Here is a 72,089-nt window from a genome sequence, read left to right as displayed (position 1 = left end):
GACCAAAGTGGAAGTAAAGAGATTTTTTAAAAGGTCTTTGCAGGAGCTCAGGGCACAAATGACAGGCAAGGATAGTAGCAGTAAAAGTGGTGAAAACTTGTCAGATTCCAAATGCATTTTGCTGATGGGATTGGATGTGACTTATAAGACAAAGAGAGGAGTGAAGAATGAATGATTACAAAATTTTTGCTCTGAGTAACTGTGCCTAAGCAATGTCATTTACAGAGACAGAAACCCTAGGAGAAGTTTTCTGAGGGGTGGGGCGGGCAGGGTTGCAGTGGAGAGGGGGATGATCCAGAGCTCCTTTTAGGCATGTTAAATGTGAGACGACTGTTAAACTATCAAGTAGAAATGGTGAGTAGGCAGTTGAAAATGGATACCTGGAGTTTAAAAAATAAGTCAGGACTGGAAGTATAAATATAGAAACATTCAATATATAGATTGTATGTACATATTTATTTATATTATGGAAAATTTTAAGCATATACAAAAGCAGAGAGAATAAAATGAATATTCATGTACCATTACTTAGCTTAACCAATTACCAATATTTTGTTAGCCTTGTTCCATCTTCCCCTACTACACTCTGGGTTGGAGTATTTTTAAACAAATTCTAGTAATTTATTGTTTTCCTTATAAATACTTCCATTTGTAATAGATTTTTAAAAAAATATTTTATTTTTTAGAGAGGAAAGAGAGGGAGAGAAACATCAATCAGCTGTCTCCTGAATATAACAGTTGCCTCCTGAACGCACCCGACCTGGGACCAAACACACAATCCAGGCATGAGCCATAACCAGGAATGAAACCAGCGACTTTTGCTTTTGAAAATGGTCGGAACAATGCCCAACCAATTAATCCACACTAGTCAGGGCTGTAATAGATTGTTTTGAAAGTCATTGGGCCAGATTATATCACCCTGAGAGTGTGTAGAAATAGGGAAGAAGTGAGAGGACTGATTCATGACACTCCACCTTTAGAGGTGAGGAACAGGAGGAGGACTAAGCCAAGGGGACCGAGAAGGAGCACCAAGTGAGATAGAAGGAAAAGTGTGATGAGTGTAGCGTCTTGAAAGCTAAATGAAAAATACATTTCAAGAAGAGGAAATGATCAATTGTGCCAAATGCTGTTGAGAAGCAAAAAAAAAAAAAAAAAAAAAAAAAAAAGATTAGGACTGGAAGATGACCAGAAATGATCTTTATATTATATTTTAATTGAATATATTGGAGTGACATTGGTTAATAGAATTATATAGGTTTCAGGGGGGTACGATTTTATAATACATCATCTGTATATTGTATTGTATATTCACCATCCCAAGTCAAGTCTCCTTCCATCACCATTTAGCCCCCCTTTACACTCACCACTAGTGATCTTGATGAGAGTTTAGTGGAGTTATATGCATAAGAGTTTAATTAAAATGAGCTCAAGAGAATATGGGAGGTAAAGCAATAGAGACTTCAAGGACAAACAACTTTATAAGGAATGTTTTTTTCTGTAAAGATGAACTGGGAAATAGGGTAATAACCAGAGAAAGATGTAGAGTTCAAGAGAAGTCCATTTTTAAGGTAGTAGAAATTACAGCATGCTTGTATGCTCATGGAAACAATCAAGTAGAGGGAAATTCTGATGATGTAGAAGTGTTGTGGAAAAACTTCGTTATTCTTACTGATGTGGTAAAGAATTACACATCAGCAAGTCAGTGAGTATGCAAGCAGTGTTTATTTATAGCATGTTTTCAGGGAAGAGCAGGGACATTGTTGCTGAGGTGGGGGAGAAGGGCATAGGCAAAGGGCAAGGCAAGGCAAGGGTGGCAAGGCATCAGGTCTTTTGTCCTGAGGATTACATAGTTAGTGAGATGGGGTGAGGGAGTTACATATTGATTGACGGGAGTTACATATTGATTGACGGGTAGTGCCAGCTTCCCCGGGGGAGACGTGATCACCTAAACGTAGGTAAGTGTGAAGGATTGTTAGCCCAGAATTCTTATTTTGCTCCAGATCACATTTGGTCATCTTGCTGTAAAACAGATACATGACAGGAGGCAATTAATCAAAGTTGATGCAGTTACCCAAAGTTATTTATGGACTCTTTCTGTAAGTACTAGGGATTCCCTTGTAAGACAGATAGTGACTAGAGGCAGGCAATTAACCAAAGCTATTTTACTGGCTTTCTTTGAGCACTGTGGACCCCCTCCTCTTCCCCTTTCTAGACCTTGGGATGAATACACAGCTTCAAAGGCTTTCTTTCCCAGATAGTGTAAATGATACATACAGAACTGCAAGGGCTCCCCTCCTCCTGTGCTAGCATGGTGTTTCTTGTGATGTTTGGAACACCTGGCAATCATATCAGACCAGGCTCAGGACTGCTGAGTTAATGGCTGAGACATGCCTCCCTCCCCCTCCCTACCTTGGTTTACTATGTATCCTATCTAGCAGAAGCTAGAGGGAATAATTTAATGAAATAAGTTCTGGAGTAGGTAAGAGAAAGTGGGATCTAGATATTATATCATTCATTTCAGTAGCTACAGAAAATTCTGAAGATCCAGGCTTTGCCTCTCATGGGTCAGCTCCTAGGGCAGAGGCATACCCTCTTCCTTATGAGTGCTAGTTCCAGGGAATAAATATCTTTGCCCAGAGAATGCTGGGGATGTATTGAGATAACGGGACTCTCTATCACTAAGTGGAGTCATTTGGATGTATCTTATCCACTGTGAAATCTACATCTATCCAGTGACTCTACTAAAAGTAGTTCCTGTGCCCAGCGCCAGCTATACAGTGATAGGTCCAGGGCCAGGCATGTGTTCTAATCCAATCCAATCATATCTCCTTTAGGAATGTTAAGTTTTTGCCTGAAGCTCTAACATCAAGTTTCAGCACAGCTCTGAGAAAAAAAAAATTCAGTTATGTAGAATAATAAATTCCTTTATATTACTTATGCTAGTTTGAATTGGATTTTCTACTTCTTGCAACCAAAAGCATCCTAACTGAAACACAAAGAAAGGCAAAGTTTTCTACTGGGTCATGCATCTATTAAACATAATTATCATATTCCAATTCTATGTCAAGCATGCTAAGCAGTAGGAATACAGTGGCAAAAAAAAAAAAAGAAGACTGTGTTTTCAGAATGTAAAAGTAACTCCCCAGGCACCTCCTCTTTGAAGGGCTCTTGGGTCCTTTATTCTTTGCTCTGAGCTTCGGTGATTCAACCTTTTCCTCTCTCTTCTCAGAGCTGCTACCTCCTGCCTTCACCATGTGGGACCTTCTTCAACCAATTTTATCTCAAAGTATGTTTGTCTTCCCAGCTCTCTTTGTCTTTGTCCCTGTGTCAGTTGGGCATCAATCAGGGAAAAGGAAACTACTCTAGTTTTTCAGGTTTTACCAAACTATTAGATGAGCTGGAGGACTGAAGGTCAGGGAAAGTCATCCTTTGCTCTCAGATTTGCCACTAGTTTTCAAAGAGTCAGAAGTGTTGGGCATTACAATAATTGCTGCAGCATGTAGCACCAAGGTGGGCAGTGCATGTGGAAACACCTGGAGGCCAGTGCAAACTTCTTTCTGCTGCTGCCCAAGGAGCAATAATACACTACTTCTCGTTGCTTTCCAACTCTCATTTGAATGGTTTTCCTTGGCTAGCCCTAGCCTGAACTCTACTGGTAGGGGATTTTGGAAAACGTAGATCCCAAATTTACAGTCCCTGTGATATCAAAGAACACAGAAGGGGGTAAATGGTATGAATTTCCAATAAACAATCTGACACAGTCATCCTCCAAAGGAAAAACCCAACCCCTTTTTATAAGAGTTTGTCTGCTCATCACAGCATAGATGTTTTCCGAAGACAGCGGAGATTTGGTTGGAGCTGGGTCCTACAGATATCCTAGAGAGAACACTTAGCCTGACAAAAAGCAGGTCAGACTTGCAGAGAAGGAAAGAGAGAGGGAAGAGCAGCTTTACTCAAGCACGATTCATGAAAAGTACACTTCACCCTCATGATGAAGTCAGTTGCAGATGTCACCAGATTGCCTGCTTATTTCCCATGTACCCTACAAAGAACCCTGCCTGATGAAATGATATGCATCGCCTGCTCACATAGAGCCCAAGTTTAAGGAATAGGCTTACCAGAAAAACATACATGCAGAGGAAACTCAGACTGCTCTCTATACAGGAATATGAGTGGGCAACCAGGCACTCAAAAAGGGGGGGGGGGTGCGGAAAAGCAAAACAAACAAACAAACAAAACAGTTCTCTATAAAGGATTGCATCTTTAGTGATAAATGTCTTCAAAGTTGTGAGGGAAGAAGTATTTGAACCTAGAATTGTGAAAGAAAAATAGAGCCAGGCACTAGTTAAAGGCAGTCAACATAGATTTTATTCAGTACTATTGCAATATGGGAGAGACGCTTCAGTAAAACTGAGCTCAACTCTAAATACAGAAAAGAGAAAAGACACCTGGGGATTTATACGCAAAATACAGTCTGAGGGGGGTCAATGGATGGACAATTACTGAGAGGAGACATTAAGTGTAGGGTGATTTTTAATAAACTTGTCTAACAGGATACTTGCTAAAAGCAGTCCAAGTATGCAGACATCAAGAGTGTGAGTGAAGAACTTGGTCAGTTATCAATGGCAATCAGATAATCAAGAATGGGGTTAATTCTTGCTAAACTTACTTAGCAAGATTCTTACTAAAAGTGGGCTAAGGCAGGCTGAGGACAGAGTCTAAGGATGAGGGATAGTCAAAAAGAAGGCTCAGCTATAACTGGTGTGGCTAAGCAGGTTGTGCATCCTCCTGCAGACCAAAAGGTCACTGATCTGATTCCCAGTAGGGGCACATGCCTGGGTTGCAGGCCAGGTCCCCAGCTGGGGCCACATGAGAGGCAACTGATGGATGTTTCCCTTGCATGTTGATGTTTCTCTCCCACTCATTCTCCCTCCCTTCCCTCTCTCTAAAGTAAATGAATAAAATCTCTCTTTTTTTTTTTAGATTTTATTTATTTATTTTTAGAGAGGGGAAGAGAGGGAGAGAAACATCAATGTGTGGTTGCATTTCATGCACCCCCTGCTGGGGACCTGGCCTGCACCCCAGGCATGTGCCCTACACTGGGAATTGAACGGGCGACCCTTTGGTTCCCAGGCCAGTGCTCAATCCTCTGAGTCACACCAGCTAGGGCTGAATAAAAAAAAATTTTTATAAAGGCTCAATGGAGCCTAAATTTGGTCAAGGAGAGTCTTTCTCAGAATAATACACCTAGCCAATTGAATGTGAGGGTAAAATAAGAAACATGTAAGAACTCAAAATGTTTAACATCACATACTCTATGTGAAAAAATTACGCATAGATATACTTCAGCAAAATAAAAATAGATTCTAACAAAGAGGACCATATGGGATATAAGTAATAGAGGTATAAGACCAAAGTGAAAAAATCTTGAGAAAATATAAAGATCCATAGATCCTGATACATGGAAGGTTCTCTTTAGAGTTACAAAGTTTTAATGACAAAGGACTCCATTTCTATCATTAAGAGTCTAATCGGAATGTACAGCTCTACTGTTAATATTTATAAAATTATAATATGGCAAATGTTGGGTTTTGATCTTTAACTTAGTTCAATCTGTATAAAAATTAATTTTGTATTTAATTTAGTCACAAAAGAATATAAGTGTTACAAATTTTTACAACAATTAACAAAATTTTAGAGGAGAGATGAGAAAAAGAAATTTTAATTTATCTTTTATTGTGGAGAGATATAGGTTAAAATTGGTAAACCAATAAATAAATATACTGATTGAAGAAATTGCAATAAACATCAGGAAATTTGTTAAGAGAATTGCCTCTAGAAAGTGAGACTTGATAAGAAATGGAGAGGAAGAGAACCTAATTTCTCTTTCATGCCCTTCTTAAAATGTAAACATTGCATGTGTCTAATTATGGTAAAAAAATTCAAAAGCTTTATAAGTTGTCACAATGTTACAAAAATGATATTCTTCTCTACTGGGAAAAAAGATGAAAACATTTTCTCAAAAGTTTTTTTTTAATATTTTTAATGATTTTATTTATTTATATTTTTAGAGAGAGGGGAAGAGAGGGAAAAAGAGAGGAAGAGAAACATCAATGTACAAGAGAAACATGGATCAGTTGCCCTTCACACATCCCCAATAGGAGGCATGGCCCACAACCCAAGCCTGTGACCTGACTGGGAATTGAACTGGCAACTTTTCAGTTCACAGGTTGGCACCCAATTCACTAAGCCACACCAGCCAGGGCTCTCAAAAGCTTTTAATGTAGATGGCATATTTAATATAAGTTTTTCATTTTTAATACCATTTTTTATAGCTCCCAACAGTTAACAAACCAAGAAATCTGGTATTACTTTTATCCATTGCTACCACCAGGTAATGGTATTGTGGTCTTTTTTCATGGTCCAGATGATGGAAATAAATTGTTTCTCATTCTAAAAGTATCTAGCTCTTGACTTCTGGTCAAGATGGTGGCACAGGTAAACACGACTCACCTCCTCGCACAATCACATCAAAATTACAACTAAACTATAGAACAATCATCACTCAGAACCATCAATAAATTGAGTTGAATAGAAGTCCAACAACAAGGAATTAAGGAAACTACATCCATCCAGGCTGGTAGGAGGGGCAGAGGTGTGGGACAGGATGGTCCCACGTCCATGGATGGTGAGTAAAAATTCGGGAGGGATACCTAGGAAGTGAGGAATCCCAACCCAACACCAGGCTCCACATCCAGGGTTCCAGTGCCAGGAAGATAATTCCCCATACTATGAATACCTAGTTCCTTTCACAGTCACCAATACCTGATATTACCAATATTTTTAATACTTATTTATCTGATTGTGACAATGATGTTATTTGAACTACTTTATTATTTGTTGAAACTAAACCTGTTTTTGTACATTTCTTGCCTATTTCCAATATTTTTAAAAAGTTATAAATGACTTTTTGGTATTCTTTATGTATTTGTTCATTAAATGTTTGTAGAATTTTTGTCCTAAAAAAACACAAAAGCTATTAACACTTTTTTAGATGTGTTGCAGATACTTTCCTATTCTATTACTTGTCCTTTAACTTTTTTTATATGTATACTACTATATAGTTTTAAATGTTTAATATAGTCATATTGTCAATATTTTACTTTTAGCTTCTGGGTTTGAATATGTTACTTCAGGGTAAGAAAAATATTATTTTGTATTTTCTCCCAAAACTCCTTAGATTTTACATATTGATTTTTAACTCACCTGAATATTTTTTGTATAATGTGTGAAATAGGGCTCTCTATTTCAAAAAAAAAAGAAAAAAAGATAATTCCCTATAACTCTGGCTGCAAAAACCAGCAGGGACTGAGTCAGCGGAAGAAAATTCCCGAGTCCCAAGCAGTTCCTCTTAAAGGACCCACACACAGACTTACTCAGACTCACTCCCTCGGAGCTCCAGCACTGGGGTAGCAGCTTGAAAGGCACAAATGGCACATGGGGAGAAACTGAAGTGTCTGGCATCAAGGTGAGAGCTAGGGGACAGCTTTCTTCCAGACAGAAAGAAGGGCAGAGGCCATTGTCCCTTTTCTAAACCCATCTCCTCACCCCACAGAGCTCAGGGACTGTAGGCAGGTACAAGGGTGCCATATCAGAGATTCCATCAACCTGGCTAACACTGTGTACCCAGCCCTAGATATCTCCTAAGACTCCATCCGACCCAATGTACAGGCCCACCCAAGCTGCTAATAGTGGCTTGTCCATATGAATGGCTGATCTGGTGCATGCTTCACAACTTCTTAAATCCTCTCAAACAAGTAACAGTGGGCTCCAGTGGAGCCCCCAGACCCAGTACCTCTTGCTAGGCAGCCCCAGGCCTGGCACTAGCAGCAGCCAGCCTAGGCTTCACCTGGGAACCTCCAAGCCCAGCACAAGTAGCAGCTGTCTATTGCTTTATAGCTCATGCAGGGTGGCTCTGGGCAGAACATAGGTGTGGGCTGACCTTGGCCTGCACCACCTGGAAACTCCAGAGCCTACACACTCAGCAGACAGTTACAGACCACATCAAAACACTACCACCCTTCCCCTGCACAGCTAATCATCTATAGATGGCAGAGGTTGGTGGTCAGTGGTCACCTTGTAGCTGACTGGCCTGGGTATATCCCTCCCATTGACCAGCCAATAGCAATCAAGGTTCAACTACAAGAGGAGGGTATACTCTGCTCACACAAAGGGTGCACCTTGAATACCCAGCTTGGGTGATAAGAGAGACTGTGCCACTGGACCCCACAGCACATCTACTACATTAGGTCATGCTACCAAGATAGGGAGCCATAGCAGCTCTACCTAATACATAGAAACAAACACAGGGAAGCTGCTAAAATGAGGAGACAAAGAAACATGGCCCAAATGAAAGAACAAGTCAAAACTCCAGAAAAAGAACTAAACAAGAGGAAGATAAGCAATCTATCAGATGCAGAGTTCAAAACACTGGTTATAAGGATGCTCAAGGAACTTCGTGAGGACCTCAACAGGATAAAAAAACATCCAGCCAGAAACAAAGTATACATTAATTGAAATAAAGAATAATTTACAGGGAAATAACAGCAGAGTGAATGAAGTTGAGAATCAAATCAATGATTTGGAACATAAGGAAGCAAAAAACAACCAATCAGAACAACAAGAAGGAAAAAGAATTAAAAAAAAACAAACAAGGATAGTATAAGCAACCTCTGAGACAACTTAAAGCATTCCAACATTCGCATAATAGGGGTGCAGAAGGAGAAGAGCAAAAGCAAGAAATTGGAAGTCTATTTGAAAAAATAATGAAAGAAAACTTCCCCAATTTGCCAAAAGAAATAGACCTGCAAGTCCAAGAAAGCACAGAGAGTCCCAAGCAAGATGGACGCAAAGAGGCCCATCCTAAGACACATCAAAATTAAAATGCCAAAGGTTAAAGATAAAGAGAGAATCTTAAAAGCAGCAAGAGAAAAGCAGTTAGTTACCTACAAGAGAGCCCCCATAACATTGTCAGTTGATTTCTTAAAAGACTCTTTGCAGGCTAGTAGGGATTGGCAAGAAATATTCAAAGTCATGAAAAGCAGGGACCAACAGCCAAGATTGCTCTACCCTACAAAGGTATCATTTAGAATTGAAGGGCAGATAAAAAGCTTTCCAGGCAAGAAAAAACTAAAGGAGTACATCATCACCGAATCATTATTATATGAAATGTTAAAGGGATTTAAGAAAAAGAAGATAAAAACTATGAACAATAAAATGGCAACAAATATATATCAACAACTGAATCTAAAAAACTAAGCAAACAAGAACAGACACAGAATCATGGACACAGAGAGTGTTTTGATGGCTACCAGATGGGATAGGCGTTTGGGGAAATGGGTGAAGAGGTGAGGGGATTAAGAAGTACAAATTGGTAGTTACAGAATAGCCCGGGGAATGTAAGGAACAGTATAGAAATGGAGTAGCCAAAGAACTTATATGTATGACCCAGGGACATGTATGATGGTGTGGGGATTGCCTGAGGGAGTGGGGGAGCTGGGTGGAGGGGGCAAAGGGGAAAAAACCAGGACAACTGTAATAGCATAATGAAAAAAATATAATTTCAAAATGAGTATCTAGATCCTGATTATTAATAAACATGTTTTTCCATAGCAAGCAACTTTATTAAGAAGTTTTAATCTATAAAAACCATTACTTGTGTTCAAAAAAGAAAGCTGAAACCTATGAGTATTCAGACTACTTCTCTATGTTCCCATTGTTCCTTGTCTTTTTAGGAAATACATGTGTATCATAAGCTTTCAGTACTCTTTGAAGTTACACTGAAATTCAGGCTTTGCAAGTTCTCACTTCCTGTTATAATATTAATAAGCTTCCAAGGCTGCTTATTAAAATAACAACCTGGAATTGACTTAAATCAAGAGAACTGTACTTTTTTCTCACTAAATGGTTCCTCTTAAAACCAAATCCAGAGGAAGTAAGAACTCTGTACTTTTCTACATGGATACTTTTAACTATTTGATTAAAAAATGCTGGGGAGGAGAATGAGCTCTGAAAAGGTCAATTAAAGAGAAAGAACAGAGGTTGAGTTTGGTGAGATGGGCTGTATTTGTCAAGGTATAATAAAGACGATGAGCTCATTCAAGATCTTAAAAATGATCTGGGAAAAGGTGCAGCTGCAGGGGTTTTCAGGGAACGCCCCTTACAGATAAGCCCTGTTAATGTGGGAATAAAGGAAATAGGTTTGGAAAATAGTCTGGATGGTTATTTTGAATACAAAAGCTTCAATCACATCCTGAAGACTAAGGAGAAATGTTGATGTTTTGTTTTTCATTTTGTTTTAAGAAAAATCAGCTTATTGTTCTTATAAAAATAATACATTGTAAAGAATTAAGCAATGCTTAAAAAAAGCACAAAGAAAAACAGTTTAAAACTCTTAGCCCCATTATCTAAAAATTACCATTATTAACATTTGATTAACATCATTCTAAATATCCTTTCATGCCTCTACACAGATAATATGACAGAATAATAGGTATATAGATAGATATATCTACTTTTTAAATGGTATCATACTATATGTATTATTTAAAAATTAAAAAGTATTAAATTCAAGCTTACATTAATGGCATTTAAAACACTAAAAGAAAAGCTGAGCATCAAGAAAGTGTTTATTACAAGCAATATTAGTTCTTAAAATATCAATTTAAGGTTAGAAAGAAGCAATTTTGATATTATGTTTCTTTTTCTTTCAAAAAATATATTTGAAATGAGAATCAATTGACCCTGCTATGGAAGATCAGGTCATCAGCATACTCACACTGTCTTCCATAAAACTTTCCCACAGGGCCAAATATTTCTTAGTTTTATTTTATTACATTGTTAATTTGTATAACATGTATGTTCTCTAAAACAGAAATTCACATGTGTGTTCAGTATTAATTCTGTTTTTAAATGGATTCACTGATCATCACATATCCTTTTACCAAGACTTCTCAATTCTTAGTCATAATTTTGTCCTATTTTTTAGTTGGCTGAACTTCACTTTCAAGTATTTCTTTTTTCTATGAGTTGTTTTATATTGATGGGAATCTGCCTAGTACCTTTATTTTTGGATGATATCTTGGCTGGATATATGATTCTTGGATCACACTTTTGTTCTTTCAGAATTCTGTAGAGAATGCTCTATTGTCTTTTGTCTTTGGATGTTGCTGTTGAAAAATTTGAGAACAGCCTGACTTTTTTTCTTGTAGATGATTTTCTTTTTTTCTGTCTGGATGCCTGAACTTCAATAAGTTAATTAAAATACATCTCCTGATTGAATATTTTACATCAAAATGTATTGTGTTGATCTTTCAAGCTATATATTGCTTCATCATTTTAGAGGGGACTCCTCTTTTTATATTTTTGAATACTTCTGTTTCATTTCATGAGTCCTCAACTCCAGGGACACCAATATCTCTGTCTTCCATATCTATTATCTTTTTCCTAATTGTTTTAATCTCTGTATTTTTCATGTCTTTGTCATGATTATTTCAAGTCTTTATTTCCACATCAATAATTCCATTTCCAGCCCTGTCTATTCTGTTCTTGCTATTAGTTTTATAATGCTATTGTTTTGGTCTTTGCTTTATTAGATATGCAATTTCCCTATTCATCTCTTTTGGTTGTTTTATTCCTCACTTCTGAGTTCTTAGTCTACTAGCTCATTTTCTTTTTAGGATTTTCTAGAGCTCAAAGCACTTGGAGTAATTTGTTTGTTTGTTTGTTTGTTTGTTTTTGTTTCTCTCCTTGCCTCCTGAATTTCTTCCCACTTTATATGAAAATGGTTTGGTTTTCCCAAAAAACTGCAGTTTGAGGGCTGTTATTTTATGCTGTGTGCACTTTTTCTATGATTTATAAGCTTTTCTGAAGGAGGGGAAGGGGCAGAACTCAGGGGACGTGCTATGCAGCTGTTGTTAGAATACCAAAGTTCTGCAATCACTTCTGAGGTTTTAAGTGTCTATTCCAGATTTCACTCTGCTAGGGATGGGTATATCCCATTCCTACGGGAAAAGATCTCAGTCCTGGAGCCTCCCCTAATTCGGTATGCTTTCCCGGAGTCTTCACTGCTACGCAAAAGAATTAGCCCATTCTTCACTTCTCATTTCACCTTCTCCTCCCAGTAGCAATTTTCCAGAGAGAAGAGATGAAAGCTAAAGAAACCACTTAATTTTCTTTTCTGTTGGAATGTATGTGCATATAAGTGTTAGTCCCCAGGATTTTGTGCACCTACTAGCATGTGTTTTGATGGAATGGAGGCAGGACTGGAAGCCTTGACATGCTCCAGACCAGAATCTTCTGTTTCTTTCCCTGGCTGCTGCTTGTTGATATCTAAGATACTGAGTTGTTACCCTCTGTTTGCTGTGGATAAAATTTTAACTTTTTAAACTTTCTTAGGTAATGGGAGAAACAGCGTCTATGAGAAAGCTTTATCCCATTATCTTAACCTAGAAGTATAATACTTTTAAATGTATATATTTATTTTTTCTGATTATGTTATTTATATATACATAGCAAATAATTATGTTGTACACCTTAAGCTAATGTGTACAATGTTGTATGTCAATTATATCTCAACAAAACTGGGGGGAAAAGCCTGGGAAAAAATAAAATAAAAGTTACGTATCACTGCTGTAATTCAAACCATACAGAAATGCATAAAGTAAAAAATGAATGTTCCTTACAATACAGCTCCCAAGAATATCACTTTTAACTGTTCCCTGATCTTTTTTATATATTTCTTTTCTTTTTTTTTTTTTCTTGTCAATGCTTTGGCCTTTCAGGGAGCATCACTGGAAATATGTGAATACGTAAATGTTTAAAGAACAGCTTTATTAAAGTAGGTTTTACATACCTTAAAATTCACCTATTTCACATGCGCAATCTAGTGACTTCAGTAAACATGGAGTGTTTACTGAACTGTATGGAGTGGTGCAACCACCACCACAACATAACTACTTTTTGCAAAAAATACAGTTACTTTCTTGATTCCTACTTAACTACTCTCCCAATTCTAAAATATACTTACAGATGCCTGCAGTATGCTAAACATAGCTAGGAGAACTTTTGGGTAGTTCTGTTCCTGCCCATTGAGCTTGACTATCAAATGTCAGGGGGGTTTGTTCTACTTATTTATATCAATGATACTTGCTATTATAATTTAATTAAAATTTTGAAAACTTATAAAATATGAGTGTAAATATAAAAGAGATGTTTTTGTGAAAAGTTGAATGCATTGGAAAGGCTCATTGAAGGCAAGTTGTTAAAAAAATTGTTATACTGTGTATGTGTGAGAAATGTATCGGAGATTGGAAAACTACAAATCCATAAGAATTTTGCATTCAGATTGCTTAACAAGTGTCTTCAGTTATTGCTCCACTTTAAAGGAACACTTGAAGAAATCATAGATAACTTGTCAAAGAAGAGAAGCACAAACTGCTCCAAGAAACAGTTCAATCAGAGGCCCCATAATTATAGAAAAGCCTGAGGCTATGTAAAAAGATTGGTGAAGGAATTTACATTTACAAGTTAAAATAAAATGCTTATAAAATACAATAAACTTATTTCCTTAAACAAAACTTGTATTTTATATAATGCTTTTAACTTCTGCATTTTGATTGACTTTTTCAATTAACCTACTGCCAGTCCCAACAGCATCTGATAAAAGGGTCTCTGTTGGGTTTGTAACCTGCTTTACCTTTACAATATACTGAGAATGTTTATCATGTTACTATATATTAATCTACTTTATCCTTTATAAAACCTGCCTCATAATATTTCATTGCATAGTGGGTACACCCTAATTTACTTAATAAATTCTCTATTTAAACTATGTCAATGTTTTTACGGGCGGGGAGGTGCGGGGATTTGAGCAGAGAACTACGATGAAAGAGGACTGAAATAATCAATCTACAATAGAACATAAAATGTATTAAAGGAGGGACGGGGGCGGGGGCAGAAGGATGGAAAAGGGGAAGATGATAGATGAGAAGCTCCTGCAGGAACCCAGTTCTGTGAATAGACCGGGAAGTGGCAGTGGCTTTTCTCATCACTCTTAAGCATCCAACAGTTGTTCTTGTCAGTCTGGAAAGCCCTGGTATTTCCCGAAAACACACTCTACTTTTCCTCCTCTCCACCTTTGCTCATTCCAGTCCTTCTCCCGGATTTCATCTTTGCCTGTTGAAACCGTCCGTACCTTTCCTTCAAGATCCTTAATAACTACCACACTCCCTGCCTTCTTTGGCCCTGGCTAGAAATTATCCCTCTCCTTCCGTTTTTAATAGATAGCTAAGGTCTCCCTTCCTTCCTTCTTTTCCCAAAGTTATTTTTCTTCCAAAGGCAGTACAGTGCAGAGATTAAAAGCAACGACTTCGGAACCTCCAATTTGCTCTCTCCGCGACCTTGGCACCTTACCCAAATTCTCAGTGCCTCAGTGTCCTGACTGTGAAATGGGGAGAAGTGCATACAGTTGCTACGAGGATAAATCAGTGAACAGATATAAAAGCACCCAGAGAGGTGTTTGATGTGGAGTAAGTGCTGCATAAACGTTAGTATTCATTTTGTTAGTGGCTGTCACCGTGGCGGACAGCCTACCTAGAGCCTCACGTCAGAGAAGACGCCCATCCCGCGGGGCAGCCCCGGCGGAGGCGTGAAGGAAGCGCGACGTCGGACCCGCGCCAGGCCCCGGCTCGGGAGCGCGCTCACGTGGCCGAGCCAAGATGGCGTCGTCCAGCTCGTTGTGGTTCTCGGCTGTTGCTCTCTTGCTGGCGTCCTGCGCCACCCTGGGGATGGGGCGCTTCGGCCCGCCCGCGCCGCTGCCGCTGGTGATCTGGCATGGGATGGGTGAGTCAGTAAGAGGAGTTTTGCAACTCTTTCCCTCTTTCATCCTGGGTTCGCGTCTGCAAAGGGAGAGTGCGAAGGGCGAGGACCGTGGTCACACAGAAGCCGGCTGGCGGGATATTAGGAATTGGGGGCTGCTTTGCATTGGGAAGGGAGAAGGGCAAGGATCTGTCCTTTCGTGAGGGCTCCCAGACGTCTGTGGACTGAGTTCGGGTTTTACATGCTGAACTTGTTTAATCAATCGCCAGCAGTGGCGTCAGGATGCGGTATCTGGCACTTGTTCTCTGAGAGCTGGACTGTGGCTGTGTGACCCAGGCATCCATCCTTTTATTCATTCACACTTTGAACAGAAATTTGTTAGGCACCTATAGTTCATTTATACATTTAACGCACACTTATGAGCACCTATAGATGCTGAGAATACAGTAGTGAGCACAACAGACTAAATTATTTGCCCTTTTGTAACTCACTTTCCAATGGGAGAGACAGACTATAAAGAAATAAGTAAAACATATAGTATGTCAAATGGTGATAAGTGCGATGAAAAAAAGTAAAACAGAGAGGGGTGGAGAAACTGAAGATTGAGGCTTGCAATTTTATAGAGCAAGATCAGGAAAGGATTCACTGAGAAAGTGACATCTGAGCAAAGATCTGAAGTGGACAAAGAAGATGCCCTGTGGCTGCCTGGTCGAAGGAGTAGCAAATGCAAAGGCCCTGAGGCAGAAGTATATCTGGTATGTTTAAGAAACTACATTCACCTGACCAGTGTGGCTCATTTGGTTGGGTGACATCACAAAACAAATAGTCTTCAGTTTGATTCCTGGTCAGGGCACAAGCCAAAGGCAACTAATGAATGTTTTTCTCGCACATGGATGTTTCTTCTCTCTCTCTCCTCCTCCCTTCCCTAATCTCTAAAAATAAAAAAAATAAAATAAAATCTTAAAAAGAAAAAAAGGAAAAAGAAACTATATGCAGGTCAGCGTGGTGGGAACTGAGTAAGCAAGGAGAAGGAAAATAGGGGTAGGTCAGAGGGTGGGGGGACGGAGGCTGCAAGTGTTAGGCCTACTAAGGCTACTATAGGGACTTCGGCCCGAATGAGGTGGGAAGCCCTTGAAGGGGAGAGTGGAGATAGATGAGTGACATGATCTTAACTCACATTTTAAAAGGGCCGTTGCAGTTGTAATAGATTGTGGAGATCATGGACATTTGCAGGGAGACAAGGTAGGAAGCTATTGCAGTAATTTAAACAAGAGATGATGATGGCTTGAAACAGTATAGTAATATGGAGAAGTGGTCAAAGTTTGGAATATTTTGAAGGTGGAACCGATGGGATTTGCTAACAGATGAGATGAAGGATGAGAGAGAAAGAAAGGAATCAAGGCTGACTCCCTTGAGTTTTGGCCTGAACAACTACAAGGATGAAGTTGTCATTTTACCAAAGCGCAGAAGTCTTTAAAGGAGCACACGTGGGGAGGGGAGAAGTTCAAGGATCTGCTTTTGAACTTACTAAATTTGAGATGCTTGTTAGACACCCAAGAGATGTTGTAGATGTATTTGGAGTATGGAATCCAGGAGAGAGATAAAGTCCAGAGATTTAAGTTGGGGAGCCTTCAGCATATAGCTGGTATTTAAAGCCATGAGACTGGGTGAAATAATCTAGGGAGTGTACACAGAAGAGGGGAGAGGTCTGAAGATTGAACCCTGAGACACTCCCAACAAATGGAGGTTGAGGAGATGGGGAGGAACAAGCAAAGAAGATGGTGATGGAACAACCAGGGAGGTGGAGGAAAGTCAGGAGAGTACAATGTCCTGGGGATCAGGTGACAATGTTTCAAGAGGAAGGGAGTAATCAACTATATGGAATGTTGTTGACAAGTCAAGTAAGATAAGGACAGAGAATTGGTTGTTGGATTTAGCAATATCAAGATCACTAAAGACCTCAACAAAATGGGGAGAGGGAGAACCTTAATGGGATGGGTTGAAGGAAAGTGTTCAGGGAGGAATTAGAGCCCCCAAATACTGATAGTTCTTTCAGGGTTCTGTGCCAGGTCCTGGGGCTGCTACAGAGGAGATAAACAAGAACACAAGGTGCTCCGGGTCTTCCCAGACCAGTCAGTCCATAAGGCAGCAGGGAAGTAAGCAAGAATTATAGTTCAGCGTGGCAAATGTTTTATGAGAGAAATCAAAGATGCTGTAATCCTTAGCTTTTTCTTCTTTAAAAACTAATTCTTAAGCTTCCTCTCAGCCTACTTCTCCCACCCAGTGGCCAACCACTTTGCTTCCCATTCCTATTTCTGGTTCCTTAAAACAGGAAAAGAAACAGGGCAGGGCCTTGGGTGAAACAAGGAAGCCCCGCAGGCAGCAATTTTCACCATTTTTCATGTCATGGCACACAGAAACTAATTACTAAAATTCCGTAGCACATCAAAATATATACTTTTAGCCGATTTGACCAAAAAAACCCAAAAGAAGTATGATTTTGATTCATTCACACTGGACGGCTGTTTTGTGGGCTGTTGTCATTTTTTATTTTACAATCTAAGGGAAAAGAGGTCAGTCCTCCTGACTGACTAGTCAGGCATTGCATATTTTAAAAATTCTCATGGCATACCACTGTGCCTGCCTTAGCATGCTGATTGAAAACCCACTACCCTGGAGTGTATGATTTAAAGAAGCACTCACTCTGGAGTGCATACAAGTTCATGGTCAGCACTTGCATGAACCTGAGAGTGAACCTTAAATTTTGTGTCTTAGGTACTTCGCATGTCTTACCCTAGTCCTGGCTTAAAGAGAAATTCAGTTCTAAAATACTTTTGAGTCCATTAACCCAAAATGTCCCTGATGATAAGGGAGGGCAATTTGCACCTCTGCTTATTTTTCATTTGTCAATTTGGTGTTTTATTATAATGTATGTGTTTTTGAAGTTTATTACTTAATAAACGTGAGCTAAGCAAAAAATGTGGTTTTTTTTTATTGTGGTGAAATTCATGTGGCATACAATTAAGTATAATAAAGTGTATAATTTGGTGGCATTTAGTGTATTTATAGTGTTGTACAACCACCACTTTCCTCCAATTTTTTTTTAATCTTCACTAGAGGATATGTTTATTGATTTTAGAGAAAAAGGGAGGTGGGGGGAGAGAGAGAGAGAAACCTTGATCAGTTGCCTCCAATACGTGCCCCAACTGGGGATCAAACCTGTAACCTAGGTATGTGCTCTGACCTGGGATCGAACCGCAACCCTTTGGTGTACGGGAGGGACAACAATCTTACCAACTCAGCGACTGGGCCAGGTCCACTTCTCTAGTTTCAAAACTTTTTTTTTAGTCACCCTAAATAATCATTCTTCATTCCCTGTCTGCCTCAACCCCCTGAAAATGTTCAATCTGCTTTCTGTCTGTATGGATTTGTCTGTTCTGGGTATATTATATAAAAGGGATTATACGAGGCCCCCCCGCCGCCGCCTACCCTCACTTGGTGGCTCCCGCTCCCCACCCCGCTGTCCTCTGCCTGCTGTTCTCTGTAGGTTCTCTGGTTAGTCTGCCGTTAGTCAGCCACAGCCTCTTCCAACACCTGCCCTAGTCTCCGAACCTGCAACTCGCGGACAAGCGTCCTCGGCCCAGAGAGGCCAGATTCGGAGCCGTCGCTTGAGTGCCTTTCATCTGAGAAGTTTGAGGCACTTTGTAGAACTCCTGCCACACAGGCCGTGGGTCTTGCAGCACATTTGTAAGCCATGGCTGCCATCCAAAAGGAGATGGAACCTGTGGCAAGACTTGCTTGTCATCGTTTTTAGCAAGGACCAGTTTCCAGAGGTATATGTACCTACAGTGTTTGAGAACTATGTGGCAGATATTGAAGTGAATGGAAAGCAGGTGGAGTTGGCTTTGTGGGACACAGCTGGACAGGAATATTATGATCACTTGAGGCCCATCTCCTACCCTGACACCGGCGTTATACGGATGCATTTCTCCCTTGACAGCCCCGATAGTTTAGAAAACATCCCAGAAAAATGGACTCAGGAAGTCAAGCATTTCTGTCCCAATGTGCCCATCATCTTGGTTGGGAACAAGATGGGTCTTCGGAATGATGAGCACACAAGGCGGGAGCTAGCCAAGATGAAGCAGGAGCCAGTAAAACCGGAAGAAGGCAGATATATGACAAACAGGACTGGCGCTTTTGGGTACATGGAGTGTTCAGCAAAGACCAAAGATGGAGTGAGGGAGGTTTTTGAAATGGCCCCGAGAGCTGCTCTGCAAGCCAGACGTGGGAAGAAAAAAATCTGGGTGCCTTGTCTTGTGAAACCCTGCTGCAAGCACAACTCTCAGGGGGTTAATTTTGAAGTGCTGTTTAGTAATCTTAGTGTATGATTACTGGCCTTTTTCATTATTCTGTAATTTACCTAAGATTACAAATCAGAAGTCATCTTGCTACCAGTATTTAGAAGCCAACCATGATTATTAATGATGTCCTACCCACCTGACCTGCCGGTGTCCTTCTGACACCGCTCTAATAACCCTCCTCTGCACTCCCACCGGATACACCGGTTCTAATTCAAGGAATTTCTTAACTTCTTGCTTCTTTCTAGAGAGAGAAAATGGTAACTTTTGTGAATTAGGCTGTAACTACTTCATAACTAACATGGCTTGCCTGTCATCTGTCAGCTGTAAGGTACTCTGGTCAGTCACCACTTCAGACCTTTCCTCCTCAACAGATTTCATTGGCAGAGCCCTGGAGTGGGCATCCAGTTTTTTCAAAACGTGCTCAACCAGAAAGGCCCAAGTCCATGCAGCTGTGGCAAAGTTACAGTTCTGTGGTTTCATGTTAGTTACCTTATAGTTACTGTGTAATTAGTGCCACTTAATGTATGTTACCAAAAAATAAATATATCTACCCCTGACTAGATGTGGTATTTTTTGTATAATTGGATTTCCTAATACTGATATTTGTCATCCTCACAGAAAGTGTATTATTTTTTTTTTTTTAAAGAAAGTGTATTTGAAAATAAAGTCAGGTGGAAATTCAAATAAAAAGGAATCATATGATATGTGACCTTTTGTATCTGGCTTATTTCACTTACAGTGTTTTCTAGGTTCATCCACATTGTAGCATGTGTCAGTACTTCATTCCTTTTTACGGCCGAATGTTATTCTGTTGTATGTATATGAGTATACGTGACAATTTGTTTATCCATTTATTCATTGATGGACATTTGGGTTATTTCTACCTTTTACCTGTTAAAAATAATGTGGCTATAAATATGCACATGCACATTTCTGTATGGACATATGTTTTTATTTCTCTTGGGTATAGATGAGGTCTGTCCGGAAAACATCCAGCCATTGCTAATGTGAAGAGGACAGCTTGCACAACTTTGATGTAACCTCGCAGCCAAGGAGAGTGGACTGAAATGCACATGTGTGAACAATGACAGCTTCATTGCATTGGTCCGTGGGGGTGGTAGACACTGTTGAGTGAACATTTGTACTGTGTGGCGATAGCATTTAAAATGGCAAGTAGAGCAATGAATCTGCATCAAATTTTGCGTTAAGCTTGAACATTCCTCTATGGAAACTATTCAGGTGAGGCAGAATGCTGCAGCTATGGGCAACTGGTGATTGGCAGCTTCATCACAACAACACGCCTTCTAATGCATCACGTCTTGTACAGAGATTTTTGGCAAAACATCAAATCACCCAGATGACTCAGCCCCCCTACAGCCCAGATTTGACAGCCTGAGAATTCTGGCTTTTCCCAAAGCTAAGGGAAGAGATTTCAGAACACCAATGAGATTCAGGAACATAACGATGTGGCAGCTGATGGCAATTGAGAGAACTGTGAGGTCCCAAAGTGCCCACCTCGAAGAGGACTGAGACGTCATTGTCCTGTGTACAATGTTTTTTGTATCCTGTATCTTCTTCAATAAGTGCCTCTTTTTCACATTACATGGCTGGATACCTTCTGGACAGACCTCGTATATCTGGAAGTGAAATGGCTGGGTCATATGATAACCATATATTTCACTTTTTGAGGAACTACCAACATGTTTTCACAGTGGCTGCGTCACATTACGTTTCCACCAGCCATGTACAAAGGTTCCTATTTCTCCATATCCTGCCAGTGCTTGTTATTTTCCTTCTTTAAACTTAACTAGTAAACTATTCATTAAAGCCATCCTAGTAGGTGTGAAGTGGTATCTCATTGTAGTTTTTTTTTAAACTTTTATTTATTGATTTTAAGGGGATAGGAAGGGGGAGGGGGAAAGAAACATTGATTTTTTTTGTTCCACTTATTTATGCATTCATTGGTTGATTCTTATATGTGCCCTGACCTGGGATTGAACCCACAACCTTGGTGTATCAGGACCACACCTTACCCAACTGAACTACCTGGCCAGCATTCTCATTGTAGTTTTGATTTGCATTTCCCTAATGACCAATGATGTTCAATATCTTTTCAGGTGTTTCTTGGCCATTTGTATATCATTTTGGAGATATGTCTGTTGAAGTCCTTTTCCCCATCTTTAATTAGGTTTCTTCATGTCATTGAGTTGTAAGAGTTCTTTGTATATTCTAGATATTAAACCTTCATAAGATAGATGTTTTGCAAATGTTTTCTCCCATGCTATATGTTGTCTTTTCACATTCTTGATAATGCCCTTTGAAGCACAGAAGTTTTTAAAAAATAATGTTTCGATTCATGAGTTCTCATCATTGTCTTTGATGTCTAGGAGACAGCTGTTGTAATCCCTTAAGTATGGGTGCTGTCAAAAAAATGGTTGAGAAGAAAATACCTGGAATTTACGTCTTATCTCTAGAGATTGGGAAGACCCTGATGGAGGTAAGGCTCTTTTTGTAGCCCTGTTCCTTTGAAGGTTTGCTGACTAAATTCAGGGGGTGTACCATTAAAATGCTTTACCTTGTATTTTTAGCAGCAAATCATGCAATGACACTTTAACTGTTGAGTGGCCTGTGTGAGGACACCAACCTAAACAAGTTTACCTCTTAGAGAAGACACCAGTGTTTGTTTTCAGTCCCATCTTTTCACTTCTCTGCGGCTCCTCTTTTAGGATGTGGAGAACAGCTTCTTCTTGAATGTCAATACCCAAGTAACAACAGTGTGTCAGATTCTTGCTAAGGATCCTAAGTTGCAGCAAGGCTACAATGCTATGGGATTCTCCCAGGGAGGCCAATTTCTGTGAGTTCATTTCTGTTACACCAATTACATGGAATTGATTTCCTTTTCTCTTATTCAGATAGATCCACTCCTCTAATTCTTTTTTTTTTTTTTTAATCCTCACTCAATGACATGCTTATTGATTTATTGATTTTTTTAGAGAGAGGGAAAGAGAGGGAGAGAAACCTAGGTGTGGGAGAAAAACATCGGTCCGTTGCCTCTAATACATGCCCCAGCTCAGAACTGAACCTACAGCCTAGGCGTGTGCCCTGACCAGGAATCGAACCTGTGACCTTTTGACTTATGGGATGACTCTCCAACCAACTGAGCCTCATCTGCCAGGGTGTCTAGTTCTCTTTGGATCTTCACCTGTCTTGGAAGAGAAACTATTATTTTTTCATTTTTTTTCAAGCTATAAGAGAAAGTATATTTAGAAAGTCAGAAAGGTAGAAGTGAACTGTAGAAGAGATGGGCTCAGAGGCAAAAGCAAGGCCCTTGGAGCTAAGGAGAAAGAGAGAGAAGGAAAACCCACCTGAGCGGAGGGGGTGGGGAAAGGTACCAGCGTGCTCTGTAGGGAGAGCCACTTGGAAACTATTCTAAAATTTTTCCATAAAGAAGCTTTATGGAACTTCTTTTCTTTCTTTTTTTATCCTCACCTGAGGACATTTTTTCATTGCTTTTAGAGGGAGAGGAAGGGAGAAAGAAAAACACTGATGTGAGAGAGACAGACGCATGCCCAGTTGCCTCCTGCTCGCACCCAGACTGGGACTGTACACACCTGGACTGGGGAACGAGTGCCCTGACTGGAATAAAAAGCGCAGTCTTGGGGTTATGGGACAGTGCCCCAGCCGGCTGAGCCGCGCAGGCCAGGGCTTTGGAACTTATGTTTTATGAAAGAATTAAGATTTGTGTTTGGTCGTATCAAGGGAAAATCCTGAAACTTGGTGGCCTTGGGAAACTACAGAGAATTAAGTATCTTATTCTGAGAAATTTTGTGTTGGGGCTACATTTCCATCTGATAGTCATAACTGATAACCCTTTTCCCCTTCTCAGGAGAGCAGTCGCTCAGAGATGCCCCTCACCTCCCATGGTCAATCTGATCTCAGTTGGGGGACAACATCAAGGTAACTTTGGCCTCTTTGCCTCCTTTTTTTGAATGTTCTAGCCCACATGACCAATTGACTTAAAATAAAATAAAAAAATAATCTAGCAGCTCTATTTGTGCAAAAAGTCAGCCACCCTCGCAAAATTCTGTTTTCCCAGCTTATCAGACTAGCCAGCATTCCCGAAAAAACAGGAAGAGACTTGGGGTGCCATAGACCCAAACACATGTGAATCATTAAGTTGCCATCTCTCTCTCTCTCTAGTTTAATTAACGTGATTTCCTGGAAGTGAGATGGTCGCAGCCACATAGCACGTGGTCGGGTTAAGGAATTAGGAAAGTCGAACAACCTTTTCTGTTTTCTAACATTGGTGACATCTATAGAGTTTAGGCTTATGCAAAGAATGTCTAAGCTCTTTTTGTCTGTAAATGAACAATAGTGATTAAATCCTTCAGAGAAAATGGGTTTCCTGTTTAGGCAGAATTACAGACTTTAAAAAAGGTTATATCTTCAGAATAGAACTTTATCTCTGTTCTGATAAGCGTAACTATTAGGCGATATAGTGTAGGGGTAGAAGGGTTCTCCTTATAATCAGGAAACTGGATTCACCCAATTAACTGTTACTGATTGGGCAAGTGATTTGGTATCATCGGTCCCTTTCACAGATGAGGGAAACTAAAATAAGGCCCTGCTCTTCTTGCAGGAATTTTTCAGAGGATGAAGTGAAGTAATAGGCAGGAAAATAATTTCTAGAAGTATTATTCAAGTGCAAATTGATTAAAACAGCTTTATCATTTGTTCATTCAAGAAATATGTATTGAAAACCTATAAACAAGACAGACAAGGTCCCTGCCTTCATGAAACATCCATTCTAGTTGAGGTGGGGTGAGTATAGACATGAAACAAATAAAATACAGTCAGTGGTAACTAAGATAAAGAAAAAAATGGGTTACGACTTGATAGAATGGTGGTCGCATTGGGTGCAGGTGTGGGCTCTGAAGCGCGATCTGCCTGTGTTCATCTCTTGGCCGTGTCACTGACTGTCTACCCTTGGGCGAGATATTAAATGTCTCTGTTTTAAACGTATTTGTAATATGGGGCAAATAATGATTTGATGGTTGTGGGGATTAAATTAGTCAGTGTGTGTTCAGCACTATGCTTGGTACCCCAAAAAATGTTATTGAGGAGGATAATGAGGATGAAAGTGTAACTGGGAGAGGGGAAGGAAGCGGGGTTGGATGCTACTTGCGGCAAGGCAATCAGATATGACTTCTCTAAGCTAAGACCTGCGAGGTGCAAGTGAGTCCAGCCATTGAAGCAGCAAGAGAAGTACAGGCATACTTTGTTTTATTGCACTTTATTTATTGTGCTTCGCAAATACTGCATTTTCATCAACATCTGGGGAGACCCTCCACCAGCAAAAAGATTACAGCTCACTGAAGTTCCAGATGATGGTTAACAGTTTTAGCAATAAAATATTTTCTAATTAAGGTATGTGCTAATTAGGTCTAATTATGTTTTTAGACCTAAGACTGTCGCACACTTAATAGACTACAACATAGTGTAAACATAGCTTATATGCACTGGGAAACCAAAAAACTCAAATGGCTCATTGTGATATTCACTTTATTGCAGTGGTCTGGAACTGAACCTACAGTATCTCTGAGGTATGCCTGTACATCCTCCAGGGAGGAGCAGGTGCAAAGGTCTTTATGCAGAAAAGAGTGGGAGTATAAGGAGGTAGCTGGTTATAGCACTAATCCTCAATACATTATTTTCTTGAAGAATACATGAAAGAAATTAGGGTTAAGCTCTGGCTTTTTCTGTTGTTTCTCATAGTGCCTTGTATATAGTAGGTATTCAATACATAATTATTGAAGGAATGGATAATTGTCTTCTATTACTCTAGGTGTTTTTGGACTCCCTCGGTGCCCAGGAGAGAGCTCTCACATCTGTGACTTGATCAGGAAAACTCTGAATGCTGGGGCTTACAGGAAAGCTATTCAAGAACGGTATGTATGGTTAGCTGAAAAGGACTTAACTGTCACTGCCTGAAAACACCATGCTGACTTTCATGCTAACAGTGATTCCTGGTGATATTCAGATGAGATTGTTTTTGTAAATATCTCTGTACTATCTGCTCAGTTTTATTGTAAACTTAAAACTGCTTTAATGTTAATTTTAAAAAGAAAGGGAAGGCTGCCCTGACTGGTGTGGCTCAGTTGGTTGGGCGTTGCTCCACAAAGGGAACGGTCTCCAGTTCCATTCCCGGTCAGGGCGCATGCCTGGGTTGCAGGTTTGGTCCCTGGTCGGTGCATGTATGAGAGGCAACCGATCCATGTTTCTCTCTCACATTTATGTTTCTCTCCCTCTCTATCTCCCTCCCTTCTGCCCTCTCTAAAAACAAATAAATAAAATCTTAAAAAAATAAAAAGATAGGGCATTTTTCTATATAGGAAGAATGTAATTCCAACAGAATAAATGTTTATTTTAAAAACAAACAAACAAAAAGCCTTTAGAAAGTACCAAGCTCAAGGAATTACTGTTAATATTGGAGGAGAGATTATTTTTGTTGTCAGCGGCAAGTGGTTAACCTCTTACAATCAATGTCCCCAACTACTCAAATGTGTTTGGATATTTATTTATTCTCTCCCCCGCACTGTGTGTGTGTGTGTTTGGGTTTTAAAAACACACAGAATCTCTTTTGGAATATGTTCTTGTTCAGTTGTTTCTAAACCAAAATATATATCAGAACCCTATGGGAAATTCATTAAAAATGGATTCTAGGGCTCCATTCCTAGAAACTCAGATTCAGTAGGTCTAGAGTATTAGAGGTGACAACTGAGATTTGAGGTCAACATGCATGGTTATAATATCTGTCCTATGGGTTTTCCAAGTGTATCATTTTTTTCTAATAACAACTCTTCAATACAACACTTCCTTGAAGCAGCCATTTTCCAAGGTATAACTATGAATGACTCAAATAGAGAAAAACAATCTTTTCCTTTTCTTCCATTTGCTGTACTTATAGTCACAAAGTGGTCTTAGGTCTACAACGCCACCTGATGGTCAGTGAAGGAAACTGAGATACTTTATATTTCCATCTTCCCTCTCAAGCAACTCAAACCACTGCATTTATGTCCTACATATTCCTTGTTCTCATGGATTTATATGGCCTCTTTATCATTCTTTTTTTTTAAAGATTTTATTTATTAATTTTAGAGAGGGGGAAGGGAGGGAGAAAGGGAGGGGAACATCAGTGTGAGAGAGAACCATCGATTGGTTGCCTCTTATGTGCCATGATTTGGGGCGCGGGAGTGGGGGAGGGCTGAGCCCACAACCCAGGCATGTGCCCTGATGGGGAATTGAATCTGCAACTTTTCACTTTGCAGGGCAGTGCCCAACTGGCTGAGACACACTGGTCAAGGGACTGGTTCTTTTTTAGGAGATTGTCTCGGTCTGAGGTTAGACACTGTTCCAATTCAGATTCTTAGGAAAGAGATCATGCCCCAGCTCAGGACAGGTTCCTACTTGTTCTCATTAGCTGTGGCCAACCATACCCCCTCCTGTAATTGGCAGGAGGGGACAGGAAGGGTGTAGTTCCCACACAAAGGAGAATGGTTTTAATTTAGGCAGAGACCCCAGAAGACGTTTCTTCTACATTGTTCAGATAATTTAACCATAGCAAAGTAAATTTGATATCTTTACACCCTGAGTAAGCAGTGAGGAAGTGTTTTCAAGTACCAGGCCCGGGCCAGGCGCGGTGGGGACAATGAGTGTAATAGTACCCTCTCACCTCCTGACTGTGCAATCTGCTCTCCAGTTCCCCTCTGAGATACTGGCAGCCCGTCCTGATTTCTCCTTCCTCAGTTTTCCCCGCCACCCCCCACCCCGCAGTGCCACCCTGGCCCTGGCCTGCCGTCTGCCCCTGTGGCAGCTCTGCTCTCCCAACCCGCCCTCTCCTTGGTCCGTGGCTTTCAGAGCGCTTGTCCTCCGTTGTCCCCCTTTGCCCACAACTTGCCACACGTTGTCCTAGAAATACTGACTCAAGCTCCCTCAGATACTTTTCAACTGTTCATAAAAGTATAGAGAGTAATGTAACAAACTACTGTTTTTGTCATATTCTCCTCAGCTATTTTTAAGAACAGGAACATTTCAGATAAAATTGTATTTTTCTACATGTCTCTCCCAAGTCCCATTCTCTGCCTTCCCTCCACAGTGACAACCACTATCAAGAAATCAGAATATAGCCTATTAAAAATTTTTGTATTATATATGGTACATAGCCATAATCAGCCAATATATAATGTCATAATATATATATTTAACATTTTATGTAATGGGTATCTTATTGTACATTTCATTCTACAAAGGATTTTTTTTCACTCCGTATTATGTTTTTGAGGTCTAAACATGTTATTACGTATACATGAAGCCGAGTTGTCTTAATTGCTACATGGCATTTTATTATATGACTTCACGGTTTGTTGATTCCGTATTGCAAATATTTCACCATTTCCAGTTTCTCATTTTAACAAACAACTTTCATAGAACATCATGGGTTGAAAAGCCCAGTTTTCCCCTCCTGTGTTCTGGCTCCACTACTAACACTTTGCCTATGACCATGGGCAAACTACTTAATTAATCACTCTGAGTATGGTTACCTCATTTGTAAACATTATAATAATAATAATACTTACCCTGTGGAATTCTTGTAAGGATTAAATAGGTTAACATATATGAAGTACTTAGAATAGGCCTGGTATATGGTAAGTGCTATGTGGTATTGTCATTATCTCTAAGCCACAATGACTAGAGCCTCAGAGGATAGAGGCTTATCTTACCAAGGATGGCCTGTGGTTGGGAAGTTCTGGCTTGGGAGTGTCCTTTCCTGCCTCTTCACATGCTTCACTGGAAAGAGTGTAGACTCAGACAGATTTAGGCTCATATCTTATCTTTTCTCATGCTGACTGTGTAGCCTTGGGAGATTTACTTAACCTTCCTGAACCTAGCCCCTCAGCGCTAAAGAGGAGGTAATAGTACAAACTCATGCTTCTTCTCTGTCCACCTCCTGAAGGGCCTCTCTCCCCCACCTCCCCATCTTCTGCAGCACTTCCAGCTTCTGCTCATCCTCACTTCCTTCCCCTTGGCTGTCCCATGGGCACTAGGCTTCTTACAAAAGAAAATGTCTTTCATTTCTTCCTGTTGCCCCTTCTTAGCTGTTTCCTTTTCACGCAGAAAGATGACCTTTGAGTACTGCTTTCATTCCTTCTTTTATCCTTAGCCGTTAGGCCTCCCCACTGCCACCCCGAGTCACCAGAACCTGTCTGGCAAGACCCAAAGAGCTTTGTCTTATTTCACTTACATTTTCCAAGGAAATTTGATTGGCCACCTATGCGTACTCAGTGCTCATCGTTTCTCAGCATTGGACACTTGACCACTCGTTCCTAAGGCTTTTTCTTCCCTCGTTCTTCTAACTAGACTCCCGTCAACATCTGTAAATCCTACCTCTCCTTGACTGCCAGGCCTACTTCTTTCACAGCTTGTCTGACTTCTCAACATCATTCTGTTTCATTCGTCAAACCCTTACTACTAAGTATCTGCCCTCTGCCAGACAGTCACTGCTGAGTATCTTACAGTCTTGGAGAGGAGGGACCAGGACCAATATTCTTACATGGTAAGCGATAACAATGTTCAAACAAAATGACGACTACTACTAATAACCAGTATTTTGTAAATGTTTGGAATTCATTACATTTTTTTCTAGAATTGCAGACACTAAACACTTAAAAGCTTTCAGATACATTTATAAACAGATTATAGAATGTCACTCAGACCACTGACAGTCCATCTGCTGCCCCCTTTAACCTCTGTCCTGTCTGCTCCTGGGGGTGAAGAGCTGCCACCATCTCTGAGGTAGTGGGTCCCGGTGGGCCTTAGTGCCACCCTAATCTGCTGAGTGGCGCTTTCAGGACCACTACCCCTGGTGGGCAGCTCTTCCACTCTGGCTGGGGGTTCTTGTTGTAGAAGTTTGGATTTCTTTTCCTGCCATACTGGGATAGAGTCCCACCCATGTTCTAATTCCTCCCTTTCCCCAGAGGACTTCTCCCATTAGGCCCACGCTCAGGCTTCTTTCAAGCTGCAGCGCTGCTGTGCGATGCAGGAACTAAGTGGGAACTAGATGCTGGGAGGATTTATGGTAGAAGTGTTAGGATTGGCGGGGGAGGGTAGGAAGGGAGGGAAGGGGAAGTGGAGACAGGCAGGAAAGTAAAAATGTGTGACGAGAACTGTTGACTTGTGTCTAAAATAATAGTATTATACCACCAGATATCTGCCTCTTGTCCTTAAAAATTACATGACATATATGAGAATCCTGAAAACTAGTATCATCATTCAAGAGTATGATAGATGCTTTGTGATTGAAAGGTCAGACTTCCATCCCAATCTGAAGATGGTGAGGTGGATGAAGAGACAGATGAAAAAGAGATAGATGGGTGAAGAGGGGGCAGAGGTGGTGGGATTTGAGCTGAGTCTTGCAGGATGAACAGGAGGGAAAGGCGGGGTGAAGGAAGGACACCATGTCATGACCTGGAAGCATGATAAGTGTGATATAGCTCAATGTCTCACGGGAACCATATTGATGAGTCCTTTTCCTAAGCTGTAGCACTTTCTTTACTGTGTTAAAGGGCACATCCTTGCCTCAGGTGTCTAGGTAATGAACTGTTTGGTAGGCGGAAATCTTGTCTTCCCTATTAGAAGGTAAGGCCTGGGACCTTTGGCCTTTGTCCTTTTGGAGTCTGTTGGGGCATGCTGATGTGCAGCTTGGTCACCTTGATTCCTTTTTCTTCCTACAGCCTTGTGCAAGCAGAATACTGGCATGACCCCATAAACGAGGACATGTACCGCAACCACAGCGTCTTCTTGGCAGACATTAATCAGGAAAGAGTAAGCACCCAACCCAGGCTGCTGTAGTTATGCTTTCATTTTTCTGTTTGGGGCATTTATCAAAAGATCAGCAGTGACTGTTCACCCAAAATACTCCAGGTGTTTGGGAAACAGAGTGCTGTCTTTTGGTGGGGGAGCCAGTGCTTCTGAGATTCAGTTCCTTTTAGGGAGGCTGAAATGCACTTGACTTTCTTCTCTTAGGTCCTTTCCCATTCCTAGTGTTGAAGCACAGTCAGCGGGTTGCTGGTGGACTTATGTTGAGTTTCACAGCTCCTGTCTTAACTGAGGGAAGTCTTCTTGGTGGATCAAATTTTGGGTCAAATTTTCTCAGAAAAGAGATTTATTTAGAAGAGAGACTGCAAAGGGGACTGCGTGTCCCAAACACAAACATCGTTTGGGAGATTCTGGTAAACTAGGTGGCTCAGTTTATATTGTATTTATCTGGAGGTTTTTTAAAACAATTATTTTGAAAGGGGGGAAAAAAAACAATAGTATAGCAAAACCACTCAGAAATTGCAGCTTATTTTGCTTTGGCTTTCTCTGGCTAGATGTTTTTAACCTATGTAACAGATGCCTGTGGAGTGCAGTGACAGTGACAGATTAATGGTGGCACCATGGTTGGTGGGGACATGCCAGTCAGATAGGATAGTAAGAGGAGGCTGAACAAGGTGCATTCTGGGCAGGAAGCTGAAAAAGCAGCCTGTACCATGGGGAAGAATCATGGTGGTCCAGGGTCTGGGAGACCAGAGCACTGAGAGGCTTCATTTCCCCTGCTGAGACCCGATGGTGGTGTCTCAGAGCCACTGCTGGTCTTTCCCTCCAGGGTGTTAATGAGTCCTACAAGAAGAACCTGATGGCCCTGAAGAAGTTTGTGATGGTGAAATTCCTCAATGATTCCATTGTGGACCCTGTGGATTCTGAGGTGAGGCATTGCTTGGGCAGGCCACAACATGCCAGGAGACCGTAGGAGTAAATGACATTAAAGTACTGCTACCTGTTGGGGAAAACACCTCAGTCCCTTCCACCACTTTTTGTGTACTGCAGGGGTTCTTCAACTGACATCCCTAAGTGGGACACTGAGGGTTGTAAACCCCCTCCATTCAGAATTGTATGCAAAATGATATAGTTGCATTCTCCGAGGAAGGGTCTATCATTTTGATTAGATTTTCAGACCTATGACGCAGCACAAAGTTTAGAACCACCAGCCCGAAGTCTGTAAATCCCTAAGGTTGACATTGAAGGTCTGCCTTAACCTGGCTTCAACCTATTTCTCAAACTTAATCCCCCTTCACTATCCATTGTATACTCTCTGATCAAGCCATAGTGTACTACTTGAAATGCCCCAAGCCTGGCACATGCTTTTTCTCTTGCCTGCCTTTGTTCAAGAAGGATAGTCTCTTAGAATGTCCTTCCCCGGATTTCTCCACCTGATAAGCCCCTATTCACCTTTCAAGGCCAAACTCAAATCAGTTTCTCCATTATGGGTGCCATCACTATTTCAAGTAGAATTTGCTTCCTTTTCTAGAATCAGCCTCTATTATAGCCCTCATCACATCATGTCAGACCACCAGGCCTGCAGGCCAAATCCAGCCTGCCACCTGCTTTAGTGTGGCTCATGAACTAAAAATGGTTTCTACATTTTTAAATGGTAAAAAAAAAAAGATTTTAATTTAATGACGTGAAAAGTATACGGACACAGGTTTCAGTGTCCATAAATAAAGTTCCATTGGAACACAGCCATACACGAGTTTTTAAAAATACTTTCTCCGGCTGCTTTTTGCATTACAATGGCAACACTGAGTGGTTGCAAGCATGTGACTCTTCAAGCTGAAAATATTTTGCATCTGACCTTTATAGGAAAGTTTGCTGACCCCCTGCTGAACAGTTAGTTGTTTCTGTGCCTCATGAGACTAGAGCTTTTTGAAAACAGTGGATATATATGTTCATCTCTGAATGTCTAGAGTTCAGCAGGATTTTCAGAAGATAGCTGCTCCATAATTACAGGAAGCAGAATTTTGGGGAAATTGGAAGGCTCTTTGGAAAGATTAACTCATCTCTCAAGATCTACCCTTAAAAGAGATGACTCAAAACATGCTCTATTTTTCCTCCTTACTACACCCTCATGATGGTTAGTTTGTTGGTAGTCTTAGCTACCAGCCAGTCTTAAATTAGTTTGGCAGTATGTGGCATGTGTTTAATCTGCATATTTCTTCCTTTCCTGCAGTGGTTTGGATTTTACAAAAGTGGCCAAGACAAGGAAACTATTCCCTTACAGGAGACCGCGCTCTACACAGAGGTAACTGGGTCAGGAGAGGTGCTGTCCTTTTCAGCCCCCAGCTCTTAAAGCTACTGCGTTTTCGGGTGATAGACCCTGTCTTGTACGTTCCAGAGCAGTACGTGCTTATGAGGCATCTGACCCACATCTGATAAGGGTGAGGCTAGTTAGGCCGCTGTTGGCACTAGTCTTTTAGGTGCTGCTTTGCAGGTATCTACATCCTGAAGGTCAAAGTACCTGTACTTTATGGTTTTCAAGCATGTCCAAGGGACACATCTCTTAAATTCTTTCTTCTGATAAAAAGGTTTAACACTGGCTTCCTTTGCTGAGGTGCAGACTGGATCAAATCCAACAAGCCCCCAGGCGTAATGAAAACAGACCCGTGTTATTTTAAAACATTGATAGATCCTGATTTTAAATTAGGCACCAAAAAGAAGAGTTCCGCCTGCAGGAGTGATAGTTGTTAACTTTTTTTTTTTTTTTTTTTTTTTTTTTAGCAGTAGGTGGTTTCTCAAGCAGAGCTTGCACCATTTCACCCCCTCCAGCTTCACACTAATGATTTTATGTTGGCAATACTCTCCCAAAAATGCACATAGGCTACTCATGTCTGAACCAGTTGCTTTCTACTAGAATGTCTTCAGATTTCAGAAGCCTATCATCTCCTCTCTTGGCTTTTCTCATGCTTTTGGTGCCCCTCTTAAGTAAAAAGTAAGCTAGGGTCTGTTAAGTTTTTGAAATTACAACTAAGAACCTCCTTATCATGAATCTCAAACTGATCTGGTATTGTCTTAACTGCTTTTCTTCCTACCATACTTGTTCTGTGGCAATTAAGCTACGGGTAATGTTTTCAACTGCAAGATACAAAATTGTCCCAGGTTGGTATCTAAAGGTTGAATGTTTTAAGTTCTCAAGCCAAAGCTCTCCTGTCTTTAGGTCAGTTCCACCTAACTTTTTGAGGGAGTTTTGTCTTCCAGCAGCTTTGGGAAACTTCAGAAAGCAGTGTAAGACTCTATAGAATAATTTCAACTGCATATATTTTTAATACTTAGGGAAAATTGCATTTTGAGAATATATCTCAGGTTAACATTCTTTTTATTTTACTTCAAACCTTTTCACTAAGCCTTTCGATTAATTATGGCCTTCTTCTCCACAGGACCGCCTAGGACTAAAAGAAATGGACAACGCAGGACAACTAGTATTCCTGGGTCTAGAAGGGGACCATCTTCAACTGTCTGAAGAATGGTTTTATGCCCACATTATACCCTTCCTTGAGTGAAACCACTGCAGTGTGCACCAGAGCTCAGGGAGCCCCCAGCACTTACAAACCAATGAGGACTGTTCCCTTCATGCCCAAGCCTGAGCTCCGATCCAGCTTGCAACTAACCCTTCTCTGTAGTCATCATCTAACATGCCCTGCTCGGAGAGACCTCAGATCCAAATCTTATCCTTTGCGTCATCCTATCAGCATATGGTGTTGAATGCAAGTTTAATTAGTTAATAACCATGGAGATTATTTTACAACCATTTGATGTAGTCAAACTGCCTTAGGAATCGGTCTGCTACACGTCTGTGCCAGAACTGTGCCCAGGCTCAGCAGAGAATGAACGGACTAAAGCAATGACACACATTCTAAGGGCAAACATCTTTCTCACAAAAAAAACAGCCACATTTCAAGCCAAGAGAAGGCCAATACCCAGGCCTGATGCTCTTCTTTTGCTGGTGGGGATTTAACCAGGGCGTGGGAAAGTGTTTCTTGGATGTTGCTGCATAATCTGGGGCTGCCCTCCTCTTTGAGTATGGTGTCTTCTGTGGTATCTTAGCAATTATTAGGTTCTGCTAGCCCACCATCTTGCTTCACTAGCACTTTTTGTTTCCTCAGATAGTGATAAATTACTCACTCTGCCACAAAAGGAGGGAAGTAACACCCAACTGGGTTGCTTAAGGGAGGAAGTACGTATTGCTTAACTTAGAAGGGGATGGGAGCAGGGTGGCAGAGAATGTAGAAATGGAAATGTAAAATAAGGCGGCTGGTTCTTTCCATTCCATCCTTGATTCAAGTTATCCTTTCTTAATATGACTAGTGGTCTGGATTCTGAAATCACTGTTACGGGCATTAGGAGGAAATGGGAGGAAAAATGTGAAGGAATCGTATTTACCATTGGAACACTCTTCTGATTTTCCTGTTACACTTCAAACTTGTTTCTGATGTGTTCTGTGAAAAAGACTGTGTGCTCAAAAAGCTTGGAGAATATTGCATACCCCTTTTCTCCTCTTGGAGATAACCCATATTAGAATATTAAGGACTCTGAGAATTCCTATTAGGGTAAAGAAAACCATAATCTACCATTTCCCACACTGTTTAAGCAGACATCTTAGCCCCAACTCCCCTGCCTACGAAAACATCATTTTTTGGAAGATTTGTGCAGAATGCCAGTTTAGGGAAATGACTAGCTATGCCTGAGCTAAGTACCTTGTTAGTGCTATAAAATTTGCCCTTTATTTTTCCTTCACATCTCTCAAACCTTACTTCAACTAAAAGATGAAGCTTAAGGGCAAGAAGTGGGGGGGGATGTGAAAAGAATTGTATGAGGCTGTCTAAAATAAAGAGGAGCTTTTTATCCTTGGTACCATGTTTTCAATATTCTTCCACCTCTGTACAGCAATTATAGGTAAATACTAAGCAAGTTTGGTATTAATTTTTATTCTATTTTCTGTATAACTTTAAGTACATAAAGGTTTATTTCTACAGGCCTCAGGAAATGGGTAGAAGTCACAGGACAGTCTCTCTTCCCACCAAAAAAAGTTGCATATTTTGGTCTGTTTATCCTAGTGGGGGGGAAACTGAAATTTACATTAGCAATGCTGTGCAAGATTCTTACATAGGACCTAAAACCAGCCTGCAGTAGAGATTTTAGTCCTTTGTTCAGGTACCCAGACAGAAGCCAGAAGCTGCTGTGCGTGACAAGGTAAAGGAGAAAAGTGAAGATGGATGACAGGCACCTAGCATGGAAGGAGGAAGGAATGCCAGATTCCTTGGAATGGTGTTTTTTCTTTTTAAGTCATCTCTGTAGGAAGGTGCTGGGCACAGATCCCAAAGAAAAGGCCCAAGACTCCTTTAACTGGCCTGGGTGCAGGGCACGGCCACTGCAGCCAGTACAGGAAAGCCCACTGTCTCAGGTTCAGGTGGAGCCAGGATGGAATGCAGAATAAAATGAGTACTTAGAGGAAACAATTTCGCTTGGAATGCTAGATGGCCAAGCCTCAACCTTTGGTCCAGTGCAACCCTTGCCTTACTTGTCAACAGTGAAAAATTAGTCTTGTTAGAAGAACCAGCTGAATCACACCAGCTTGTTATCTTCGTGCTTACTGTTAGGAAAAGATTAATTTGTGTGAACTTTCTGACCTGTTAATTCCTGGGAACTGCTTTATTCTTCCCCCAAAACTGTTTTTTGGTGGAGTAATCCCCAAAGGCTGAAAGCTAAAACACACCAGGCCTGGTTTGCAGTTCCTTAAGAATGGACTGGCGGTGCGGTTGAGCTGATAAGGAAAAGCTGCACCTTCCTGCGGAAGATCAACTGACCTGCTATCCCACCCAAATCTCAGCCTGAGGTATATTTCAGTGAAGGCAGGTAGCTGTGCTCCTCAAAGCAGAGAAGCAATTTAAGAGCAGAAAGGTAGAGGAAATCTAGAAAAGAACCGTCTTGATACAGATTTATCCCATGGTGTGAGGGGAGAGGGCAAAGAACCCAGTGGCACTTCGCTTATCCAGCAATTTCTGTCACTGTGGTGACCAACTTCTTCCCATTCCATAGGGTCTTGAACTGCTCAGGGACAGGGAACTCATTCTGCAAATAAAGAAACAACATGTTTAAATCTGAGCTAAAAAATAAGTTGGGGTTTAATCTGACTTTTCTTCCAATGCCTGCTTTCATTAAGCTCTGAGAACAGGATGTAGTGAGAGAAACTGACCCCACCTGAAAAAGCATGGCTATGTTACTGGCAGTGCCACGCCTTCCAGTACCACCTCCTCTACCACTGACACAACGAAGTAGCACTGCAGTGTAGGAATGAGAACAGAGACTCCAAAGACACACAGTGTAGGCTGAATCTGTTCCCTACTGTTCACTGACTAGTGACCTTGGACAGACTGTTAAGCCTATGAGGCAGAGGTGAGGATGTGTGGGGCCTCATGGCACCAACTCAACAGGATGCTACCACTCAGTCCCTTTCCTTCTACTACCCTGAGCAGCAGCTCAACCAAATAAAGGCAGACACCATTCTACTCTGAAGCGCTGCTTTGTAGGACTACCTCCCACTTCTCTGTGCTTGACGTGTGCATTGCTGGGTTTGACCCCTCAGTGCAGAATGTCTATCAACTAGCTTTGTCTAATGTAAGAAGTCTTCAGTCCCTTCTGTTTTTAGATCAGAGTACTAAAAAGACCAAGAAACTTACAAAGTCACCGCCTTCTGTAGGAATGAGGACATTCATCTCAGAAGATTTGGCACTGACTATCTCACAATCCAGGGAATTCTTGCTCAGGTAAACATGGCAGCCATCTGTTTTGTTGATGGAAATAGTTGGCACTTTACCCATTACCTGCAGAGAACACCAAGAACACTAAGTCCTAGCAGCTGGGGAGAACAACAATAATTTGCAGGAAAAGCTTTCACTGTTTCATATGATTCAGCCACTACATGAAAAGCTCACAGGTGCACAGAAGATATTGGATACTGAGGGCAGGTTGGGATGGGTGCTGGAAAGAGCTCACTCTAAGAGCCAACTCCTCTCCTGCCACATCCAAAGCAGCTCAGCTTACAGACTTTGTTGAATCAGATTTCCACCAGAGCAACATCTGTGCGTCGGCTGTCTCTCTCTCAATTAATTCCTCAGGGACCAAAGGAAGGAGCCAAGATATCAAGTTACCTGAACTTTGACATCCCTACTATTGATTATCTCCACAATGCCCACCACGTCATCGAACACCAGACCGAGTTTCTTACAGTTATCTAGAAGAAAAGGAGCAAGTCAACAGTGTAACTTCAAAGAAAAGTAATACATTTAAGAATCTTAGGAACTCAGGCTCTAAAACAGAGCCTGCGTAGGACAACAAAAACTCACCTACTGTAATAGAGTTAATTTTGCCCTTGATTTGCAATGTCGTGTCAACACACTTATATATGTAAGCCACCTGTTTCAGCTCTGTGTCATCAATCACCAGGTTGGAAACATTCTCCTGATATTCCTGTTAAAGAGACACCCCTTTCAGCAATTTCATCACTAAGCACACACCACCCCCAAAACAGCCTATCCCAAACCTTCCTTCTTGCAATCTAAGCCAGAATGCTGCATTCCTTTGGCTGTGCTCTGTTGAAACCCTGTCCATTCCTTGTTTCCCTAGTCCCGGTATTATTAACTCACCACTCTCCACTTTTTGCCCTCCAGTTCAAGTAGAGCTGGCTCCTTCTTCGTGGCTGGTTTAGTGGATGGGCTGACTCCTGGTTTAGGTGCAGAGAATGGTTTGGGGCCACTTCGTACTGGACCACTCTGAGCCTTCAGGGCAGGGTTCTTGTGAGTCTTCATGTCATCAGAAACATGTTTCAGAGCTATAAGAACAATGAGCTGCCCTGTTTCTGTCCTTCATATCAGGGCTTTGGGCTGAGGCAATAACTAACTTCTGCTATCAGAAGTTAGGCTGACCCTTAACAAAAATGTTAAAGCAAAAACTGGAGCCTTTGAGATACTCTTTCAAAAGCAATTTTAGAAGAAGCACCTTTTTTTTTTTTTTTTTAAATAAATTTCTTTTATTTTAAAGATTTTATTTATTTACTTTTAGAGAGAAAGAGAGGGAGAGAAACATTAATGTGTGAGAGATACATCAATGGGTTACCTCTCTCATACCCACAACTGAGGACCTGGCCCACAACCCAGATATGTGCCCTGACCAGGAATTGAACCGGCAACCCTTCAGTTTGAAGACCAGTGCTCAATCCACTGAGCCACATCAGCCAGGGCTATAGAAGCACTTTTATAGTTTCTACCCCAAGATTAACTTACATGGTTCCATTCCAAAAAATAAAACACTGCACATATATATGGATGGGGGGGATAAATAAGTAAATGCACAGAAAAAGATCTAGAAAGACACATACCAAATATATACTCAAAAAAGATGTAGCCCTGGTCAATATGGCTCAGTTGGTTAGAACATTGTCCCATAAACCAACAGGTCATGGATTCAATTCCCGGTCAGGGCACATGCTTAGACTGCAGTTTGGTCCAGTCCCCAGTCAGAGAGCAAACAAGAGGCAATTGGTTGATTCACATCAATGATTTTTTTTCCTGCTCTCTCTCCTGCTCCCTTTCCCTTTCTAAAAATCAGTGAGCATGTCCTCGGATAAGGACTAAAAATATAAAATGTATGTAGTTTTTAAAGCAACAGAGGAAGAAAAAGTAACATGTACCAGCAAAGAATATTTGTAAAAACAAGAAACAAAACCTTGCCCACAGCTACCCTCCTGTCCCTCCAAGTCAGTGTTAACATTTGAAACTCCTTCCAGTAACTTTTTCTATTGATAGTTGCTTTTTATTTGGTTATAGCCATACACACTGTTAAATTTAGTTTAACCAGTTAACACCTTAATAAAAAATTTCCATGTTAATTTATAGCTTCTAAAAAAACTTTTTAATTTTAGGGAAAAGATTCCATTACTACCCTTAGCAGACTGACCCACTCCTTGTTCTTGCCCTGGACATAGCCCAAAATACTATATAACCAACATTGAGTGGTGGTTTTAGCTCTACCACTTCTGAATTTTTCTTAAACACTGCTTGGTTGACTATAGAAAGAGACTTAAATGGCTACATAGTATTTCACCGAAAGGGCACACTACAGTTAACCATCTCCTTACTGTTGGATATTTAGGTTATACCACTTTTAGCTACTATAAATATTATAAAACTTGTTCTTTATTTTAGGTATTTTTATAGGTAGATCCCTAGAAAGCTGTACAGTTTAGACTTCCACCAGCTGTATATAAGGGTGTCTACTCTCTCTATACCAACATTAGGTAATTCTTATGCAAATTTTCCATGACTGTTACATATCCTCTGAGGAAGTTAACCCCCAACACAATGACATCCCAAATAGATCACATGTAGTGACATGCACAAAGCTCTAGGGAAAATTGCTGGCACCATGCCTTGGCATAACACACCCCCTATAAGGTGGAGGGCTTTCCCCAACTATAATCCCCCAATTTCAATTTCCATTTAAACCAACTTTGCTGTCATTTTGGGCAGCATAAAGTAATATGACACCCTAAATTAATTATCCCATACACAAACCAGCGTTCTGTTTATAGACTTGTCTGTCTCTCGTTGGTAAGGTCTGACCCAAGCAAGCAACTTACTATACCAACTCTTCTTGCCAAAGTATTCACCTACCATGTGTGATGCTCTCTCCCTGATTAATCTGGGCAAACAGTGCTGAGCGTGAAGCAGTGTCATCTGACCCTGAACTTGTAGGCATTGGTGGGGGAGGTGGGCCAGGTGGTGGGGGAGGAGGACCAGATCCAGCGGAGGGTCCAGATGGCAATCCACTCAGTTCTTTTGCCACAGGCCCCTGGAAAAATAAGTGCAGACAACATAGTCATCCTCTCTTCCCATCTGTACCATTTTCAATCGGGTCCTACATGCATCCAAGGTACACTGGGTACCCACTGTAGGTCCCTATCCAATAAAGCTTAGTTTTATTCCTTCTCATCATTTCCCAAGGATCCAACTCAGCTCTTTTCAACCTTCAATTTTTTTTTTTTGCCTCTATCTAATTCCACCTCTAAACTCATACTTCTAAAAATCTACTTAAGTGTGTCACCAGTAGCTCAGACTCCACAAGTCCAAGACTGAGTCCATTATCCCCTGCCCACTCCCCTACCTATACCATCGCCCCCTTGTCTCTATTTCAGTGAAAGAGATTGGCACCCAAGCTTGACTGTTCAATCTTCTGAGTCTTTCAACCCCCTCATCTCATTAAGTCTTTCTTTTATTTTGATTACATCTGCTGCAAGTTCTTTTCTATCAGCTCCTTAGCACAATGAGGACTTCCAAAGCCTGAGCATGCATCCCTACTCCTAACCTATAAACTGAAACTCTCTTAAAGACAAATCTGATTATCACTTTCTTGCTCTAATATCTATGATAGTTGTCACCTATTATAGAGTCTAAAGTTTCAACCTACCTTCCTTCTCTGCCTTTTCTCCTAAAAGTCTGACTATCTCTCTTTATTAAAGCTAGAGATGACCAACGTCTACATTTACTTTGTTTAAATTATGCTATTTGCTGGTACCCCCATTTCTCCCACTTCTCACTGCCTTATACTTGCAAAAAGTCTCAGGTCAGAGTATACCCCTTCAGTACAACCTCTCCAAGTGAGATTCACTCCTCTTCCTCATAGTCTGTAGTATATCTTTATTATAGCATTTAGCTTGGTGATTTATCTTGGGGTTTTATATCTATACTTTTAAGCTTCAAGAGTGCTGAGATAATGTACTCATTCATCTGTCTCCCCTCCAACCCAATCACTATTCCTTAACCATGTTTACTTAAACTGAACAGAAATGAATATAACTTCTCTGACCCTGGCTTTCTTTAGTCTTTCTCTTCCCTTTCCTTCTCTCCTTTTTCTTTCCACCTTCCACTTAAAAGACTAGTATTCCTCTTGGATCTTGGTGGTACCAAAGTCTAAGAAAACTGTGGACCCTGTTCTAGACAGATAAAAGGAAGAAGGGAGGATTCACTGACCGTTTTGCTCCAGGCCAGTCCGGTGGTATGGAACTCTTTAATATAAGCCTGCAGCTCTGTCCATATACTCAAGTAAGTTTTGACCCAGTCCACATGCTTCTTATCCCTGGAAAAATCAAAGAACTCATCACAGGCAGTCAGGGTACATTACAACAGTGATTCCAGAAACCCTCCTATTTGTGAGCTCACATCCTCCCACCTTGTGTTTCTTAGGCTATGCTCAATAGCAGCTTTTCTATCATCACTGAGCTTTTCTTTTTTTAAAGCTATTCCCTAATTAGACCAAAGTCCATTAGCATAAGAACTTCAGATTATATCTCTTTCTCTTATAGCAGTATTCTTCAAACTTTTGAGTAGCAAACTGTTTTTTCACAGTAGACCTTAGGAAGAACCTAATACATGAAACTGATAGAGCAGTCACTCTGTGCACAAAGCCATAGTAGAGGAGATCCTTCGGGCATCGCTGTGGAACTCTAGGACTCCCAAGGCTACAGCACAGTGCCTAACAATGTCAAAATATGCCCCTCCTCAAAAACGAAAAAAACTTCCCTTTACAAGGAAGTATTCCGCATTAAATGATACAGATAGTACTGCAGTATGGTTCAAGTCTCCTCTCTTCTTATGTATGAGCTAGAAGACTTTATGATTATTTGGCATAAGTCCTAATTTTCTCAATTGTAAAGTTAGTGGGTAGAATCAAAACATGTGATGCTTAATTCCAGGTTCCTGGAAGGATTAAGGAGGTGTCTGGGGTTCTGGGGTATCCTTCACACACATGAAGGCTGGGTTGACTGATGATGAATGGAAGAAACAGAGGGTTTGGGTAGCTATGCAGCTAAGTAATAGTTAACCTAGAGTTAGTCCACACAATGACTCCCCTCACTTAATACCTGCATTGGCCAAGTAACCTTCCTCTCACTTTACCTGACCACATCCATAGTCAGGGTAATTTCCTAATAAATCTTACTGAAACTTTTGCCACTTGGCCAGTTGGAAATCCTCCCAAAGGAACAAATCTTACCTAAACAAGCTAATTTAAAGGCATTAGTCCATTTTATCTCCAACAAAACCTCCTAAACCTGGATGGGTATGCATTAGAAGACTAAAAGAACCTCTACAAACTCCAAAGCAGCAGAAATGGAAGGAAAAACACAACCTGCTTACAAATGCATCTTCTATGAGCCAGTATCTATCTACCAAAATCTCCAGAAAGCGGCCCTGAGATAGAACCAACACAGAAATCAAGGGCAGCCTTAACCCCAAAGCACTACTCTAGCAAGTATCTAGCTGTTCATCCCTTGAGGAACAACTGAACTTACACATCTTTGTACTCCTTGAGGACTCGGTTTGTATAAAACATGGCAGCATCGTTCATTTCTTTCACATAAGGACCAGGCTTGGGAGCCTAGAGAAAGAGAAGCTTGTCAGTGACTCAAGAGCCTCTCCAGCCCCATCTCCTTACCTTTTCATTCCTATCCCTTCCCTCCCATGGAAGCTGCTCTGCTCACCATAGCCACCCAGCCCAGGGCCTGGATACTTTCGCTGACAGCTGACAGATGATTGAACAACTTGCTGCCTCTGTTCTTCTCCCGAAAGGTTATCACTTCTTGGATCTGCTCTGAGATGGGAGCCAACAAATCAGAAAGCTTATTCTGGGAAAAGATGCAGGAAAAGATTCATGTTAGATTCTTTCTTGAAAAGCTTTATAGGTTGGTTGGTTCTGATCCTGAAGGCAAGAATTCTTTATGGACTACAATGAGCATCCAAATAAACTTTGTATTCATCCTGCACAGAATCATATGGCTAAAATACTGTTTTTCTTCTCTTTCTCCTCATAGAGTTCTAACTGCTGAGGCTGGATTTTATGGTTCTTCCTGTTCAAGACTCATACTCTGTCTATAGCACAAAATTCTACCATTTCAGTCTCTTTTCTGTCCCACTAAATAGGAGATACTGGTTCATTTCCGGGCTTTACTCATGATGATCTATCCAAATGTTCTTCATGCTTCATGAGGATAACCCCTCCAACTTTAGCCACATTGGTCTCCTACAAGCACTTATTGTCAGCATACCCAGTTTTGGCACCATATTACACACCAGCACAAACTATTAATGAACCCATGTGAATATGTTCCCCTCCTCTCATTAGTTATTCAAAAACAAGGACTTTGAATTAGCCCTCTTTTATAATCCTTATAGCCTTCAACACATTACTAGCCATATAGCAGCTGCTGAGCAGATATCTGTTGAATGAAATGTAATTAGGGGGTTTGGCAACTTAGCAAAAAATAAATAAATCTTGTGTTTCTGTGTTTTTATCCTTTCTCCTAAGCTCAATTTCCTGAACATCTCAATTATCAGCTCTTAGCGTGACAACAGTCTACAGCAGGAGTAAGCAAACTTTCTATAAAGAGCCAGACAGTAAGCATTTCAGGCTTTGCAGGCCATACGGTTTCTGTTGAAATTTCTCAACACTGCCATTGTAGTGCATAAAGAAGCAAGAGACAACACATAAAAGAATGGACATGGCTATGTTCCAAAAAAAATTTCATTTACAAAATAGGTGGCAGGCCAGATTTGGCCTGCAGGCTGCTGTTTATCAATCCCTAGTCTAAAGCAAGGGAACTATAATAGTGTCTCAACTGCCTGTTTTGTTTTAGAGAAAAGGTTTAAACAAAATGCTTTAATCATTCAAGACAAATTAATAATTAGACTCTAATATATTTAACATTATCTTACGCTATTTTTTATATTATTTAAGCATACAAAGGGTCAAAGGTTTTAATACAGCATTAGCAGGAGTTTTATTACCCCTCTGCCCAGGAAAGCCAAATGCAAAAAGAAGGAACAAAACTAAAATCTTTGGGTCCAAGAAAAATCTAAACTTTCTCTAATTCATTTTTACACCTTGGCAGCATAAGTAGATAAACAGGAGAAGCAGTGCTTTAGAAGTTTTAGGTTCTCCGGAGTGTTATTAGAGCCTGCTTCATGGTGAAGTAAGAGAACCACTCTCTGTAACCCAGAAGGCTTAGGGGACAGTATGATGAATTTTTAGCCTTTACCAAGAGGCTAAAAAAAAGGCTCTCTGTTAAGAAAAGCAGCACAGCTTTCTCTATGGAGCACACCCCACCTCCTTTCCCCAGGCGCGTTTTTTTTGCCTCTCTTTCTCCTAAGCTCCAAGGACCCTCTTTTGCCTCCGTAACTTATTTCCTGAGCCCATGTCTTTTACAGCTCACTTTTTCTACCTCTGTGACTTTCTAAATAAACTTTCTCTCAAAGAGAGAGAGAGAGAGAGAGAGAGAGAGGCAGCAAAGTCCCGGGGTAACTACAGTCCTAAGTAAAATGAAAGGATAGTAGAGCCCAATAAATAGTCAATGGCATATTCCCAGAGCGGCTCTTTAAATCTGACTCTACTTCTGGAAATTGGTGTGTTCATACATGAGGCTGGTAGGTTTATTTTAGCTTGTTGTGACAGTGCAGTAGAAACCTCTCAACTTCTCCTAAACATCAAACCAAAACAAAACCAACTAGTAGTGAACTTACACCTGCTGGCTGCTGGCACTGAGAGGCTGTAACCAAGAGAGCTCGCTCCAACTTCAGACCTGTATGGACCATCTCCGCCTGCCAGAAAGGAGAAGAATCAGCTCTTGATGACACATTACAGCTGCAGAGGTACTGATTAGAATAACCTGAAACCTCCACTTCCATGTACTTTGGTAGCAACCCAGGCACTCAACATTGCTTTCCTCGGGGATTCCAGATTCCAGGGACTGACAGCAGAACTACACATGTAACTGTTTCTGTTGAAACTAATTAAGGATGCATATCCAGAAAAAGGAGGTAATCAGGGTTAGTCTTAGATGAAATAAAATTAGCAAATGCACATGCAGTGTGATATGAAGTTCGCTGAAAAATCCCTCCTGCATCTCATCACCAAAAAACAGTGAAGAATAAAGGCAAAGACCTACATTTATGTCTAAAATTCTCAAGGTATTTACTCCTTTAGGTTAAAGCTATTTCTCAAATGTTGGATCATGATCCATTCATAGGTAATTAATCAAATCAACTTAGTGAGCCATAACCTGCACTTTATTAAATGAAATAGATTAAAATAGTAAATGCAATGCATCAGCTTGAAATTATTTCCCCCCAAAAAGTGCAGTACAAGTACTAGAAGCACTGTTTTGTGAAACATATCTGTTACAAGTATGTATTTTTTAATAGGGTCATGGTCAAAAATAATTTAAGAAACATGGTATAAGCACTACTAAAATATAAAAATTCAAATAAGATCATCTATTTCTTCTGGATTTGCATTTTTAAAACGTTACTGACGGTATAAAGTAAAAATGCAAGCCCCAACACTCCTATTTAAGTCCTAGTTCTACTCTCCAGAGTTAACACTACTGCCAACAGATGGTATATAAGAAGCTCAAAATAGATCTTCCAAAGATCAAGCAAGCAGTCCTGGTGGAGGGTCAGGAAGATCATAAACATGGTTATTGCTTACAATGAATCACTCAGAAGACTAGCAAGAAGATTTTGGGCCCCAGAGAGAAATATATATATATATATATATATGAGTGTGGGGTGGTAGTGATGACACTGGTGACCGCACATGAAAGGAAGCGGGTAGAGAGGCAACAGAAAATGAAGGGAGGTGGGTGGAGTGGCACCTGTCATTGTCTAGTTCATACTCTTGCTGTGGGATAAATGTGAAAATAATCCACATTAACATAACCAATAGCTATAAAGCACAGTGTCATAAATGCTAAGTCATGATAATGACTCTTGAATAAGCCACCCTAGGCTTGGTTACATAACATGCTGGCATGAGACTGGTAGCAGTTCTCACTACAAAGATGAATTGAGCTATATTTTATGCACCAAGCAAGTTGTCTGTATAAAAGAAGCCCACACAGATTATGTGGTAAAAGCAGGAGGCCTAGAAAAATCTGAGGAACAGTTCCAATGCCTGGACTGAACTCCAGGCAGAAACTGTCTAGAAAGGAGCCAGGAGCCTCTCGAGGGGCTCTGAAACCAAGGATGACTAGGATTTGAAGAAAGGCATCAGTCCTTTTTAAAAGAGAGAAAAATGGATAAAACATCCTTACGTGTTTTTGCACATCTCCTCCAATCTCTTTACTGATCTTCAGGTACTCTGCCACAGGACCAGCAAGAAGTGAATCAAAGCCTTGCACATAGGGAACTGCTCCTGCTCAAGACAGATCCACCACAAATAATCAGTTATGCACCAGAAATTCAATGATTTGTTAAAAGGCACTTCCATATAAAAGTGGAAAGGCAAGGCTACCTAGTAACAGAACTCTAGAACATGAGTCAGAAAACCCAGGTTCCAGTTCCAGCACCAACACTAACTGGCTGTATCCCCTCAACTTAGACCTTTTCCCTCTCTGAGCTTAATTTTATATAGAAAACGAAAATAAAATGATCCCCAAGGTTCCTTTCAGCTCCAACATTCTATGATTCAGTTGGGGCATATGCCAAATGGCCAATCTGCCAATCATTTTAAGAGAGAAAATTTTAATATCACTTGTCATCTGTCTTACACTGGAGTCATTCTGCTAAAGAAAGAACAGGAAATAGCACACAAGCAGGAAGTTCTTGTGTTAAAATAACTTAACCACAGGCCTCCCTACACAAGTCACTTCCTCCCTTATCTGTTCACAGCAATACAAATTACAGGCAGTGAACTTTCTAGATGAAGCATTTTGGGAAGTCAACACCAAAGGGAAGAATGCACTGTGAGAGAAAATTTCAGGCCAAGACACTGAGTCTTCACGCAAAGTATTCTGCCGGACTGAGCATTGCTTACCTTTTGGAGCATTGTCTCCATACCCACAGTGCATGTCTGAGGCATGGGATACTGCCTCCAGGCGGCCCACGGCCCTCTCCAATCTTTCTACCAGATTTTGCATGTCAGCCATAACGTACCACCTGCTGAAACAGATCAAATGTCGTTTGTTGTTTTAATATTACATACCTGCCTAAGGAGAAAAGACAAAGTATCAGGTGAGGAGGATGCCAATTCTGAAGGACAGAATCATTTAATAGTAAAATAAGATGGAAAAGTAGTCTAGCACATTTGCAAATTCATAAAGACCTCATTAAACAGGAGAACTACCCAGGAAAACATATTTACTGAAAGCAAATGCTTACTCACTCAAATACTTACTATTTATGACACCACAAAATTTAGAATTTACAAAATATAGTCACATTTATTATCTTAGCTTTTGTCTTCCAAAAACTATTCAGGGGCAGAAGGAAAATGATTACACTCTTAAAGATAGGAAACTTAATTTTAGTGAAGTTAAAGGACTTGCCTATAGTCAGTCACATGACTAAATGGGGATGCCAGTGCTCAAATTCAAGTCTGGCTCTAAAGTCAGTTGTTTTTCCGCCAACATCTTGCTGCCTGTATATGAATGCCCCAAACCAAGATGGATAGTATATTTATCATGCCCTCAGTAACTTATAACCTAATACAGGAGACGACATGCACATTAACTAACAACTATAAATCACATAGAAAAAAAAAATTAAGGTAACCTAAAAATAACAGGATTTCAGAGAAGGGAATATATCAGCTGAAAGAATCAGATAAGCATAGAATGGAGAAGCTGCCATTTGAGCCAGATTTCAAATAAGAATGGGTGGGATCTGGATATGAAGTAAGAAAGAACAGACACATCCAGGAGAGCTTCTTACAGACCTTTCACAAGTATTAGTTTATCTGAACTAGCCTCATTCAGTGTCTACTACCCTAAAGACAGCATGCTGCACCAGAGAAGGGACTTTCTGACTTGTTCCCTATTATGCTCTACCGTCTAGACCACTTACCTGACAGGTAAAAGGTGTTCAATAAATATTTATGAAACTAATAAACCTGAAACATAGCATCCCAAAACTCCAAAGGGACAAGTGTTCTGAAAGCTACCCATACTATATACACAAATAAGTGTTAAATGTTGTCAACATACATAAAATGTCTGAGACCATAAGTAATCTCATAAATATCGATGAAATTTCAATCAAAGCCATGATTTGCTTGGAGATACTCCATTTCAAAGCATTAATTGGTTCAGGTAACTGAAGCGGAATCAAGTCAACTCCCTGGAAGTGCCTAAAATGACCACAGCAGTTACAATTCCCTCAAAGGTGACATGCCAGAAGATCTCAACTTAACACATTGTCCTCCCTGTGGAAGAGATAAGCAGCCCACAAGATAGAGTATCCCTATGTATGTGCTCTGGTCTCTCTGGGTGACTTGCCAGAGAATGTTGTTTAAAAGAGAATCAAAGAAAAAAATGAGAATGTGAACCAAATAAACCTTTTCATCCCCTGGCCTGGAGATGCAGCAGAAGCCTCCACCCTCTACTCTACTCACAAATAGAGAAGACTAGAAGCAGCCAGTACATTCTCCCTTATGTAATGCTGCCCACTCTGCATACTCTCCAGGGACAAACTCACATATAATTTACCATACTTGATAAATCCCAGGGGGAAAGGGAGCAAATGCAGTAAACTACCAAGCTATCTTCCATTAATAGATACCACCTGTTCTAAAATATGTTCCCTTCACACAATGGATGCTACAGATTGAGGCCAGTGTTAACATGGAAACACAGTACAAATATCTCTGGAGACTGCCAGGGTTGGTAAACACTTACCAACCCCAAAAGCTTAATATAGCTTCATAGGATTTTGGCTCCTCCCCTTCCCTCCCCATTTCACTTATAAGTATGAACTGTGCCCTGACTTGTGTGGCTCAGTGGATTGAGTGCCAGCCTGCAAACTCAAAGGTCACCAGTTCAGTTCCTGGTCAGAGGACATGTCTGGGTTGTGGGCCAGGTCCCCAGTCAGGAACATGCAAGAGGCAACCAATCCATGTTTCTCTCACACATCATGTCTTTCTCCCTGTCTTCCACTCTCTAAAAACAAATAAATAAAATCTTTAATTGCTACATAAGCTACAGTTCTGCTATCTAACTTAAACAAAATGAAAAGGGTAATACAGCTATCATTTATAGCTAATCTCATCCTAACACTAACCAAATATAGAACAGTACCTACTTTTTTGTTCTTGGTGGGGGTGGGATGAAATGTGAGATGATATGGGAAAGAATGTGCAGAACTGAAGGGACCAAAAGATATGCCTTGTCTCATTATCTACGTACACATTCACATTCTTCATGTGGTTGGTCACATCTACTCCCAAACCCTCCACTATCATTATTGCAGTACCATCCAGTTTGCTTGCCAAGTGGTACCACCACAACTACCTACAACTAACAACTCCCTGAGCAGCATATCCAGTGCAGGCCACTTTTCTATGATTCAGAATTTTAGATCCAGCTTCTTCCTAGACATCTATACCTGGATGTCCCAAAGGCACCTCAAGCTGAAATGTCCAAAACCAAACTCATCCTCTTCCCACCCACGACCCCCATGTCTCAGTAATCCAGTACTATCATCAATCCCCTGACTGACCACACTAGTAACCGGAGAACTGCTAGGCAGTCAAGTATAGTGGTGGGTTAAGAGCATTTTCTTTAGAGAAGTCGGACAGATTGGGGTTTGAATAAAAGCACTCACTGGCTCCATGAATAGGAGTGTTAACAAACCTTCTAAGCCTCAGCTTCCTTACCTCTGTAATGGAGACAATATAAAATTCAAAGGGCTACAGTGAGAATCAAGAGGAAATACCTGTACAGGTACTTGGCTCAGTCATAAAAAATATTAAGAATTCCTAAATGTTAATTAGATTATCTTCTTCTCTACTCCCCAAATCTAATCAATCATCAAAATCCACAGGCTCCATCTTGCATATCTCTTGAATAATTACCCCTTGCCTACATCCTGATTGATAAAAATTGAGTCTTTATGGCTGCCTAGTTACTGCAATAACCTAGCCTCCCCTAATTCCGGTAATACAATCCCTTTATCTGGCCTCCACATTATTGTACCACAGTGATCCTTCTTAAAGGCAAAGGTGATTATGAGTCTTTTACTTGATACTATTCAGAGTAAAGTCCAAACAAGGTTCCCATAATCTGGTCCTGCTTTATCACCTACTAGTCCTCCAGTTTTATCTCTTGCCACGCCTTTTCTCAGCACACGACCGTAATTCAGGACTACTTGCATTTTCCAGAAAGAGTCGTGCTTTCTCTCCCTTCTGACCCTTTATAATGCTATTCTCATTACTTGGTTGCTTTCCCTTCCCAATATGCCCTGTCTCAGAACTCCTACCAAGGTGTTGCCTTCTCCAGGAAGCTTTTCTCATTTGGCATGCTTTCCCCACCCTCCGCAATTCCTATCCTTCAGTAAGTCTTAGGTAAGGTATCACTGCCTCAAGAGGCATTTCCAGTATGTGCTCCCTCAACACTGTGCACTTATCCCTACCACACATTTAACACAAAGGTTTAATATCACTTATTTAATAGTCAATAGGCAATTACCCACCCTAGGGCAGGAAGCATGTCTCATCTTTGTAATTCCAGTACTACAGGTGAACTAGGCACTATAAATACTGTAGGTTGGTCTAAGGATCCTTGGCGGGAAGGGGATGATGATCATGATCATGACGATGATAATAATAATGGTCTTTACCCTCTCTACCCTAAATACAAGTTTGGTTGTCTCCTCTCTGACAAATCTGGAGAGAAGTGGTTTTCTCCTTTTCTTTTGTTGTTTGCTTGTCTGCTTTAGGATCTTAAAAACACCCAGATCTTTCAAATAAATTCTGCCTTCTTGGGCAAAAAATCACATTGCTACAGAGATCTCCAAACCAATTCTATAGGAAAATAAGCTTGTTTATTAGATTATATAACATTAATTTAAAATAATACTCTCTTATTGCTATGCTTTATATTACCAATCTGTTCCTTCTTTTAAGACTTCATTTAAAAAAAAACCTTACTCCTATGAGGTGTATTATGAAGATATTGATCCCCATCTTTAGAATGAAGAAACTAACAGAAGTGAAAAAGCTTGTCAGATATCAACCAACCAGGGGGCAGAGAACCTAGGTATGCAGCACAAATTTTCTGAATCCTAGTCTGAGTCTCTTTTATAACCCCACAAGGCTTTCAAGCAATTAAGTGACTATGTGGTTCATCAGAGCATCCAGTCACCAGTTTGCTGAGCACAGTACTATGAATTCAAGGCTTCTCTATGGTGTCTTTAGTTACATTATTAGCAGCTTTCAATTTTCTCCATGAAGGCCAATATTTTTCACATTTAGGCTAGATGACATGTTTGGAAAACAAATGTTTAAAATAAGGGTTTTCCCAAAAAATACAGAATTGCCAGAGCAGAAAACTCTACCTAATATTGTTCCTTGCCATTTCTGATTAACAATAGCCAAGAACTATATGAAGACTTCATAAATGAATGTATAGACTCCCAACTATTTAAGCACTTATCATAAAAGCTTCAGAAAGAGAGGAGTCCTAATTACACAAATCTAAATAAAACTAGGATTCAGGAGACCAAGGTCTGAGTCCCAACTCTGCCACGTATTAACACATGTCTTAAAAGACATTAGCATGTCTTTCCAAACTTTCTTTAACAAAGTTTTAATGAAGTATTAACTGTATTACTTTAGGGCAGTCATCTAACAGATCCTTACCTAGCACACAGAGAAGTAAGGAATGAAGGAGTACATTTTATCGATGAGTAGTTACTTTGGGAGCCTTCACATGCAGTTCAAATGTAAAATGTTATCACTGTACACTTGTGTGCTAGAATACAGACCTCCAGGAGGATGCATATTTATCCATTCTCTTTCCTGAACCCTAGCCCCATTCATTCACAGCATCTAAAAAAACCCTGGCACACAGAAGATGTTCATAAAGCGAAAGTGCTTAGCACTGTGGCAGCTACTGAAAAAATAGAAGACACATGGTCTCTGCTGTCCAGAAGCTTTTATTCTTATTAGGAAGGACAATGCAGATGAAATGTTAATGTAATAAATACTGAACATTATATTTTTAAAAGTTGTTAGGGATTATCCAACTTCACCTGAATCAGTTACAGTATCAGACTTTATACTAAAACTTTTTCTTTGAAGAATATTACATGGTTCTGAATTATATAGTGTAAATGACTATGTGGTCTGATAGTTCAGAAGAAATCAATGAGGACTGAAGGTAATCTGGTTTCAGAAGGGAAGTGGGGCATCTTGCTAAGAAAAAAGGGAAGACATTCTAGAGCAATCAGAAGCAAGGAGAGAACAAGGAGGCTATGTACAGAAAGTACAAGTGAGTTAGCCTGCACAGATCATGTGGCATAAAGTATCATGAGATATAAGGCTGGATAAGTTATGGAGGGCAATGAAAGCCAGGCAGTATTTGAATTTGATGTTGTGATCAATATAAAGCCATTCAAGAATTTTGAGTGAAGGAATAATACAATGAAAGCTAAATTTTACAGTGTCTGATAAACAGAATGGGATTTGGAAAAAAAGGAAGATACCAAGGTCTAACTTAGGTTGAAAGCTAGTGTTCATCTAGCTGTAAAATAAAGTTACTACGAAAAATATTTTTTATATTTCAAAGTTTAAAATCCACAACATCTAGTGTCTAATCAGGTATTAGAAACCAAATGAAAATAATCAATTAACCTATAAATAATCAGTTTTTGGCAATGAAGAGACCAGCACCTGAATTAAGTGCTGTGAAAATATAAAAAAAATGGTTAAACAGTTTTTCTACTCTAAGGGAGTCTGGCAGGAGAAACAAAGCTACCTTCCACTGAACCACTTGGTCTCAGGATTAACAGGGAGTGTGGAAATCATCTTGTAAAAAACACCATCTGATGCCAGAAAAGTCCTTTTAACATTCCTAGGAGTTAGTTAGGTAGCCTCTGTTCAAATACCTTCAGTGTGGAGAACCCAAGACTTCTGGAAGCCACCCATTCCATTCAGACAGCTCAAAGTATCTAAAAGTTCTTCCTTATATGGAGGCAAAATTGGCTTCCCTGCAACTTCCACCCACTGATCTTGGTTCGCCCTTGGAGGTCACACAAAACAAGTGTGCATTAAACACAGAACAAGTAGTAACTGTGTAGCACTGACTACTTAGTACAGAAGCTTTCAGAGAAGGAGTCCAAGATGATTCCAGAGTTATAAACCCAGTGGCCTAAGAGAATGATGACACTATAAGCAGAAACATGTTCTGCAATGTTCCAGTTAGGGCAAAAAGATGAGGTCAGTTTTGGATATATAAAGTGTGAAGAGACAAAGCTTCTAATAGAAATATCCAGTAAGTAGTCAGAAATAAAGCCTGGGGAAGATCAAGGCTGGAGAGCAACGTCTCCAAGTCATCGACAAAGAAATGAATAGGCTCTTGGAGGGATATCACGCAGAGCAAAAAGAAACTAGAACCTTGATTCTCCAGCAATTTCTTTTGTAGTCTGAAACCAAGATAAATCAGAACTGGCTAGTGATACCTGTCAAAGCTGCTTCATACTCTCCATCATTCTAACAATTCAAGCAACCCAATTCCTTCTGCCTATTCAAGGAAGGTCATCCTGAAGTAAATGGAACCAGGTTACTCCTATAGATCTTGTCTCATCTCATCAGGCAATTAAGCCAGTTGTATGAATCTCTATGAGAGTAGGAAATTGCTAGGCTTAAAGTGTTTTCTACCTTTTCCGGTAGTTGTTCCTCTAAATCATAAACTTAAGTGAAAATGAAAAGAAACTATACAAGGCAGCCTGTATGCTACAGCAGCACAACTGATCTGCTTCAAAATGCTTCTCTTGGCCTTGACTTTGTAATTCTCTTCCTCAGATGTTATCCTAAGAAACTAATCCTAATGTGGGAAAAATGATAGGTGGGAAGATGTTCACTACAATGTTAACTTAGACTTCTGATTATAGCGGAATAGCCAAATGCTCTGCGGAAAAAGACTTGAAGAAAACAAAATTTAAAGTATTTGTCACATCAGAGTGATGAGGTTTTGAATAATCTGCCCCTCTACTTTCCAAACTTTCTTTAACAAAGTTATGTAATTTCTCGCCCTGGCTGGTGTGGTTCAGTGGATTGAGCACCAGTCTGCAATCTGAAAGGTCCCCAGTTTGATTCCCAGTCAGGGCACATGCCTGGGTTGCGGGCCCGGTCTCCAGTTGAGGGGCATGCGAGAGGCAACTGATTGCACATTGTTTCCTCTCCCTTTCTCCCTCTTCTCCACCCCACCCTCCGCCCAAGATAAATAAATAAACTGTTTCTGCCTCTCTAAAAGCATTTTCAAAAAAAACAAAATTCCATAATTTCTTTATAATAAAAACAAAACATCTCCACTTGGCTATTCTCTTAAGCTACCACTGAGCTATAAGGCATTGGTTCTACTCCTAACAATATAGAAATTCTCACCAGGCTCTAACATGTCACAAAGCAAGACTTAGACATGCTAATAAGACATACTTACAAGTTGGCTGTTTTAACCCAGAAACCGAAGAACAGACACCACTTTGCCCCGGTAAAGATGCCATCTAAATCTAACCCAAATCAGGAGCCACTGTTCTTCCCCAAGCATTTGGTTTCACTGATGAAACCAATGACATTTAGTGTCTGAGTCATTGCCACCTGAGGCTTAGATTAAGAGAAAGAAAGGTCTATCTTCTAGGGAGGGAAAGAATCCAATTCAGTATCAGCACTAGTCTCCTGTTCCCTCCTTAACATGGTCTTCTATCTGAAACTCCAGGAATGAGTAAAGCCAGTAATAGTGTACAAGTTGAAGTCAGACTTGGGAACTAGCTCTTTCAACAGTCTAGGGCAAACAGATAATTCTGTGTCGCACTGGGTTCCTCTCTCTGTTACATTCAAAGATTACAAGAACTAACTGCTTAAGAGCATTTAGCAGGCATCTTTGATGTTGTACAAGGAAAAACTGCATTGGCTGATTTCAGCGGAGCAATTGCTTTAAACAGAACAGCATTTCCCATTCTCAAACAGAAAGACAGATTCAAGGATGCCTTTTGTCCCGAGCCATGATTCAGCTACAATTAAATGTATGAAAAGATCTGTGACTGAGTCTATAATTAACTTAAATACAGGAATTTTTATGACCTCTGGAGGAAGAAAGGAAAAAACAAAGCAAGCAAACTTATTCCTTCCGTGAAACATTTCAACTATATTTTCCAGTCAGATGCAATAGTTTGACATGACAGGTTTGGTAATAACACAAGGCAAACAAAACTGCATTGTACATGATGAATATTTTTAGACCTTTGATTCTTTTTATGGGGTTTATGTGATAGTTTATCAAGAAAAAAAAAAGTTTCATGATGGATGCTATTGCTGCATCAAAAATAAAACTATAACAGTTTAATCAATCAAAATAAATGTTGAGTACATCATTAAACTATATGCAATTTAAAATAAATGATAATCCCCTGTCTGCTAAACCAAGCTGTATAAATGTAGGCAACATGAACAAAACAGGAATTTATATATTCCCCTGACATAGGGAATATACTAGGAGGGGCAAAAGTAGGTTTACAATTGTCCATGTGAAAAAAAATACAATAATTAATAAATAATCATACAAGAATAAACTGTTTTGCATACTCACAAATGTAAACCTACTTTTTCCCCATCCTGTATAAATCTCCCAACTTTCACTGTCAATTAACACAAAGCTTTCTTCTAATGAGTGCCTAAAAATCAGTAGTATTTCTCTATTAAAATCGCAACTTCTGATGAAAAAAAAAACAAAAAGGCAAATCCTTCAAGGATTACCCAGGAATTCCTTGAATAAACACAAATTCTTGATGTATCAATGAAACACACGATTCATTCATTGCAAGGTATCCAGTGCTTCTCATGTACTTAGCCATATGCTGTGCTAAGCATGGCCATGGAGCCTGCCCACAGAGAAATTAGTTAGATAAGACACTGTGCAATCGTAGCTATGATACTTTTTAAGGCAGTGGTTCTCAATCACGGATAATTCTGTCCTCCAGGAAACATCTGGCATTGTCTCAAAACACTTTTGGTTGTCACAATTTAGGGAGTGCTGACAGCATCTAATGGGTAGAGGCCAGAGTTACTGCTAAAATCCTACAATGTACAGGAAAACTCCACAACAAAAAATTATTCAGCTCAAAATGTCAACTGTGCCAAGGTTGAAAAACCCTGTGTTAATGTAATGAGTAGCAAAAGGGAAGTGCTATAGATACGAATAAAATGCTAATGTGGCAGTTTAGGACTTTCTAAATTAGAAAGTCAATCTGCAACATCCAATGAAAACTAATTAAGATAAGGGTCCGGTTTTGGAGAATTTTGGAAACCAGACAATGGAGTTTATAGACTTGATTCTTTGGCAATATGAAAGCAATGGAGAGTAACGAGATGAAAATGGTGCCTTTTAAGATTGGTTTGGTTTGGTTTGGTTGTGGTAGAGAAGTTGAAGTATAGGCATGAAAGCCAGGTTAGTAGAAAGTAAAGGAAGAAACTGATGATGACAATTCAAAGGGATGATCACTAGGACTGGGTAAAGATATGGCTTGAGAATCCTCAGATTTTGAATCTCAGGATTAAATTTCAATTCAGAGGGTTCAACCTCCAATGATACTTTGCATTTGCTCTTTTAAGTAAAATGAATCTTTGACTCACAATGTTTCTCAGAAAACTGAAATGAGGAAGTCACTTTTTAAAGGCTTAGTCCCCACTTAAAAAAATAATTGCAACTAAACAATAGTATGTAGAACCAAGAAAAAGGGTGAGAACCAAGAAAAAGGATGACAATAAATATCACCCTTCAGGTTGGAAACAGAACATTTAACAAACTAAGCAGCTAACCTCCTCAAGGCAACAATACACTCACCAAATCTTAAGAATACCACCATTTCAGTTTGCATGGCAGGTTGTACTTGACAAAGTACTTTCACTACTACCATTTTATTTAAACTTCTCTAAGACATAAATTATGATTGATCAAAGATTTTGGAAGAAGAAAAACACAGGAAATTCCTTCATTCTCTTTTTTAAAAAATTTATTGATTTTTAGGGAGAGGAAGAGAGAGAAGCGGGGGGGGGGGGGAGATAGAAACATCGATACTCTATTCCACTTACTTATGCGTTAGTTGGTTGCTTCTTGTATGTGCCCTGGCGGAGGATCAAACACACAACCTCGGCATATGGCGATGACGCTCTAACCAACTGAGCTATCTGGCCAGGGCAGGAAATTCCTACAAAAATTTCTTTATGCTGTACTGCAGCAACTCAAACAATAAGCAAATTGCCAACCACAGAATAAAATACAAATGCCTTCAAACAAGGCACCAAAAGCCATTCATAACCTGGCATGCATCTTCCTTTTTTCTGGTCTTATCTTCTGCCACAAACTCCATGTTCCCCTTCTCTGAACATAAACTCTCTTCTGCCTCCACATCTTTGATCTCGCCGTTTCCAGCAGTTGGGATACTTTAGTAGACATCTTTGCTTGGATGTGCTGCAAACACCTTGAACTCAGTATGTCCAAAATTAATTTTCTTTCCGTGCTACCTCCCTACTCATCCCTCCCTCTTACCTTACCTATGTTGGTAAATGGTACCACCCAGTTCCCTCAGCCATAAAACCAGGCAATCATCCTCGACTACTTTTATTTCCTCTCTCCTATCAACAATCAGCCTCCAGATTTATGGATTCCATCTTTTTTAATACTGCTCAAATTTGATTCCTCTTCTTCCCGCTGTCATTGTCTTAGTTCAAGTCAAGATCACGGTAACAGCTTCCAAACACTGGTTTACTTCCTCATCATGTCTCTTCCCACTTGACAGACTGAACTTTCTAAAACATAAATCTAACCACATCATTTTCCTACATAAAACCGTTCAGAGCCTCCTCATAGCTTTCAGGGTCAGAGCCAAATTCCTTAGCACGGTTTACAAGATCGTCATATTTGACCCCCACCACTGCCCATTTCCTCACTTCTCCAAGCATTACTAGGATTCCAGTCACATTGAATTAGTCATGTCTTTCATATGTCCAGATCTCCATGCCCTTGCACTTGTATTCTTTGCATGGAAATCTCTTTTCCAGATTCACCACATGGCTAAGACTTAGCCTCCAATTTCCTCCTCAAAGCCTGAAAACCCGGCTCAGATATTACTCCTCTATTGTCTCATAACCCTGTACTCACAGTGCACAACATTGTAAGCCATCTCTGCTTTACTTACCTGTGCCCTCCTCCACTCCATGAGAACAACTGTACTCTTAGCAACCAGGGCTAAGAGCCTCATTTAATATGTGCCTCACACAAATTAAAGGCTCAAGAAATAACTAAATGATGAATGTGCTGGGGTGCCCATTTTTCACTTCAACAGAGATCCCTACAAAAAACTTTCAACTGACACAGTTCTGATACTAACCTCTGCTTTAAAAGGTTCTCATCCTCTCTTCATCAAGCTTATTCCTATTCGTCCTTCAAAATTCATCTTAAACTTTCCTTCTGCAGAAGGAATTTTCCTGAGCCCTGTGTTCCATACTTCCATAGTATGCTGTTGTTCTTTCCTAACACTCATCATCACATTTCTAACTACTTTTTTTTAAGGTTTTATTTATTTATTCTTAAGAGAGAGAGGAAGGGAGGGAGAAAGAGATAGAGAGAAACATCCATGTGTGAGAGAAACATCGACTGATTGTTTCTCCAAGGCGTCCTACTGGGACCTGGCCTGCAACCCAAGCATGTGCCCCTCAACCGGGACTCAAACGGGCAACCTTTCCTTTTGTGGGATGATGCCCAAATGAGCTACACAGGTCAGGACCATAACTACTTCTTAAACGTCCCCACAAACATTGTTAGCTCCTAATGGCAGGCTCTATCTGGTTTTGTTTCAAAACTGCATTCCCTGGATGTGGCAGAGTGCCTGAGACAGAATAAACACATTTGTACTAAATTTAATTCTGTGAGATGAATAGAGATCTCCACTTAAAAGTTTCAAAAAATGATTTAAAAATAAGTTAAATAAGGCCTCTATAGCTACAGATGCTTGGCAGTGGGGCAGGACCAAACCTGAGCCATCTGATTTCAGGACCAGAAGTATGCAACACCTTCAGTAAAGTTAACTTGACTATTCAGATTAAGTGCAACAGACTAGGAGGAAGAGAAGACTGCAAATACAAGAACCTGCGGCGCACCCCCCACCCCGCTTTAAAAATCTCCCCAGGCATTCCAAACACGCTGCATTACAAAAAGAAAAGAAAAAAGTTCCAAGCAGCCTGTAACTTGGTGGCCTTCAAACTGCAGTTGCCCAAGAAAGGACACCAACAGAAAGGCCGCTCCAAGACGGAGAAAGGTTCCTGGGAAATGAACGTGGAAAGAGTCTGGGGCTTAGATTTAAGTAACTGAAGTCATGATTCCAACTGTTTCCCTCGTTCACTATGAGATCGTAGACCAGCCTCTTCTCTCTGAATCAATTTACCCATCCGTGCAATGGGGGCGAGATGGGAATAAGGAAGACTACTAAGGTCTCGGAAGTTCTTTCAGTTAGGACACCTTAGGCCTCCGGTGAGGCTGATGACGGAGACTGAGAAAGGGCCTCCCCAGGACAACCCTGGTTCAGTTGGTCACCCCGGCCCCACCTCAAAGGACCGCGCCCCGAATCCTAGGTCGGCCTGAGGGCCTCCGCCCCAGCCCCCTCAACAGGGTTCACCACACACGCAAAGGCCAGAAACATTGGCCATTAACCGCACCAGGGATCAGTGGGCCGCAGAGCGTACCCTAGTCCCTACCCCGCAGACGCACCCTCACCTCGGAGTTCTGCCTCACCTCGGGACTGCGAACAGCCGCTCTCCACTTCCGGCAAGAACCGCCCAGCAATCTCCGCGCGACCCACTTCCGGGCCCTCACTGGGCGCGGCACCCCCACCGGAAATAAACGGCCGGTTCAAACAGCTGTCTAGAGGAGGGCCCCGGAGGAAGTCTGGCTGCCCGGCTCGTGACTCCACCCCCCATTCGCCACACCCGGGAGATTATTCGCTAGCCTGCAGGGCACATGCAAAAGAGCCCCGCCCACAGGGCGGAAGCTATTCTGGGGGCGTGCTCTAGGCTAGTCACGCACCTTCAACCGTAGGAGACGCAACCGACGGGACCAATGAAGGGACGAAATTAACAGCTAAGCTCCACCTCCGGAGAAGGAGGACAGGTGAGTGGCTAACTCTCCTATCAGTTTGGGCCCAGTGGCAAAGGCCGGTTCCTTTTAACAGCGGTCCGAAAGGGGTCTTGTAGGATAGGTAGGTTTTTTCTGAGGGCTGGAGTTCAGGCTACCGTCAACTGTGCGTGATGATAGAGGCTAAGCTCTGCCTCTCTCTGGGCATGCATACCTCAGTTTCCCCGTTTGTGACGTAGGGAGGTCATTGGCCTTGGACAGAGTTCTGGGGGGGTCTGCAGAAGCTGGGTGTGGGGAAAGGGTGGGAGAGCGTGGTGGGCTCAGCCCTGGGTTTCAGGGCGTGCCAGCTGCTGCCAAGCTCGCTCTGCCAGGTCTGGGAAGGTGGAAGCTCGCCCCCACTTCCTGTTTGTTCGGTGCGATCTGTGACCATAGATGGTCAGGTCTCGGTCCTCGCGGAAGCCTCCGCCCTGCGGTTTTGGAGTCCATCCTCCGCCGAGTAGGGTGTGGTCTCTGAGAATAAGATGAGCGGAATTAAAGGAGGTACTGCTCCATTCCTTTAAACCCCGACCTCTGATGCAGCCTTACCCCAGGCTGGGCGTGGCCAGCCACCTGCCACTCGGTTCAGCGGAGGTTCTGCACGGTCGCTACACCCCGGTTGCTGCACCCCGCAGAGATGCTCGGTTTTGCTTGCTTCTCTGACCTGGGGGTCAGAGCTTTTCTGCCTGAAGGATCACATTTTCTAACCAGTGATTATCCTCCCACAAAGATTTATTTTCAGGAGGAAAAAAAAAAAAAAGGCGAGTCCTGTATTTCCCATTCCTTCAGTCGAACGACTGTGATAGTTCCAAGCTTCAAGTTGAATGCAGGCGTTATATGCCAGAGTCATTCATTCAACAAATACTCTTGTTATAATAAGAACTACCATTTACTGCACGCTGACTACACGCCAGGCCTGTACTGAATCCTTTAAGTGCGTTTTCATTTAATTGAAATAGGAACACTCTGCAGTAGGTACAATTAATGGCCTCCAGTTTTAAAATGAGAAGCTGAATTATTTGCCAAGTTGAAAAAGTAACTGTTGTGCCTTTGAAAGGAACACATCTGACTCTAAATCCCATGAGTTTAACTTCTATATATAGATGATGCTGAAATCACTTGGGACAGTTTTGAGGTAGCGTTGCCTCTCCTCTGGATAAGGAAACATCCCTGGTTTTAGTCTTTGCTTAGGACCTTAACTAGGGGTCAGACTTTTATCAGCTTAGCTAATTTCTAAGCCTGGACTTCTTCCCAATTGTATGACCTCTAGTATGTTTGAAAGAAAAATGACAGCCCTGGCTAGTGTGGCTCAACGGATTGAGTGCCAGCCTGCAACCAAAAGGTCGCAGGTTCAATTCCCAGTCAGGGCACATGCCTGGGTTGCAGGCCAGGTCCCCAGTAGGGGGTGTATGAGAAGCAACCACACATTGATGTTTCTCTCCCTCTCTTTCTCCCTCCCTTCCCCTCTCTCTAAAAATAAATAAAATCTTTAGAAAGATAAAAATGAAAAGACAAAGTATTATGCAAAAATTGGAGATTTTAAATATTTACATTTAACAAAAAACATTGTCAAAAGCTCACACACACAAACTTTGACTTTATTCATACATAACATCAAAAGGTTGTATCTGAGTGCTTCATGCATGTACCACTCAGAGCAAATAGCGTCCCTGGCCTTCATTTTGATCACCTCTATGTTTAGCCCTTCTAAATCTCTTAGTTAGAAACAGTAAATACCTAGACCACTTATGCATCCTAGAGGAAGAGGAGAGAGAGGAGGAAACAGGAAGGAGGAGGAGGAAAGGAAGCAAGTTTCTCCATCTATAAAACTGGGATATTAATTCACAAGGTTGTAATAAGAAACAAGCAATAATCTATGAGAAACCACTTTATAAAGTGATTTTTTTTTTTTTGGAAAGAGTGCACATATGAGTAAGGCACAACCCCTTCCCCAAGAAACTTCTAATCTTTTAAGGACTCTAAACATACGCACTTTTAATTCTAGTGGGAGGCAGTTTAAGAGTAACTGTCTTTTTTATTCATTCATTATTTATACATGGAAAAAAATTATTGAGTTCTTCCTCTGTGCCAGGAACCCTGCTTCTCTGTACCAGGCACAACTAGGGTCACAGCAGTGGACAAGTCAGACCCTGTCACTGCCCTCATGGAGCTTCCAGTCTATTGCGGAAACAGGTGTTGCCATCTGGGGTGGTCATCAGAACAGAGGCTGACTACTGGCTTTCAGCTTTTTCCTCCTCACTGATCTTATCCAGTGCCCAGTACTCAATGTCTCATCCCTGGGGGGCTCTCATCAAGCATATGTTCAGTGAGATCCTTGAATTCAGAATAGCCATTTACTGAGCCGAAGTAAATGGATAGAACATTGCAAAGCAAACATGAGTGGAGATGACAGTCTGTGACTGGCTGAGGTGAGAGATTCCTGTAGGAGAGGAATAGAAGATAAACCTTGAAAAAAAAAAAAAAGGTTGAGCAAGCTGTGCCAGGCAGGACAGGTGAAACCTTAATGTGAAAGCAAGGGACAGCTGGTCACATTTCATTTGGAAATACAATTCTAGTTGTGGTGTAGAGCGTGGGCTTCAGTAAGCCAAAAAAAAAAAAAAAAAAAAAAAAAAAGGCAGTGAGGAGACATGTTAGAAGACATACAAAAGTGTATCGAAGGCCTGAATCAAGGCTCTGGTTTGGGGATGCAGGAGAGGGGACAATGCGGAAGACACCATTCTTATAAAGGGAATAGTGAGGAGGAGAAAGAGTAAGACAAAGGGAATGATTTGAATGAACCTTCAGTCTAGATCTAGTTCCCTAGGGATATACTCCCACTGAATACTCCCTTTGGGAGGTCTCACAATCCTAATTAATTATTTGAGCAATTATAATGTTTTCTTTCTCTGTAAGTACATTGAGGTTACAGTCCTTGCCTCCCTGGTTTAAAATTGATACTCAATAGATATTTACGGGAAATATTGACTACATGAAAAGGATGAAAGGGGCCAAAGTAGCTCTAAGACTTAGAGCATGGGTGAATGGAAGACAGGAGGGCGACTGGATTCGAGTTTTAGAGTTTTGAGTCTCAGATTTCAAAATCCAGGCTTGGGAAGAGACAGGGAGAAGGGAGTGCAGTTCATCATTTTGCAAACAAGAATTGACAACAGAGTTGATTGACTCTCACACATGCCCCCTCTTCATCTACTTTGCCATTTTCTCATTTTGCCTAGATTTCAGCACATTTCTAAGCCTGCAGAATTGCTTTGTCTCTGAAAGCACCACCCAAGATTCTTCTTTATCTCTCACAATTTCAGACACAGAAGTCTGGCGGTTCATCTGGAGTGTTTCCCGGCCTGGCACAGAGGATTGCCTGCATCTGTGCAGCCTGGCTCAGAGCCTGTCTGCATTTGGACAGATCCTATATCCCCCTGCCAGGAGGGGGTGATGACAGACAATAATCTGTGTAAACCCATCTTTCTTCCCTTCTTCGGCTGGATCCCAGGCTCCAGCCCATCTTAGGGTCTCAAGTCCAAAAATTACAAGTTCGCAAAAGAAATATAATGTAGTGACAATATAATGTAGTGGTTAAGATCTGGCTACTGCCACTACTGTCGCATAACAAGAAAGGTTGCCCACAATGTCTGCTTCTTTATATCATTGCTTTTTGATTCCAAGTTGTGGCCTGTACCCTTGGCTGCAAGTAAGACTAGATAAATCCGTTTGGAATCTGAATATTTTTGGTGGCAGATAACAGAAAATTTGACTGTAGTGACATTTAAAACAAAGTATACTTTTCTCATATATAAGAGGAATGGAGGTAGGCAGTTTTACTTGCTCTGTAATATCAAGAGTTGATATCTCTGATGTAGTTTGACTTGTAGTTACAAGTTGAGTGTTGTAGCTCAAGCATCATATCATGTTAAGGAAAGAAGAAGGGGAAGGGTCAGTATCTGAAACTAGAGAGCTAAGTTTTGTAAGGAACTCCACAAACCATATCCTGCTTTCTGCCTCATAGCCACATAGCCAAAACCAGCAGTCAACAAATATTTCAACTTCCTTGTTCCTCAGTTCGAACGTGTTTATTTCACACCGTTTCTTCGAACATGTTTATTTCACACCGTTTCTGAATGTCCCCATAGGGACCGAGCCCACAGTTATCTACATTAGCAACCCACTCCTTAATGAACCTTTTATTTGCTTTTCTCTCTTCCCCACTTCGCTTGTCTCAGGGAACCCAAACTAAAGAGGATGGGATTGACTAGATCTGTGATACTAGGAAAGTGACAGTGAGCAGTGCCAGCTTTAATAGTGTAAGATGCAATCTCTCCCTGTTGAGGATATTGCCCAAATATATGAAGGGGATGCAGATGCTGCATGTCCAATAAGAATGATAGAAGTCCACAATAATAAACCCCTGGGACTGGCCAACATCATCACGTACCCTTCTTCCTATACTTACACTGCAAAAAAAAGAAAGAAAGAAAGAAAGAAAGAAACAAAAGTTGTAATTAAAACAACCCTCCTTTTATCGCCTAAACTGTCATCATTACACGCACTCCCCAAATCCCAAAACAGGAATCAACCGAAGTCTCATCAATTACATGATCCAGCTTCAAGCCCAGATCACTGCTGAATAATGTGCATTCTTCCTCCAGTTCCATACTGTTCCTGCTTCAGTGTTCTTCAGTCTATGGATTGAACTTTAAAGTCAACCACCACAACAGACTGCACCCTACATATCTGCAGGGGGAGGAAAGGAAAGGAAAAGAAAATTACATATATATAGTATGTAACTGTTGAACTGGCATGGCAAGAAACCTTCCTAGCTCTCACAAGGCCTTAGTTAATAGTTTTGACTTCACATATCCACTACCCATTACATGCTCTCTTTGTCTTCAATCAGCGCCTCTGTTTCTCGGGGTCATAGTGATGGGAAGAGAAGAGGGCATGAAGGAGGCATGCCACTGTTTTGAAGGCCCTGATCCAGAAGTGGCATATGCCACTTTTACTTCTATTGCATTAACTAGAACTTAGTCATATAAATAAGTTTTTTAGAGGTGACCTTTCTTGAAGGACTGAAGAGTTTGGTGGTCCTGCTTGTATGATATTCCCATAATATTCTTCACTAAGCATAGCAGGAATACGAGGTGCCCTAGGTATCCTCCCAATTATATCCGTGATCCTCCCTTCCTCTGAATGACAGTTCTGTTTTGCCCTGATGATAGGCTCACTCACTCCAGTCAGTCATCACAATCATACGTACCTAGGTGAAGTTTAACAATAAGCTCTCTGGGGTAAAACCTCGGATTTATAGAATTTGCCAGTTTTTACTGTATAAATATTCCCACCACGGCCGATTTTAAACCACCAATGTTATGTCACTGAAAGAGCATTGAGAAAAATGCACTGTGGTGTATGGAATAGCGCCCCTCCAAAGATGCCCACATCCTAATCTCTTGAACCTGTGAATATGCTGTTTTACATGGCAAAAAAGACTTTGCAGATATAATTAAATTAAGGATTTTGAGATGGGGAGATTATCCTGAATTATCCCAATGCAATCACATAGATGCTTATACGGTAAAGAAGGAAGCAGGAGAGGCAGAGTCAGAAAAAAAAGGTGTAGCAATGAAAGCAGAAGTCGTAATGTTGTGACTCAGGAATGTGGGCAGCCTCTAAAAGCTGGAAATGCAAGGAACAGATTCTCCCCCTAGAGCCTCCAAAAGGAACACCGCTGTGGTCCTACCTTGATTTTAGCTCTTTTTGGATTGCTGATCTGCAGAATTATAAGATAATAAATTTGTGAATTTGTGTTGTTTTTAAGCACTAAATTTGGGGAAATTTGTTACAGAAACAATAGGAAACTACTACCTGCACAAAATCAACTCTTGTAAGCCTATATGAGCTGGCCCTAGCACACCACTGGGCTCATCTTTTGTTTTTGTCTGTTCACCTACTGTCATGAAAGCCCAAATTGGCAAATGCCATCCTTAGTTTCCAATCCATTGAAACTATTTTCACATCCTCTGGTGGAAGCATTTCTCCAAAGGCTAATAAAACATAGGACTAGACATGCTCAAAATCACAAATACATGAAGATAAACATTTAAAAGTAATCAGTTTGATATAATAGAATTGCCACTCCACATTTACCCTTTTTTTTTCTGGGATCCATCTATTTTGGCTATGAGTAAAAGACCACCCACACATTGGTTGCTGGTTCAGAATTCATTACACATCACATAGGCTAGAACTTCAATTTGGCTAAGTATTGTCTTTTGCTTCTGGCCACATATGGGCACTTTTGTGCCTATTGGCCTCCCTTTCTACTCCAGCCATTTTTGTGGCTATCAGGTACATGCAGGTATGACCTGACAGTTCAAAACTTCATCTTCTTCCTCCAAGCATCTCTTGCTTTCTGCCTCAGGGCTTCACTCTTGGAATTCACCTCATGGGATGCCCATGAGAACTTGCACAGCCATGTGACTCATGTGTCACCCTGAAAGTGCCAACTTGAAGGGGAGTTAACCCTTGACCAGTGAAGACAGGAGCTGGTGAATGAATACTTTCTTCTTCCTTATCTTGGTTCAGCAATTGAGAGGCACATTCTATTTGGCCTTGGAATATTTCCAGGGGAATAGACCCCCATGTGCCCAAAGCAGTGACCTAGATTGCTCATCCTCGGACTGGCTTTTCTGGCTTACCTGTTTTACTCTTCTTAGTCTTTGACTCATGTTCTTTGGGAATCACTTCTGAAAATAAAATACTTGTTTGCAAGTCCTTGTCTCTCATGCCCTACTTTTGGGGGAAATTAAGTCTAAAAGATTTGGTAGTAGAAATGACCTTAGAAAACAAAGTTTCAGGATGGGATTCTACAACTGGATCAGACTGCACCGAGGACCCCTACTTGGTGGTAAATGAAGTGATGATAACACTTGACATGCAGTAGCCTCATAATTATTAAACTTCTTACCAATGGTATAGTGTAATAAGATGTAGAAGGAAAGTGAAACGTTGATTTAAGTGGAAGGGTAGCACCTGAGATCCTGGACAATGGTATTACAAGGATTATGGTGTCAGTTGGCTTTTGTTAATGGCTATTGAAGTCTTGAAAAACAAAAGACAGGATCAGGTTAGCTATCAACACAGATATATATGTCAACCCTGGCTTGAGTGATACACTGAACTACTTGTTCACTTCTTCTCCTTCATCAGTCACTTTTTTTGTCCCTTTTCCTCACTTCTCTGCTGCATGTTACATTTCCTAAAAGTTCAGTCTTGGGTTCTCTATTTCTTGCACTTTCCAACAATGAATTACCTTTGTCCCATATCTTTAGTTACTAGCTCCATCCCAATGGTTCTCTGGAGTCTGCCATCCTTTCACATAGCTTTAGGCTCTTGAGTATCTTGCATCAAATATGTTAAATGACTGGCTTATTTCACTTACCATAATGTTCTCCAGTTCCATCCATACTGTTGCAAAGGATAAAATTTTCTTCTTTTTTATAGATGATCAGTATTCCATTATGTAAGTGTTCCATAGTTGTTTTACCCCCTCATCTACTGATGGACATTTGGGATGATTCCTTATCTTGGCAATTGTAAATAATGCTGCAGTGAACACAGGGGTGCTTATGTTCTTTCAAATTAGTGCTTTGGGCTCCTTCAGATATACAAGGTCAGTCTGGAAAAAGTCCAGCCATTGTAACCTGGCAGCCAAGGAAAGTGGACTGGAATGCGCATGCATGAACAACGAAAACTTCACTGTACTAGAGCTGGGACAGTAGACGCCATTGAGTGAGCATGTGTACTGCATGGCCATTACATTCAAAATGAGCAAGTAGAACAACGAATCTGCATCAAGTTTTGTGTTAAGCTTGAACATTCCTCCGTGGAAACTATTCAGATGATTCAGAAGGCCACAGCTTCATCACGACATTGCACCCACACATGCATCATAGCTCGTTCAGAGTTTTTTGGCAAAATATCAAATCACCCAGCTGACTCAGCGCCCCCTACAGCCCAGATTTGGCGCCCTGTAACTTCTAGTTTTTCCTAAAACTAAAATAGATTTAGCACCCTGTGACTTCTAGCTTTTCCTAAAACTAGAATCACCTTTGAAAGGGAAAAGATTTCAGACCATTGATGAGATTCAGGAAAACAGGACGGGGCAGCTGAGGGGGATTGGGAGAACAGTGTGAGGTCCCAAGGTGTGTACTTTGAAAGGGACTGAGGTATCACTGTCCTGTGTACAATGTTTCTTGTACCTTCTTCAATAAATGTCTCTATTTTTCATATTATATGGCTGGATACCTTCTGGGCAGACATCATATTCCCAAAAGTTGGATCACTGGGTCAAAAGGCAGATCCATTTTTAATTTTTTGAGGTATCTCCAAACTGCTTTCCACAGTGGCTGCACCAATATGCCTTCCCACTGAGTGCAAAAGTGTTCCCCTTTCTCCACATCCTCCCCAGCACTTGTTTATTGATTTATTCATGATAGCCATTCTGATTGGTGTGAGGTAATATCTCATGGTTTTAATTTGCATTTCTCTGATAATTAGTGACATTGAGTATCTGTGTGTCCTCTTTGGAGAAGTGTCTATTCAGGTCCTTTGCCCATTTTTTAATTGGGTTGTCTGTTTTCTTGGTGTTAAATTTTTAAGTTCTTTATTAATTTTGGGTATTAACCCCTTATTGGCAGATATGTCCTTTCATTCTGTGGATTGCCTTTTTATTTTGTTGATGTTTTCCTTTGCTGTGCAAAAACTTTTTATTTTGATGTGGTCCCATTTATTTCTTTTTTTCTTTTTTTTCCCATTGCCTGGGGAGATATATCTGATAAAATATTGCTACGACCTATGTCTGAGATTTTGCTGCCTGTGTTATCCTCAGAGAAAGACAAATACCATATGATTTCACTCATATGTGGAATCGAATGAACAAAGTGAACTAACAAGCAAAATAGAGACTCATAGATAAAGAGCAGGATGACAGCTAAGGGGGGATTGAGCAAAAAGGAAAATGGGCTCATGGATAACAGTGTGGTGATTGTTGGGGGGGTTTGAAGAGGGGTAGAAGGGGACTAAATGGTAATGGGAAAAACACAATTAAAAAAAAACTAAAAAAACCCAAATAGGCTAAATGACTTTGAACAATGTGTCAATAAATTACCACAAGGTGGCAGCCTTGCTAATTTTGACTACCCTGAATCCAGCTATCTGCTCCTTCAAGATGGAGGGGGTACGAGTGACTTCTAATAAGACTCTAATATTATTAATATAACATTTGTTGAGAGCCTACTCAATACCAGTTCTTTAAATATATTAGTATTTTTTTAAATAATCACAAAAGTTAAGTATAATCCCCTTTGCAGATGAGGAAAAAGTCCGCTTTCTTACTCCAAAGTCTTTTTCATTGCATAAATGAATCTCAAATTGCAACAGTATTATTTAAGGTTTTTTGTTTTTGTTTTTTAATTGCAAGTAACAGAAAACCAACCTGAGCCTGCTTAACAACAACACAACAAAGCACTTGGGAGTGCCTCTTGAAAACCTAAGCAGAAACAATGCCCTGGATTTAAGAGAGAACAAAACCAGGAACTGGAAAGCCTTCAAGTTTTGGGTGGGAAGGGACGGAAAAATCGGGGAGGAGAAAGGGAAAGGAAAAGCTGGGGAGACCTAAGAGATCAAGCTCTGTCCCATCCGCACTCAGCTAGAATAGCATCGTTTAAATGCATTTTACATATTGAGCCACATGCAAGGTTTGATTTGAAAAAAAGTATTAGCTGTATTAGACAATTCTTTTAAACTACTGGAGAAACTTATGAAGCTGTTCCCACATTGTTGCACATTTGGGGGAATACTGAGTAAATTTATTCAAATGAAGAAAGCTTAAATGATTCAGTACTGAAAATATTAGAAATTTATATATAATAGAAAGTGAATATAAATTAGCCAACTATGAATATTTCTAGCTAAGCATTCATACAAACACATATTCACCTTTTCCTTTTATATATGAATAATATGTACATGCATGATATCATGATTATGGCAAAAAATCAGAGGTATTAAAAATATTCTCTAGTTTTGTTTTTTTAAATATAATATTAATATTTAATTCAAAATATCTTTCTTAATAAAAGGTTAGAACATCTAAAAAATTATTAGTACAGATATCCACGCATGATCCTATATTAGAATGAGGCACAGTTCAGCATTAATTCTATTCCTGAGTTTCTTCCTTATGCAAGTAAAGAGAGAAAACATTGATCATATAAATGGATGAGAAAGGAGTTGGGAATTTCCCTCAATTCTTTGCACCTTTTCTAAATTATATGTCAATGATTACATAATAATTCAACACATCAAAATTATTTTTAATGGCCTATGAGCATACAGGATAAGATCCTTTTGCAATTGTGTTAGGAAAAAAAAATTGCATGCGCGCCTCACTCTATCACCCAACCTTCATAGTCATCCCTCTAAATGGTCTCCTGGGTGCCTGGGAAGTTTATGTCCCTTGGAAACAACGCACCACAATAAGGCGATGAAAGGGCAGCTTTGGGCAGGGAGGTAGAAGGGGGGACCCCACCTCCTGTACAGGCACGTTCTGGGGCAGATCAGTTTTAAGGAAGAATATTTATGGAAATTGAGAGTCTGGAAAAACAGATTCCTTTAAAATGATTACATGCTCATGTAGTTCTTGGAAAGTCTTCCTTTTCCCCAGGAATATGCATATTGCAGTTCAAAGATGGCTCCCCTAATTTTCCTATTCAAAATGGCTGGGGATTAGTCAGAAAATTGTTAATATAGACATTATTCTACCTTGACCTGATGTGCTATTTAAAGCAATAAAAATAATAGCTACAATCTACTTAGCATACATATGGCTTTACGGATTCTCTCTGTGTGTACCTCATACTGAGAAAAAATATTCTCAAGTTTTAAAGATGCTGTGGAATAAGTTTTAATAACAACATTCTACATAAATGGAAACCCTTGATTTAATTCCATAACTTTGCCATGCCAAAAGCATTGTTGGTTTTAGTTTTTTAAAAGAGAGATTAGTATCATACACATTGGGGTTTTTTAAAAATAATTAAGGCATTTTTATACACAGTAACTCACTGTGGACAAAAACTTTTAGTGTAAATTATTTGCTTTGATACTCTAAACTTTCAAAGTCTCATCCATATAGGGACCAGACTGACAGCTGTCTGAGGAAAGGGTGCTGGGAGCTGAGTAAGAAGGACACAGCGTTTAAGCAAAGAAAAAAATGAAAAAGTCATAGACACAGACAACATTATGATGATTGCCAGAGGCAAAGGGGGCTAGGGGCTGTAGACGAAGGTCAAGAGGGGATAAAAGGTGATAGAAGAAGATGACTTGAGGGGGTGAACACACAACACAATATACAGATGATGTATTATAAAATTGTACACTTGGAACCTATATAATTTTATTAACCAGTGTCACCTCAATAAATTCAATTTAAAAAAGAAAGACAAGGCTTTAATAACAAAGGAACAGTATTATACTGACCACATTGTGTGTCAACATTATAATTGGAGAACAATAACAGTAACAACTAAAAATACCCTGTAAGTTTGGAAAATTTAAAGCATACTGCTAAACTGATCAAAGAAGTCATTATGTGGGAAACCAGAAAATGCATAGAACAGAATGACTTTAAAAATACTATGTGCTGAAAC

The 72,089-nt window shown here is 40.5% G+C and overlaps 2 protein-coding genes and 1 pseudogene across 5 annotated transcripts; 2 read left to right on the top strand and 1 right to left on the bottom strand.

Annotated features, from left to right (window-relative positions):
• The first annotated feature begins 14,731 nt into the window (after positions 1-14,731).
• On the top strand, positions 14,732-34,999 carry PPT1 (palmitoyl-protein thioesterase 1). Its single transcript, XM_054572040.1, has 9 exons — positions 14,732-14,901; positions 21,626-21,735; positions 21,965-22,092; positions 23,125-23,195; positions 25,084-25,186; positions 30,029-30,119; positions 30,943-31,041; positions 32,344-32,415; positions 33,548-34,999. Exons 1-9 carry the CDS (start codon positions 14,778-14,780, stop codon positions 33,668-33,670), a joined length of 921 nt encoding a protein of 306 aa, XP_054428015.1. The 5' UTR covers positions 14,732-14,777; the 3' UTR covers positions 33,671-34,999.
• On the top strand, positions 15,568-19,197 carry LOC129069430 (transforming protein RhoA-like; annotated as a pseudogene).
• A 50-nt stretch (positions 35,000-35,049) lies between the features above and the next one.
• CAP1 (cyclase associated actin cytoskeleton regulatory protein 1) lies at positions 35,050-60,088 on the bottom strand. Of its 4 annotated transcripts, none has more exons than XM_054572039.1 (13): positions 59,977-60,088; positions 47,031-47,155; positions 46,309-46,409; positions 44,738-44,815; positions 42,703-42,846; positions 42,514-42,599; positions 41,195-41,300; positions 39,839-40,016; positions 37,814-37,998; positions 37,514-37,637; positions 37,319-37,401; positions 36,848-36,991; positions 35,050-36,239 (listed from the first exon to the last, which is right to left on the bottom strand). In XM_054572039.1, the coding sequence occupies exons 2-13, from the start codon at positions 47,140-47,142 to the stop codon at positions 36,156-36,158; spliced, it is 1,425 nt and encodes a 474-aa protein (XP_054428014.1). In that variant the 5' UTR covers positions 47,143-47,155; positions 59,977-60,088; the 3' UTR covers positions 35,050-36,155. The 4 variants fall into 4 exon arrangements, with proteins under 4 accessions (XP_054428014.1, XP_054428012.1, XP_054428011.1 ...); XM_054572037.1 differs by having other exon boundaries at positions 47,031-47,152; XM_054572036.1 differs by having other exon boundaries at positions 59,995-60,088.
• Between the last annotated feature and the right edge of the window lie 12,001 nt (positions 60,089-72,089).

The sequence above is a fragment of the Pteronotus mesoamericanus genome, unplaced genomic scaffold (genome assembly GCF_021234165.1).
Source record: "Pteronotus mesoamericanus isolate MK-2021 breed Mesoamerican mustached bat unplaced genomic scaffold, CSHL_Meso_final contig_221, whole genome shotgun sequence".
NCBI lineage: Eukaryota > Metazoa > Chordata > Mammalia > Chiroptera > Mormoopidae > Pteronotus > Pteronotus mesoamericanus.
This window is presented reverse-complemented; position numbering and strand designations above follow the sequence as displayed.

Bases quoted from the DNA above. Each gene is read 5' to 3' on its own strand.
- CAP1 (XM_054572039.1), bottom strand. From the start codon at position 47,142: ATGGCTGACATGCAAAATCTGGTAGAAAGATTGGAGAGGGCCGTGGGC. The intron at 46,410-47,030 runs GTAAGCAATGCT...TGTCTTGAGCAG, and splicing joins TGGAGACAATGCTCCAAAAG to GAGCAGTTCCCTATGTGCAA. The intron at 37,402-37,513 runs GTGAGTTTTTGT...CTTTTCTTCTAG, and splicing joins AATTAACTCTATTACAGTAG to ATAACTGTAAGAAACTCGGT.
- PPT1 (XM_054572040.1), top strand. From the start codon at position 14,778: ATGGCGTCGTCCAGCTCGTTGTGGTTCTCGGCTGTTGCTCTCTTGCTG. The intron at 14,902-21,625 runs GTGAGTCAGTAA...TTTGATGTCTAG, and splicing joins GGTGATCTGGCATGGGATGG to GAGACAGCTGTTGTAATCCC. The intron at 21,736-21,964 runs GTAAGGCTCTTT...CTCCTCTTTTAG, and splicing joins TTGGGAAGACCCTGATGGAG to GATGTGGAGAACAGCTTCTT.